Source organism: Punica granatum, chromosome 6 (genome assembly GCF_007655135.1).
Source record: "Punica granatum isolate Tunisia-2019 chromosome 6, ASM765513v2, whole genome shotgun sequence".
Lineage (NCBI taxonomy): Eukaryota > Viridiplantae > Streptophyta > Magnoliopsida > Myrtales > Lythraceae > Punica > Punica granatum.
Window position 1 is genome coordinate 1,233,825 of NC_045132.1, and position 72,089 is coordinate 1,305,913.

Genomic DNA, 72,089 nt, shown 5'->3' on the forward strand with positions numbered 1-72,089 from the left:
TCGGCTACACAACTTTCCACTATTCTTCAAAGGAAGGTCTCTCATGCCCAATGTCAGTCTCTGTCCTCCCCTATTACTGAAGAGGAGATCAAATTAGCCTTATTCTCGATAGGGAATGACAAGTCCCCTGGCCCAGATGGCTTCACGGTATATTTTTTCAAGCACGCTTGGAAATTTGTCCATAAAGACTTTCTCGCAGCTATACAGCACTACTTTTCCACGGGTGAACTGCGCAGGGAAGTAAACTCCACGATTATAGCCCTCGTCCCAAAGAAGGAAAATTATGATCGTATGAAAGACTTCCGGCCTATTTCATGCTGCAATGTGGTATATAAATGCATAACCAAAGTGCTTGCCAATAGATTGAAAGTGGTGCTCCCTGATGTTATTAGCTTGCACCAAACGGCATTTGTGCAGGGAAGGAAAATATCTGACAATGTCTTACTTGCTCATGAGCTCGTGAGGAACTACCATAGACAAGGAATAACACCTCGTTGCGCTATCAAAATCGATCTGATGAAAGCTTTTGACTCCTTAAATTGGGAGTTTGTTCTCAATAGCCTCGAGGCCATGGGATTTCCTCACACTTTCCTCAGGTGGATCAAAGGATGCATCACCTCTCCTTATTTCTCTGTGGCCATTAATGGGTCCTTAGCTGGCTACTTCGCAGGTCAAAGAGGACTGAGACAAGGAGACCCCCTATCTCCCTATTTGTTTGTCATTGCCATGGAAGTCTTCTCCAACCTTTTGAACACTGCTGCAGATGAAGGAAGAGTCAGTTTCCACCCAAGATGTAAGTCTATCAAGCTGACTCACCTTTGCTTTGCTGATGACCTGCTCTTATTCACGAATGGGTCAAAAGAGTCTCTTATCGCCATCTTGGATGTGATGAACACTTTCTATAATTGGTCTGGTTTAAAGTTGAATCCTGAAAAATCTGAAATTTTCACGGGAGGCATAGATGAGGAAGGTGTTTTTGAACTGGTCAATTGCTCTGGCTTTAACAGAGGTACTCTCCCAGTACGATATTTGGGGATTCCTCTTGTTTATGGAAAGCTCTCCTTGAAGAATTGTGAGGCTCTTACTGAAAGAATCGTAAAGCGGATCAGGAGCTGGTCTGTGAAACACCTGTCTTATGCAGGTAGAGTGCAGTTGATTAACTCTGTCCTCTTCAGCATGGCCAGCTACTGGTGTTCCCATTTCATCCTCCCCAAGAAAGTCATCAAAATGGTGCAGCAAAAGTGCAAATCTTTCCTTTGAAAGGCCTTGAGCAACATTCAGGTGGGGGCAAGGTTAGTTGGGAAACTGTGTGTCTCCCGAAGTCTGAGGGAGGACTCGGCATTAAGGATCTAACTTTGTGGAATAAGGTATGTGTGTTAAAAAACCTGTGGTCTCTCCTAGTGAGTTCGGGGTCCCTTTGGGTGGCTTGGGCTGCTAAATATTTAATCAAAGGTCGAAGTATTTGGGCTTTGAGACCGCCTGGAGATTGTTCCTGGAATTGGAGAAAACTCTTGCAACTTAGGACTTTGATGGCACCTTATATTCATTATAGAGTCGTCCCCGGCACGAGTGTATTTTTTTGGTATGACACTTGGTTACCGATTGGGCCATTGATCAACTACTGCACTAGAGGTTTGCACTGCTTCCCATCGCTTAAAGAACATGCGACCGTTAGTACGGTTCTAGTCGAAGGCTGTTGGCATTGGCCTAGAAGTTCGGATCCGCAAGCTGCTTCAATTTGTGACTTGGCAGCAACAATCCAAGCCTTCAGTCATGATAGAGTCTTATGGACACCTCACAAAACTGGGGAATTTTCTATTGCAAATGCCTGGAAGTGCTTTAGAAGTAGGGAACAGAAGATGGAATGGAGGAATGCAGTTTGGTTCGAGGGGCAGCTTCCTCGCTCTTCTTTTATTAGTTGGCTTAGTGTGCATAATAGATTGGATACAAAAGATCGGCTCCTTAAATGGGGAATCTCGCTTGTGGCAGCTGAATGTGAATTTTACAGCAGGGAATTGGAGACTCGTGATCACCTTTTCTTTAAATGTCAAGTTACTCAAGGGATATGGAGGAGTTTATTAGCTCGAGTTGGCCTAGATAGACCCAACGTCGACTGGAATACTGAACTTTGCTGGATCTCCTCTCTTCGTGGAAAGAAGCTTGACGTCATCTGTCTCAAGCTTCTATGGACTCACTATATTTACTGCATATGGAGGGAGAGGAACGCTAGGATTTATCAAAGGCAAATCTCGTCGCCAACGGTTATAACTCGGAGGATCCTTTTGGATGTGCAAGCGAAGCTGTCCGTTCTTCCCCATTTCTCATACAAAATTATTCATTCTGTCATAGTGAGGCATATGATACTGCCCATAGTTGATTTGGCTTAGTTTTTTGGGACTTCTAGATTTGATCGTTTTGAACAGGGGTAAATGGTGTTGGTCTCTAATGTAATTTCATTTTGTTATCAATGAAAGTTTCACCATTCATCCAAAAAAAAATACAAGAATTCGTGTGTATCATTTTCGAACATGGTTTATTTTGAACAAATAGAAATACGTCTCAATGTCATCTATATGGAATGCATACAGACAGATTTAACGACATCGAAGCGGATTTTTCCATCTATATAGAACCAACTTCGCAAGGAAAGCTAGGGAAAAAAAAACAACAACAACAACAACAACATCATAAAATCAAGGGGATGAAAGGAGATAACTTAATGAGGAAAATAACAAATCTATATATCTATATATATATATATATAAACAAAATCGTTGTGAGCCAAATTCTCAAGCCGCCACATCATAAAAAACACAAAACGCGGCTCAGAATCAAAATCTCACGTTGTTACATAATCAAAAACATAAAAGAAAAATTTTATCAAGTAATTATATAGTAAGTACGTAGATTTTATATAAGGCATAATGAAATATGTACAAGGGAATAAAATATCACATAAGGCACACTAGAATATATACAATGAAACAAAATATGCAATAGAATATATTGATTATATATCCATCGGCTAATATTTAGATTATATATAACAAAATATTGCTCAATAAAGGCATTACGATAATTCGCATTGCCATATATATAGCTCAATATCGCCCTGTGCATAATCACGATCAATTTTTGTGAATAAAATGAAAATTGATGTAATATTATATATGGTTCTTTTTGGCCATATAGTAATATATATAATAGAAAATCAAATTTTCACTTCTATAAGAAGCTTCCGTACCATATATAGATATTCTCATACATAGATAAATGAGATTTTTTATTGTTAAATTTTAATGACAGTATTAATAATAGAAAGAAAAAATTTTAGAAAGTCACTCAAGAATTGAATGTGCGGCAAAAAGGAAAAAAAAAACAGAATGAAGATAGAATCCATCCATATATATATATAAAAGTGAAATTGACTCCTATTGTAATAAATTATCCATCATCAATGTAACAAACTTATTAAAATAATTTTTTGAAATGATAAAACTATTAACCTCATTTCTATCATAAGATTAAAATCATTATAATATAAACTTATAATAAAATAAAAAATTATATTTGAAATATATATGTCATAAAATTTTATATTTAAAAAAATATGTAATCGAGTTTGTATATATATATATATATGATAAATTACAAAAAAAAACCCAAGTTTTGCAAAATGTCTCAATTTTGTCCTAAATTTTGTTTTGTAACAGAAAAAACCATAAGTTTTCTAAAATGTCTCAAAAATGACCTCCGTTATAACTTCCATCAATTTTTACCTACGTGTGACCTACGTGGACTGTTAAAGGGACCCACCATTAGCAACAAAAATTGACGGAAGTTATAACGGAGGTCATTTTTGAGACATTTTAGAAAACTTATGGTTTTTTTTGTTACAAAACAAAATTTAGGACAAAACTGAGACTTTTTACAAAATTTGAGTTTTTTTTGTAATTTGCCCATGATAAATCTGGCTACTATACAAACAATTAAATAAATGTAAATTGTATTATTCAAAATTAGTTTAAATCTATTAATTTATTATTGCATAAAATGTGAAATTAATTATTAAAATATTTTATTGTGTTAAGAAGGAATATATTTTCCAAAAATCAGAATAATTTTTATAAAAGTTGTTATATAAATGTGCTAAAACAAATATTTACAACGCAATATATATAAACACCACGAAAAATTCAATTGAACCTATATATAGAATTTTAAAAATAATAGTAGACATAAAAGAAAAAATTATAACATATCACTATGAACTTAATCTTATAAATAAAATAAAAATAAAAATAAAGATGACGAAATGCTATCATTGAAAGAGGGCAAAACAATTTCCTATTATAGTTACTAAACTTAATTAATGTAAGTGACAAATATATATTAACAATTAACTTAAATATCATATACAACTTATTTGATCATATTATTATAATCGACTTACTCCAACTTTTAACAAAAAAATATAATAATTCTATTTGAAAATTGCAATTATTAATAGAAAATATTTTTAATAAGAAAATTGGTTCTCAAAATATAATAATTATAATAAGAACATATATAGCTAAAAATAAAAGAGAACTCGTGCAATGGACGGGAAAAGAAGACTATTATATATATAAGATGTAGTTGCCATATTAATGGTTAGTATATATAGATTAATATATAATATGTATATATAGATTGAATATATTAAAGATACAGTTGCCATTTTCTGATAATTCAACATCTGTGTATATTTTAGCCTCCTACCTAGCCGAGTATCTTTTAAATGAGAACAATATATTCTATATATAATTTAAACATATTTTTTCCCTTCTTCCAGAAATTTTTCTTTTTCTTAGTTGAATTTTGATTTGTTGAATGAATCTTTTATTTACAAATTTGAAATTAATTGTTTTGATATTGATTGTTTTCGTAGGTCTCTATTCCGGTTCCATTACGAGTGTCGCTTCAAAAACTGTAAGAAAATTCTAATTTCTATGCCTTATATATTACTTTTTTATTCTAATTTCATAGTTTATTGAAAATCATTTCTCCATATACTTCGACTTTGATAGCTTTATTTGTTTGTTATTATTCTTTAGGTGAGTTTCGATTCGTAGAACGAATTTTTCAAAGCAAATTTCAAACTAATTACTTCGATATTGATTGTTTAAATAATATTGTCCAAATGTTTCTCCAAATTCGAAATTTATTGTTTCGACATTGATTGTCTTAACATGATCTCTATTCCAATTCCATTACAGATGTCGCTTCAGTAACTATAAGACTTTTCTAATTTATATACTTTGAATATTTCTTTTTTATTCTTATTTCATAATTTAATGAAAGTCTTTCCTTCATGAAAATTTGAGTTCAGTAGCTTTATTTATTTATTCTTATTCATTGGTTGAATTTTGATTTGTAGATAAAATTTTCAAACTAGTTGTTGAGTGTTGCTTAAGTAATTGAAAATCCACCAATATTTCTTTCTTATTATTATTTTATAATTCAATTGACCGCTTTCTTTCATCAACTTTGAATTCAATATTTTAATTAATTTATTTATTTTTATAAAGTTTGTTGTGAGTAGTCATAACTCATAACAATGATACTATACTTTTCTATAGTTTTAGATTCTTATTTTTCAATTCCTAATTTTAACATAAAACTCAATAATTTATATATATATATATATTGAATTTTATATTATTTAATAATACGAATAAGTTCTGATATTTTAAGATTTCTATCTTTTAATTTTTTAATAATCGTCATCTATGGAAAGCACGAGTCTTCGTCTAGTTTGACATAATATGTAGACAATTTTATAACTTCTCATGAGGCGGGCGCACCCTATTTTCCCTTAAATCCATCCCTGCTGACATGACTAACCGAAATCGTTTGAGAAGTTTCACATCAAATGATGAATTTTAGAAATTTCTTATATATTTCAAATTATAAAATCACATTCTTTTTTAACAAAATATATTTCATGCATGAGTATATGCTTTAAAATTAGGTCTCTATTTTCGACCGGCCATATTAATTTTCAGAAAACTGTTCTCCAAATTTTACTCGAACCTTTTCTTTTTCTTCCCTAATTAAATTCAATTTCTTTAGGAAAAGAAGAGACCTTGTTTACCGAATCCAAAGTAAGTATTTATAAGTGCGACCTGAAACTCAAAAAACCTGATTACCAAATGATGTTTTGCCATATGTTCTTTTATTTTTGTGATATATCTAAACTATTACTTGATGTAAACCAACCATCAAACGGTATTCTAAATTCGAAAATCCTAGAAATTCCATGTTTATCTAGTCAACTTATGGAGATGCTATAATCATCAAAACCACCACGAGCAATGATCAAATTCTATTGAGTTTGACTCATAGTGATCATTTATCAAAGAATGACTCTGGTTATCAAATGATTGAACAACCGGGAGCAATTTACTTACGATACTTAGTTGACATTCATAAAAAGTATCTAATGAATTATGGTCAATTGTGATGTTTGAGTGAAAGTCGAGGGGAATATTTGTTCGGCATAAAAGTTTTCGAAGAGGCATATTAATTATGTGAGGTCATCCGATTGCGATATAGCGAAGAATCTCCATGTAGCAGTGACTCCCTTAATTATTGAAATTGCTCCATCTTCGAGCAAGCCAAGTGACAAAAATCCCATTAATCGGAATATTCTTGTTCTGGCATCGGAGGATCAATCCGCTAGAGTCGATTGTAATGATCAATCAATTCCATTACACGACTCATATGTTGATGGGCCTGGCGTATCTCATGAAGAAGAGGAGGAAGTTGGTCTTGACAATGAAGAATTTGAAGTGGATGAAGACTTCTGTGATTTGAGCCTAATTTCAAGTCTTCATCCAAGAATGACTAATGTTTCTCTCTAACTATCAACTTTCTTACCCTCTTCGATGTCTTCGAGGAGAAAAATGTTAAAGCAGCTGTCTGAAAAAGGCTCCCTTTCGTCTTTAAGCTAAAAATAGTCACTTCACCCGTTACTTGAAATTATTATTTATTAATAACTCAGTATATTTTTATCATTTAACTCTGCCATAAAAACTATTAATTAGTTTATGATTATACAATAAACTTTGTAATGATCTTCAAATCGATTAAAAGCAGAAAATATTACCGTTATTCCATTGAGTTATCTCTAAATAAATACTTCATTTACAAAATAGGTAGTATATTTATATGCTTTGTAACATATTTATTAAATTTACTTAGTCTTTTTTTGGTTGATAATTTATTTAATCTCTTATCTTTTTTTTTTTGGTTTTGGTAGAAAAGAACTAAGATTGCTACTTAGTCTTTGAACTCGTACTTTGTGTGGTTTACATACATATATATTAATATATGTTCTTGTAAAACTTGTTTTAATTTTTATTTTTAATAAATTAATGTACACTATTTAAATGAGAAAAATTAATGATGTCTCGATTGAAATTTTTTATTTAGAGTTTTATATTTAGAATTTTTCATAAAGTGGAGTTTTTGTTCAATAAGAATGAACTTAATAAACTCGTAGGAGAGATGTGCGGCAGTATCTCTATTGCTGGAGCGCGTCTCTCATTTGAGAGACCAACGGGCGGTTGCTGCGTGGCAGCCTCTGGGCCTCACGCGGCAACTTTTGCTCTTTTTTTTTCTTTTTTTCAAATTAAATTATGAGCTCCATTTTAGAGACTCAAAAATATAAACTATGGTCGAAGTGGTAAGTCTTTCTTTTTGTTGAGTGAATCTCTAAATGATATGTCTATTATGTGGCAACGAGGGATGCACTTCAGAGACTCAATTCAGAGACTATGGCCAAAGATAGTCTTACCTTTTGATTTTAATCGACATTGGTTAATTAACTCTACAATGCGAAGTCAAGGTCTGATATATATCAATGCACATTACACAAGAGAGAAGAAAAGATAAGTACAAAATTATTTCAGTGGAAATGTAATTTTTCTTTTAATAATGAGTTTTTTAAGTTTTACATATATTTATTGTAAACATGGGAATCACAAAAGAAAAAGGTTAACTTTCTGAAAAACTCTATACATTTTGGAGAAAGTAAATACTTATTTTAATTTAATTAATTCTAATTTTTTATTTCACTCTAAGATAATAAGACAACATCCTATATTTTTATATCAAATTATATGTATATATAGGTAGAAAAATTAGAGTAAAGTAAATAAGTATAAAATTACTTTCAGTGTCATGATTTTTTTAAATAAAAAGGTTTTTTTAATTATAGGAGTAACAATATTATCTCGGCTTTTATAAAAGTTTTGAAAATCATATAAATCCTTTTACAATTTCAAAAAAGCGAATTTACCACTTGTGAAAAGAAAAATTCTATTGAATTAAAGAAAACACTATTAGTTAATAAAAGTCCATGGTTGATTAATATTAACTTCTCGTAAATGATAAGTCAAAGATCGCAGAATTATGAATTTGCTTTTTTTAATACGCGGCCAGCTTTGCTAAATGTTTTGATTCATATATATATTATAATACATATTCACTTAATTCATTCAAAAATTATTATAAAATTAAAATACTAATAAAATTTGATTCTTGGGGAGCAACCTCTTTGTTTTCTAATAAAAAATAAATAATCCGCATGCGCTTTGCGAAAAATTGCTATTTTTGATGGATTTTAGTATATTTTATCATTTAATTTGATTATAAGATTTTAAATTAGTTTATAATATATAGAATTTACTTCCTGATAACTTTCAAATCAGCATTGAACATAAAATGTTTATTAAATGCAGTGCATTGAACTTTAAAATACTTAAATAACTCAATTTATATATTTTCTAAATAAATTAATATAATTTAATTAAAAAGTTTATTTTAATTATATTTAAGGTAAAAAGTTAGACTTCTAGTTTCTAAAAACTTTTAAATATTTAACATCAAAATTATAAAAGTCAATTTGATTTCTAGGTTTCACCTCTTGTAAATAATAATAGATCAATCATATAATTTAAATTTTGTATCTCAAATAATATCAACTTACTTAGAATTTTAATCAAAATTATTTACTTTTATAATAGTGAGACTTTTTAATTTTTTGAGGTACTTAGTTGTTACATAAAAACTGAAAATGATATTAACTTTTCTAAAAATGTCGTTACATTTTCAAACAAATAATTAGTTGTGTAAATTTTATTTTGAGTTTTAATTTAAATATGTAAATTATTTCACTTTAATATACTAAGTTAAAATTTGATATAATTCACATAAATAAGATAGTAATGTATATAAATTTAAAATTCATGATTTTTTTAACAACGACGACAACTACAACAATATCAACAACAACAACAATAATAATAATCTTTTTGGTGGAAGTTCCAAATACATTTGGTATATGAAGAGTAAGTGAATAAGAAGTTTTCATTTAAAATTTTAGACAAATGGCATGCAGCGGTATCTCCCCACACTAGCAATTATATATTACCAGTATAGAAGCATGGGTGTTGCATGTGTAAGATGTCGAAAGAATTATTAAGTTAAAATGACATAGCATCACTAATAAAGTTTTAATTGAATAATATTTAATATCTCACTAAAATTTTTAGGTATCAAAAAAGGAAAAAATAATTATAATTCATCCACGTAGCAAAAGATACAACTCTAATTAGCAAAAGCTCTGAAATACTCTAAGATATAGAGAGAGATAAGGGGGCCTATTTTTGGGTAAAGAGAGATAAGGAGACATGCTACGTCATAATTTAAAATTTTTATTTTTGTGATCAATTCTAAATCGATATTATTAATTATAGTTAAATTGCTTAAATACTAGCTGAAAAAAAATTGACAATTTGCCTAGAAAACATTAATTATCACATATTACATGAGACTCAATGAAACCGGGTGAAAATATCCATTAATAAGAGATATCTCAGTCTCTAGTAATGGGAGGATAAAAAAGTGACAGAAAAGGTATTAACAGGATGTCACGCGCCTTGCGAAATAGTTATACGTAGTAATTGCGATATCCCAAACTCTTCACTTGGCCAAATTCAATAGGTTGCTTCTCTATGTACAAACCATTGAACATCGTTGTCTATGGAAACCTTACAAAACGAACTTTTGTTTCTAAAATTAACAGGATTTCACAAGGCAAAGGAATCAAATAAAAATGCATGTCAAAATTCGTTACCCACCATAACTGTTAAATTATTCAATAAAAATGAGTTCTGTACATACCTACGTCTTCCTTGTGATCATAGAGTCTAAACATAAACCAAACGCATGTAAATAAAAAAGGTCATTTCACGCATGGGGATCCCACCATATTTTTTTATTTTTTTATTTCATTTTTTAGGTATTATCTAATGTAAGTATACAACATCGAACAAATCCAATTAATATATGTTCGAGTGGGGTTAGTTCACTAAGTGATAAATCTTTCTCTCCAATCACAACATCAAATCACCTAAAATCAATGCATATAGGTCCAAATCTTATTTCAATGTATCACCAATTTAAGTAGTGTCTTTTTATTTGTGATTTAGAAATGTCATTTTGTCAATTAACACAAATTTAAGATAATCCGTTGACCGAGACTAATTCTCACGTGGTTGACTTAGCTGCAACGACGAGGTGTTTTTATTGAACATTGGACCCCTATTGCGGATAAGGTTTGTCCACTTAAAATTAGCAGGCTACTTAAAACTTATTATATTGTGGTTATGATTTTCTAATTAAATTTTTGAAAATTCAAATTAAAATTTGAAGAAAATTTTTTCGACATGAGGCATCAAGGTCCCTTATTGAATTGAATTGACTTTTGTTGAATTATTTTCTTAGCCTACGTATCAGTGCTTAGGAGGGTGTGCCACGGGGCGTATGGTCTCCGATCGAATTTAATCCAATAACATCTTGGGTTGAAGATTGGGAGTGAGAGCGCCTTAAAATCCAACAATCAAGACGATTGTAGGATCAGGAAACTCTTAAGGGCTCGAATGCCTTGTTACGAACAAAAGGACTTTCGCCAACTTAAACTTGGAACAACGAACTTTATTGATTGAAAGGGGAAGTGGGGTACGTTTCTGCGTGCCCACGCGCGTATGCGCATGCACTCACATCACACCAGACCCAGTACGTCCGAGTGCAGCCAAAAGAGCGCCTTGTGTTAGCCTCCCACTTCCCGAGCACAGAAGAGAAGCCCGGCTCGAGGTCAATTGTTGAGGGCGAGTGATTAAGAGCACATGATAACGTGTAGGCAAATGACCACACGTTGCACGTGAGAGCGGGTGTTGGGAAGTAAAATGAGATAAAAATCCCACATCGGAAAAGAAAAAAGAAAATCCATGGGTTAATATACGGCTTGAGTACCACTACTTATCAGCTTGAATTTTTAAGTAGAAACGGGTCCAAACCCGTATAAGTCCAATGTAAATTTAATAGATATTGACCACGCCGGCGATCAAATGTGAGCCGAATAATGGCTAGATTCGTGGGCCCTTAGAAACCCATTCCTTTAAAATAGGCCCAAAGGCATATAATCGATTGTTCGACAACGTCAACACCTTCTCGGGCCAAAACTCAAGTTTGGCCTAAAGCAGTATTTCTAAATTATACAAGTTGATTTCTCGAGCGTGTATAACTCTAGAATTTATGAAAATATGGTGTCAACAACTTTATCCTTCCTCTCTCTCTCTTTTTTTTTGGCCATTACTTTATCCTAATTAATGGAACAAGTGATTTTAGGATATTGCAATTACCTTGAATATCATGATATACAAGACATAGGAGATATATCATTTTAACTAAAGATTAGAAATATGGAAGAGAGCAAAAATAGTATACGCAAATTTCTTTAACTGAACCAAAAAATAGGAAAACATTCTCTCTTTCATTAGGTTTGTTGAATATGTGTTTTGAATCATTTTTATGTTATTTCAACGAATTAAGATGTGTCCAATTGTTAAAAGCAAATTAAAGCACAATACTGCCATATTGTTGAATGCGAAGAAGAATTATAATTAAACAGCCATGTATTTGTCAGTATAACATTTATATGCTTATATTAAGTATAATGTTTATATATATATATATATATGTCATTACTTCTTAAATTATAATGCAGTACATTAATGTTTTCGTTAAACACCTATATTGTCATAGAAAGTACCGAATGTAATCTATGAACAAAATTTAGTTTGGCACTATTAGTTAAAATATATATATGGATACATGAGTTTATAAATAGCTTTCCAGAAAAGAAATTAATTTATTTTATTATATCATATAAATCAATTTTCCAAAGATCATTAGTTGAGATCTTATAAATTTATTAGTTATGAGTTTTGACGTTTTATATATATATATATATAATGATTTAATAATAATAATTTTTTCATAAACAAAAAAGGAAAGATAGACGAAAGAATTGTGGGATCGGTTTGAAATAGTGACATCATAAATGGGAAATATTTGATCACTCTAATATCAGTCTAATCATCGTTATTTCTCCACATATTTATGGTGACAAAATCGTATGCAATAGCGTTTTTAAAAAGAAATGCATGTAAATTTTAAAACGATACTCTATTCCATTTTTGTAAGATGTGACATGTTTTAGTCAATTAATGTGAAGATAGTTAAAACGTGTTAGTGTTGAAATCCTTTTGCAGGATGTATGGAGAAATCAAAAGAAGGGATAAAAAAAAATGAAAATTTCTGGGTATAATTTAAAAAAGAAGAAAAGAGAAGGTTAAAAGGAAAAAGAAAGGACGCGTGTCCTAATCTTATGAAAAAGCAAAAAAAATGACAGTTTTTAGCCACATGTGCGTTTGTCTATGATACCGAGAACATTTCCGTGCACCTATATTATTATTGAATTTTCGTCCCCTGCGAAATGGTGTCCTAATCTTATGAAAAAGCAAAAAAAATGACAGTTTTTAGCCACATGTGCGTTTGTCTATGATACCGAGAACATTTCCGTGCACCTATATTATTATTGAATTTTCGTCCCCTGCGAAATGGTTGCTCAAAAAAAAAAAGTTATAAAGGAAAGGGAAGACGGATGTAACGATTCTGTGGAGTGAACATCCTCCGCAACACATAGTGCAAACCTCAATTAATGGATGGGTGGACGGGTGGCAGAACGGGTAATCTTTAGTCATCATAGAGTTCATCCTGACAGATTATAATACTTTCTGCTATGTGGCTTTCTAGGCATATTTTTCCTTTCTCCCCTTCCACACCAAGAAAGTTTACCATTTCCTTAAATCATTCTATCTTTCGTTCCGAAAGAATCATGCCTTTATTTCTGAAGACATCAATTGCTTGTTCTAAGTGATTCATGTGCCCTCATTCATTGTGATTGAAAACCAACACATTGTCTATATAGACCACGTAAAACTTCTTGAAATGCTTGAAGACACCATCCATCTTGCGTTGGAAAATACCCAATGCATTTTTCAATCTGAATGGCATAATCGTCCATTCGTACATTTCTTGCGATACGTTGAGCACCGTGAGTGGGATAGACTCCTCTTCCATCTTAACCTGCCAATATTCACTTTTCAAATCAAAATAAAAAAAAAAATTGAAAAGCTGTTGGAGGCTTATCCTATCAATAAGAACTCACGCAGTAGGAATCCTATAGCCATCGTTCTTGGTCGCTTTGTTAAGTTGACGGTAGTCTATAACCATCCGAACTTTTCTCTGACCTCAGTAAAGTTATCAGCCAACTTTACAAGAAGCTAGCCCCACTTCGTTCCTTGTAAATTGATACTCCATATGATATAAATTGGTTTTTCTATCACTTCTTTCATTATCTATTCTTCGTACCCTAAGGCATTATTTAGAGATATTTTAGCAAAGTTTACATCTCCAAATAACTGGTTTACCCATAGTTCACCAAGCTAGACTCGCACTCTGAAAGCACGTTCATGGGAAATCATCACAAAACCAAGAAACTTTTACGGAATAAAATCCAAATTTGAGTCTCAATCAGGGATTTTCTAGACACAATGCTACTACCCTCGTATATGCAATATGCCCATTATGCATGTAAGGAGAATCATCATAATTAAGTTGCATAATAAGGTCATTATCATCATATGCACAACAAATAATACCAAAATCCTTACAGATATAATCTAATGGATGATCTAACTGACAAAATGGAGGTACAAAAGGATTCATGGATTATTCACAAAAATTTCATAAAATCGTTTTCCTTTTGTTCTTCCCAAACCTTAAGTTATTCTTCGAAAATTGCGAGTAACGAAAGAGTATCCAATGTGATCCTTACTTTATATTGTAAAATTTCAATTGAGCCTCTAATTAAATAGTTGGATCATGTTCAGTCCAAAATTTCGATCTTAGAAGTAGGTGGTATAACTCAAGTCCAACCCACCCTCATTTGCTATATGTGATCTTTTCCAACTTGTTCTACATGCGTCAATTGTGGAAGACGCATATAATGATTCTGTGGAGTGAACATCCTCGGTAACACATAGGGCAAACCTCAATTAATGTATGGGTGGATGGTTGGCAAAATGGGTGATAAGTAATGAAGCAAATGTGTGGTTGTAATGGTATAGTCTTCTCTTGTATTCATGCGCCAAAACGTGATTAATGAATTAAGGGCATGAATTTCTCACTTTTCGCGTCCTGCTGGGGCTTTATTCGAGGATGTCGTGAGAGACTTCTGTTTTTGCTCCCAAGTAATTGCAAGCATGTAAGTAATGAATTTCTCACTTTTCGCTTCCTGCTGGGGCCTCATTCAAGGATGTCGTCAGAGACTTTTGTTTTTGTTTCCCAAGTAATCGCAAGCATATAAGTACATCGGATTGTGGGATGAATGTGACTAATGTACTATATGCATTGATTGATATATCATTTTCCCTTACCCTTTCTCGGCCAGCAAAGGTCGATAAATTTGATCCTCCCACAATTTTCTCATGTTTCAGCTGATATTGAAGCGGGCCAACACTTACAAAGGCTGTCAGAACATTCCTTAAACTTTTATAAAGTACTGTTAATTTTATGGAAAAAAAATAAAAACTCCAATTGTGATTTGAGCTTGAGACAAATTGAATTCTGTGATTTTTTTAAGAACAAATAACACCATGTTGTTCACTTCGTGAGACAGAATAGACCTCACTATTAATTTTTAAATCACTTTTAGTCCTCAAACTTTTCGTCTTTCATTATTATCCTCAAACTTTTAATTTGTTTTCAATTTGATCCTAAAATTCAAGAAAAAAAGAAGGGGGAAGGGGCTTGGGCTGCCGGTCAGCAACCCTGACTACACCACCGAGGTTGCCGCACTCATAGAGGACGCCGAACACCTCGAGGGTGAGATCAAGGTCTCCGATTGGTGGCCCTAGCCCTCAAATCGATCGAGATCTCGAGTTTGAGATCCCAGTCGATTTGGGGGTGGGGGCAGCCAATCTGATATACAAGACATATGAGATATATCATTTTAACAAATCGAATCAAGAAAAAAAGAAGGGGGAAGGGGCTTGGGCTGCCGGTCAGCAACCCTGACTACACCATCGAGGTTGCCGCACTCATAGAGGACGCCGAACACCTCGAGGGTAGGATCAAGGTCTCCGATCGGTGGCCCTAGCCCTCGAATCGATCGAGATCTCAAGTTTGAGATCCCAGTCGATTCGGGGGTGGGGGCAGCCAATCTGATATACAAGACATAGGAGATATATCATTTTAACAAATTGAATTATGTGATTTTTTTAAGAACAAATAACACCATGTTATTCACTTCGTGAGACAGAATAGACCTCATTATTCATTTTTAATCACTTTTGGTCCTCAAACTTTTCTTCTTTCATTATTATCCTCAAACTTTCAACTTTTTTTCAATTTGATCCTAAAATTCAAGAAAAAAAGAAGGGGGTGGGGTTGGGGGGAAGGGGCTTGGGCGGCCGGTCAGCAACCCCGACCACACCACCGAGGTTGCCGCACCCATAGAGGACGCCGAACACCTTGAGGGTGGGATCAAGGTCTTCGATTGGTGGCCCTAGCCCTCGAATCGATCGAGATCTCGAGTTTGAGATCCCAGTCGATTCGGGGGTGGGGGCAGCCAATTTGAGGCCTCGACCCCACCGCCATGGTCGGCGGCATCCTCTATGGATGCATACGACTTTGGTGGTGGGGTTGGGGTTGCCGACCGACAGTCCTGGCCCCTTCCCCCTTCTTTTTTTCGAATTTTAGGATTAAATGGAAAAAATGATGAAAATTTGAGGGTAATAATGGCAAAAAGAAAAGTTTGAGGACTAAAAGTGATGAAAAAATTAACAGTGAGGTCCATTATGTCACACGAAGTGAACCACATTGTGTTTTTTGTCCCTAAAAAAATCACATGGTGCAATTTGTCTCAACCTCAAATTAAAATTGAGTTTTTCAACTGTTTTTTTTAAGTAGTATCTTCGGCTAACAGAGAGATATGGATCATCTGCAAATTCACTCCATGAGTGGGCGAACTATTTTTTATTTTTATTTTTTTGGTTGATCGTGTGGGCGGACTTCACGTTTGGCTGAACTTCACTTGCAACATAAAATTTTGAAATTCACTAGAGGCATTTTGTTACTAAGACTTAGCCAATATCCGGGCAGGAATAAGTGCTGATGGATTAAGAACACGTCCTCATGCTCTCTCAAAAAGAAAGCGAAAAAAAAAAAAAACAAGATGCAGCTATCCATATTCCTTTGATTTTGAGAAAGTTATAAATTCCCTTTTTCTATTAAATAATCATTCGCACTCTTATATTTTAAAATTAGAATTTTCTTTCCATATTTCTAATGTGAGATCTTAACTTCTTAAGATCTTTCACAAATCTATTATTACATATATAAAAGTTTGGAACTCATTATTATATTTATCCACATTTCAAAATTCTCATATTATCATTCCATGTATATAAACAGTTTTCTTAATTCATATTTTATCGATTCAATGTACGTGGTCATCTTCGTAGACTCCATTCACTCATTCAATATATGAGAACACATTTTTTTTTTATTTAAAATACAACATGATCCTTAGTGCTAGTGTGTTGAAAGAAAAATAGTGCCTTATAGAAATTCAATAATATATACCTAACTTACTATAGTGTTTTCGCACTTATGACTACCAATTGTGCCTCATAAATCACAACTAAATCATGATGCCTTCCCAAAAAAAAAAAGATTGCGCTGCTTATTTTATATTAGATATAATTGAGTGATTTTTATTATTAAAAAATAGGGATAGAGAGGTGTGTATATATATATATATATATATATAATCACGCCATCAATAAGTGCCGGTGAATATAATATATTTAGATTCCTACTTCTACTCCTTTTACTAGGTGGTTCTTTTGGCCATTTGCTTAGTTACTCTCTACTCCACTTACACTTTCCAAAAAAGCTCTTAAAACTTTCAAACAGATGCATCTATATTCCTCCTTCTATTTCTCTATTGTATTCCTTTAAAATATAAACGCACGTACCTTTTCGCCAATATTAAGCTATTTACACCAATCGCCTCGGTCAAGATACATATTTTCATCAATAAATAATCTATTCAAGTATAATAATAAAATAAAAATTATAATAATTTATAACATTTATAAAAGTGTAAATTGAATAGTGTGTTTCTTGATTTTTCACTTTCTAAGAATACCATTTCAACTTTGAAAAGTACGTATCAATATCCCTCTATATGTCTATTCAATTATAATTTTCTAACATATAACCACATGTATTTTTTCATGTAAATAATATCACATACACTAATTATCACTTTCTATATGCATTTTTTCATTGATAATATATTCGTATATATATATATACCAATTATAACAGTGTGAAGTTCTTTTTTATTTCTCCACATTTATTATTTTTCATTTTACCCTCTTTTATTTGCTTTTTTCTACTTTTATAATTCCTAATCAAACCCTTATATCAAATAGATTGATATATTTTGAATTTCTTGATGAAGTGCTTCTCCGATATCTTTAGTCATGAGATTTATTTGTTTCTTTATTTTTTATGAATTTCAATGAGTTTTCTTGGGAAAAAATGCAAGTAGTTTAGTTTCCATCTTTGGAACATTTCCATTTATAACTTTTTTAACTTCAATTTTCTTTGTTTATTCATTACTTAGAAATGACCCGTTATATCTTATTGTTATTTGTTAGTTGGGTACTCTTTTATCAGTTGTAAAATTACACTTTAAAATCCAACGGGTGCTTACCCATCTTTGGCGGACAAGCTATTGCATTTTTTTCGTAGATTCAATCAATTATAATTAATCAACCGCATATTTTCATTTTTGAAAAGTTCATCGCGTGGATGGAAGGGCAAAATAATACGTTTCACTGGAGAAAGCTTTTTCTCTATTATTTTGATTTGCACCATTTGATATCCAGAAACTCAATGGGCTCCGACAAATCTATGTTCGAGCCTTAGTGATCTTCAAACACATTAGTGACAAGGATGTATATGCTTTCATTATATAAAACTTGTTATGGGTAATGAATGGACATTTCGTTGCAATAAGAATGATTTCAAAATTTACATTTTGCTATGGTCTAAATAGGTGGACATGCGTAAGTAAGGTATATCTCAAAATGATTATGATCAGTTGATACAGATGGGAGTTATTGTAAAGAAACTTTCAGCATTTTTGATGGATTGTTATAAATAGAAATTTCATCTAAAATGGGTTCGAGAGTTCTCTACAAAATATTCATAAGAATTTCATTTGATAATATGTCAAAATATTTTATAAATAAGATATTGTTCAAATAACTTTATAAATAAGAAATTGTTCAAACAACTTACTAATGAAAAGTTTATAAGAAATAGGTCGAAGTTTTCGCCAAAAATATTTTTTTAAATAAAAATATTTGTCAATGAAATTTATATGGGACATATTAAATAAAAATAGGGCTCATGGATTCGTATTTTTCTTGCAGAAAATGAATTTCTTGGAATAAGGTCACTAGCCATTAGGTTATTTGGTATAGGAACACCATATGGTCTGATTCATTTCTTTATAATTTTTTAAACTGTAATTTCCAACAAAATTCAAAATCTATTTGATCTTACAAAATATTCAAATTAATAAAACTAAATATTTTGCCAAAAAATAGATATTATTTTCTAAAAATTTTTATATTTGAAAAATAATTATCGTAAAGATTTTCAAGAGAAAAGAAGCGGGGACATTCAATGGAATATCCACGAAGAAGTGTACACTATATTGACTACTAGAACAAGGTCAAATATTTCCTTATGAATTTATATAATTTATTAATTACAATTATGCATAATAATAGAAGTAGGAATCTAAATATATTATATCGCCCTAATTCGACAGATCCCCTAGAGATCTTCGGGAGTTCTCTTGAATCGAGGGCGGGGGCGCCACAACCCGCACGATCCGACCCCAGACCGATGTCGTCAGCGGGCTCTTCGCCGCCAGTGACATCGACCGGGCTCTTGACATGCTTTTTTTTTAAAAAAATTATTTATTTTATTTCTGTTTATTTATTTTTATATTTAAAAAGTAAACTTTTTTATTTTAAAAATAGAGCCATGCTTGTTGCTTCTTCAAACGTCAGCAGCCATGTCAGCATTTGCTAACAATGTTAATCAGAAATTAAGAGAATGTGATTGCAACATTTTTGAAAACTTGTGTACTCGATTGTTACAACTTTTTCTTTTTGTACCAAAGTATTACATTTCTGAAACATTTTGTACCCCTAGCGTAATTAAACCCTAGAAATTCCAAATGTCTTAAGATCAAGATTAGGGTCAAAGTAATATCCTTGATAGTCTCCTGCAAGTTTGTCTCCTTCATGGCCTTGGCCATCAACCCCTTGGAGTTGTTCATGACTTTCGTCATCAAATCCCCATCTTGTAGGAACTATGGGTTTGTTCATGTATAAACTAGGAGGAGCTCAATATTTGACTCTATAGTCAAATTTCCCCGATGGCTCTCCCAACAAATCTTAATTGTCCTCAGTTTTAGGGATCATAGCTTAAGACATCAGCTCATCAAGGAGATTGAACTCCTTAGGAATTTCTTCCTCAATGTCCTCTTTTAAGGGATTATCCTGATGACTAGTGGTCTGGTCATCGTTGATCCTGACGATGCTGGCACAAGTCTCTGGTTCATGTCCATATTTATTAGGACACCAAGGATTTTGCTCTTTTGAAGGTTTAGGAATCGAAATTTCCTTGGCTATATTCTTCTTAGCCTTCTTGGCTTCCTTGTCTCAAATAGCCTCTCATTTTTACCTTCCAGGTTCTTCCTATTTGGGCAGTATGTTGCACGGGGTCCTAACTAGAAGCACTCCTAGCACATTACACCAAAGCGCCCCCTTTTGGGGACTAGGGTTCAAACAGCCCTCGATTTTTCGTTTCTTCTTAGGACATTCTCAATGGGAGTATTCCACCTTTTTGCTTCCTAGCATACCCATTTTCCTTTTCCAGCCAGGTTCTTTCTTGGCTCAACTGAGGCAGCGGACCCCCTCTGCACCACAACCGAGCCAGCAAGCTTTCCATCACGCCCCGAGGCATATGTATAACATTCTCTCGAATTATATGAGTTAGGACTTTTAGTTTCTAATTTTGTGGGGAGATAAAGCGATCCCCGACCAACTTAATGCATGCTTTTGCTTAGAAATGTCGTTAGCTTGCTTCCATGATCATGAAGTAATGTATTAAGTGTTAGCATGAAGGAAAAAAGTTGGAATCGAGGTTAGAAGGCCATCATGGCTCGAGAGGGCCATCATGGCTCGAGAGAGCCATCGGGCCTCTCAGCCACATCCTAAGGGAAGTGGCCAAGAGCTTCCTTGACTCTCAGGAGCCCATGACGGGATCCTCCTACTTGATTTTTATAGTTTCCCGTGTTTTTACGCTTCCTCATTTACCGTGCTAGTGCCATTTTATCGATTACTATCAATGTCGTGTTATTTATGTGTTAGCATGTCGGAAAAAGGTTGGAATCGAGGTTGACAAGACCATCATGGCTCGAGGGAGCCATATGGCCTCTAGGCAACACCCTAAGGGAAGTGGCCGAGAGCTTCCTTGACTCTCTTGAGCTCGTGATGGGTTCCTCCTCCTAGATTTTTATTGTTTCCCCTGTTTTTACGCTTTCTCGTTTCCCATGCCAGTATCGATTTATCCAATCCTGTCAATATTGTGTTATTTATGTGTTTATGTATATTTGGCATGCGAAGCGGGTCATAGAAACTACCTCAGACCCATGTTGGGTAGAGGGGTTCTCGGCCATCCTCTTGAAGGAGTGGCCGTGACCTCCCTTACCTGACCCAAGTCTGTGGCGCTATCCTCAATTCCGATTCAGTCGTGTATTTTGTGTTTTAGGCATTCATTGCTATCATGGCGGTATCAACCTCATGTATGTTTGTTATTATCGTGTTTGATGATTTGAGCATGCGAGAACGGTTAAAATCAGGGCAACGAGACCGCACGAGACTTGAGTCGGGTCAATGGTTCTCTTAGCCATTCCCTAAGGGAAGTGGCCGAGAACCCCTTGATCCATCTCAGGTCAACTAGTGGACTCTCTCTCCTTGATTTAACTTGTTTTCTGGTTTTTGTGAAATCTCATTTTCCATGTGGATACCCTTTTTACGATTAATCACACTTTTAACACGCTAGTAGGAAGCAACTTGCAGAGATTCGTGTATCCAAAACCGTCGCGAGCCCACAACGGTCCAAGAGAGTTTCGGCCATCATTGATGAGGCCCTCTTGGTCTTCTAGGACTCGTCCCAGTCCTCCTGTCACGAGTCACTTTCGATAATTAAAGCGATTGGGGATTAGGATCCCATTTGGGCAATCCACCCATAGTAGATTCGACGATCTGAAACCCACAAATTCAAAGTATTTAGCGAGTTCACTCCATTTAACCAACCACACACGTGTTGTAATTGGGACGATTCACTCAACTAATTAATTAACTCACTCGAGTTTTTAATAAAATTATATGAACCGACTAATAATCTGTAATCGTGTCGACATATCATGAACCGGTAGCCATGTCCTTTTCAATACTCACATTTTAATAAAATACTGAGATACGTAGTACGCAAAGCATGGATATCTAGACTCCTTCGGGGTTCCGGTGGAGCTGTCGACACAGACTACCGACCTCGACGGTCCATATCGCGCAATCTCAATTTACCTTCACGCAAAATGCATTTTTTTTAACTCAAGGGCATGACGATTGGTTCAAGATTTACCAACACCCTAGGGTTAGGGTGATTAAAAACTTCGAGCCATGGGTAAAGACGGGCAGCCCATGCAGACACTGGTCTTATCTGCATGGACCTCTTTACTTGACCGGAGTGTTTCTATTATCTTAGCATAGATTCTGGCGCTTTAGTAAATGGACAAGAGATGTGAGCGGGAACGGCCCACAAAAGGATGTCCAGCCCTTCATAGGGCACGAGTGAGACCTTGGCACCTCCGTGGTATTTCGCGTTCCTACTTTCCTAAGTTTGTGCTTACATTAGGTAAAAATAAAGATTAATTTTGAACTTGACATAACTAAACACTGGAAAATGGTCAGGGCAGAACCCTAGATTTTAGAATCTTGGCAAAACACACTTCATTAATAATATGTTAATCTCTCATTGTCAGAAAACAGACAAACTTAAAATAAACTCACATACTCAGGGCTTGACAACTCATGTATGTCAAATCCTTTCTTAAGCAAAGTCGAATGCTACATGGCCTTATAGGGAGATCCATGTCCAATTTTCATCGCGTATGTCATTTTCTGTTGTTGTTTACTTAGGATAGAAACATGTTTGCTAAGCGACCCCAGAAGATAATCTAATAATCACGTAAACATGACAATTAATTCATACATTGTCTATTTTATCTGCTTTTATCTATTTTTGTCTATTTTATTGCGGTTCGAGTCCGAACCCATAGGACACGCATAATGCAATATGGGATCTAGCCTCGAGTCACCGTTCCGACCCGAGTATCATCAAAGCGGAGGATGACTTTGTTCAAGATGCATGAAACGAGGTTATAAAATCACCCGAGAGCTCGAGCGATCCCACGAATATCTCAAGGACCATTTGGTCCTCCTGAGAACCGCTGGTTTGGTTAGACCTAACCTCCGGGTCTCATGAGCCAGCTTCGCTTTAATTTTTATTTTGGTCTTCCAGTCTCACGACGAGTGCGAGCGAAATATTGGCCAACCGCGAATCGACTGGGATCCATTTATTGTATCTATAATTATTATTGAGAATAAATTGCGAAGCATTTATTTGTACATTCATTCATGTAACGATCCCGGTCGACAAGTGCGAGGTCTGAGAGTCGAAACCAATCGAATCGGTTGTTTAGGTCCCTAAGACGAGCGGGACCACATGAGTCACTGGCCCGATTCACACGGTGAATGGTCTGGTTAGCCAAGACGCGAAGACGGTGGACCGATCCCCTGATATGAGGATCCGCTCCTCTTTCGGTCCCTTAGCCCGAATCAATCGTTTTTAAGAATTTACGGTGTCAAACCGAGTCAGATGAGCGAAACTTAACTTATTCGGTAAACAAACTAAAAATGGTAAACTTTAGACAAACTAGAGTACCGACAGGACATACAAGATATAGGCCTGTATGTAACAGAACCTCCGAACTTGGAACCCTCTGTTCCATAAACCATAAGCCTTGGCAAACTAAATATATTTCTTACCCCTAGACTTGGGCAACTTACCGGCCCTCGACCATTGGGTCGTAAACAAGTAGCGACGAATTTTTCTCACACTCGTCAATCAAACGTCCCCCGAGAAGGTGGATACTTCCGAGGTCTGCGATCATTGCGTAAACATGCGAGCCCCGACAAGACGAAATTCGGGTTTGTACAAAGTAAATCAGCATCTTTTATTCATTAGAATATATATATATATATATAACGAAATCTATAATTTATATATATTCATATTATATAGATTAGAATATTTTATAATAATCTATGTAGTCTACTGATTGTGCTAACTCAAAGATATACATTATAATGTATACATTAGAATAGAGGCAACTCGATTGTGGTTGGAGCTAATGTATATAAAGAATATAAAAAATATTTCTTAAATAACAACTAATGTATATAGTCTAATGCATATTTTGTTCTCTTGTTTATATTATATTGAGCTATATGCATATAATCTATATATTCTATTGCATAATTAGTGAAAAAAGAATATAAAAGATTTCATTAGTATATAAGTGATGACATGAAAAAACGAGAGAGCTCCGATTTTATTTTTGATGATGTGACGGTGTAATAATTATGTCCGGACATTTTTTTCTTATATATAGATATAAATATGAAAAAGTTTTAAAAAAATTTTAACTGAATTTTATAAGATTATACATGCATCCATGGCTAGAGTTATCATGCTAAAACCCACAATTAAAATAATTATATTATTTTCTACTCATTGAATAAAAAATAACAATATGAAATGTTACAATAAAATATTGCTTTTTTCATTTAAAAATAAAAGTGAAGAGAGTTATTTTTCAACAAAATTCCCACACGAGATTAGAATAACGAGAAATCGAAAAATAAATGACAACAAATATACGTGATAAAACCCGCAAGATAGGGGAAACATCCATAGATAAAGTAGGAGTATCCACTAGATCGAAAACAGAAGATTATAACATAGATCAAACTTGTGATTCCTAACCCCCATTACAAGGCCCAACCCGGGAACAGCCTCACAATCCTCTCAATTTTTACAACTCTCTTACTCTATGAACCGTAAAAACTCCAAGAGAATAATCCTAGAACTTCTCACGAGGATTACATGTGATTCTCACACAACATATCTTGATACAAGACTCCCTTATCGTATTTACAGATACAAGGATATACCCAAAACATTTTAGAATATCCCTAGAAATATCTCCTCTTGAGTTGCAACGGAAATCGCACCAAAAAGGAAACATAATCGCGAGAATATCTCGCACTCGACCATCTGTGGCTCAGCATGAAAATTTGGTGCCTCAGCATCAAAATTCTAGCATCTCAGTTAAAATGTGCCTAAGCAGACTCTGGTCTGTGCCTTGGCACACTTCACAGATTCCTTATCCTCAATCGATCTTTGTTCTCGTTTTTGAGTCTTCGGGTCATTCGGGTTTGATGCGAGACACCTCTAACAGTTATTTATCTTTCAAGTAGGAAGAAAACATTTAAAACTCATCAAATCGTTATTTTGTGTTCATGGCATCCCATAACTCCATGACCCTAATTTTCACACTCCACGTCTTTATCCAGTATTACCTCTCACAACAGATTATAAGACACAGTAAAACAAATAAAAAATGCAAATTAATTCATAAGTAGATCGATACGCTCATTGGGTTAATGAATCATATAAGAAAAATAAGAGGAACTTATTTATCAAAAAAGGATAAGAGGAACTTATTTTCGCATCTAACAATATTTTTTGAAATTAGATTGGTCACAATATGTAAGCGATAGTACCTCTTTATATCTAGCCGCAGGCCCGAGCATTGGGCAGGTTCCTGACAAAATTAACTAAATTTGATTTATTTGAAATTTATGAAGACACTTCATACATTATTGCGAGAATTTTATGTTTTTGCAGATCGGTTTTTTATATTTATTCATAGCTAGCAAGAGTTTTTACTCTTCAAGAAAACATGTAATACTTTTTCGAGAATGAAGAAGTTCTTTTCATCATTTTAGCATAATTATTAACAATATTATGTCACCTAAAAATTATCATAATTTTATTAATGATATTAAATTCTCAAAGCAGTTGAAAAGACAATCAACCATGACTTACGAACTGAAATTTTCAAAAAAAAAAAAAATTCATGGCGCTTCCTAACTTATATCCCTCCCTAGTTTTTACTCTTCAAGAAAACATGTACTACTTTTTCGAGAATGAAGAAGTTCTTTTCATCATTTTAGCATAATTATTAACAATATTATGTCACCTAAAAATTATCATAATTTTATTAATGATATTAAATTCTCAAAGCAGTTGAAAAGACAATCAACCATGACTTACGAACTAAATTTTCAAAAAAAAGTTATATTCATGGTGCTTCCTAACTTATATCCCTCCCCAATTTTTGTATATTATAATAATTGGTGATTTTATTAATGATACTAAATTCTCCTAATAGCTGAAAAACAATCAATCGTGAGTTAAGCTTTTCGAAAAAATACTGTCGCGGTACTTTTTCGTATTACTCTCTAACTTATATATATATATATATATATATTATAAATAGGAGAATAAAGGTCGGTGGGGACAACTTCCCTTCTCCCAAAATATCCTTAGAAAAATAATTGAATTAAATGAGGGCCACTATATCATCTGTAGTTAATGGGCGATTTCTCCCTCCTCTTCCTCTCTCTACACCGTCATATTTTTTTTTCTTTACTAATTATATAATTTTTCAGCTAAATAAATTTTATATATGTTCTTAATGTCTTTTTTTTTCCGATTATAAGGGAAGTCTATAATCTAATACAAGAATATCTTAAAATCTTATTTTTCATGGGTGAATTACAGGCCGAAGCTCCAGATGTTCTTAATGTCCTAGAAATCACACTACAAAAAAGTAATCTATTAGCAACTAAATGAACAATTTTAGTTGCTAAAAAGTAATATTTAACAACTAAAATATTTTTTAATTATACATATATTTAGTTGCTAAGTCTATTATCTACTGAACTGTAGCAACTGATATGCAAATAGTAAAATATAGTTACTAAAACCTACAATAACTAAAATAATTTGGTTGTGTATCAGTTGCCACAGTTAAATAGCTAAAGATTTGACAACTAAATATATGTACTGTCGAAAAAATATTATAGTTGTTAAAAATTATTTTTTAGCAATTGAAATTGATCATTTAGTTGCTAATAAACTATTTTATTGTAGTGTCAATAAATGTGCCACGTATCTTTCCATTACACAATATTTATATCACACCCATTTTCCACATGTGCATATTTAGAACTTAGAAGGGGTTTCCATATACATGGGTCGGGTTTGGTAGACAGCGCTTTGGATTGGGAAAAGAATTTGAAAGTTTTATCTCTATTCTATGGTCGCCAAATATGTGGGAAAAATTAATTAATGTGAATTGATTCAAGTGGTTTGACATTTATTACTCTTAAGTAAGGTTTCGGGTTCAAGTTTTATAAATGAAAAAAATTCATGCTGAGAAAGTTTTACCGCTTAATTAGCCGATCCGATTCGACTATATTAGTCGAAACTTATTGGGCATCCCGACAAAAAAAACAGCCTATACTTCCTAGATATGTTCTTAAAATCCATTTATTTCGTATGATATGTTCTTAAAAAAATATTTTACAGAAAATTGTTTATTTTTTAGTATTTATTATCTCAATTGACCATCTTTCTTCTACCAACCTAAATCAATAAGGGTCACCTTTTAGTATATCCAAAGGCTCTTCGGCCAACTTCAATGACGACATAGGGTTACTGGAGACCTCGAGGATGCTTAAGGCTGCGTTTGATTTGTTAATGTGATTTTAAAATCAAGATTTTAATTTTGATTTTGATTTTGATTTTGATTGTGGAAAAAGACAAATGAGATGGTATTATAAATTTGATTTGGGAAACGTGTATTTTTGTTGTGTAGTGTGTTGAGTTAAAATCAAAATCATGATTCTAAAATTAGTCTAACTTTTCAAACGCAGCAAGTTATGGATCTAGAAACCAAGCTCAAGTTACATTCCAATTCATTTTTACTGGACTGTGGAAAACACTTTTCAAGGGAAAACGGTTTCCACAAAATGAAGCGCTTTTCCGTTATTGCAAAGAAACGAAAGCATCATTCTTCTTTTTCCGTCCGGAAGGGGGTCTCCGACAGACGTCAGACATTCTCAAGTCCGTCTGTGTGTGTCTGTCTCTGTCTCTTTCTCATCCTCTTCAGCGCTTCCACTTCCGGTGGCTAGGAGCAGATCACTCCTATAGTGGCCTCTGTTCTCTCACTCTCTCCTCCACAAAAAATTAATCACACAAAAAAAGCAAGAGATAAAGTCGGGCTTGTTTGATTTCGAAGTGTGATCTTAAAATCATACTTTAACTTAATTCTACCCACAATAAAACAAAATAACTCATATAAAGTCAAATGGTGGACCCCATTTATATTACTTTTTTTTCCACAACAAAACAAAATAATTCATACAAAGTCAAATGGTGGCCCCATACATAACCATTTATACCACTATTTTTCAAAATCTGATTTTAAAATCTTACTTTGAAATCAAAAGCAGCAAAAAATTTTGCTGTGCGTTTGGTTTCGGAGTTAAAGTAACTTTGATTTTGATTGTGGAAAATGACAAATGAAATGAGATTATAAATGAGATCATACTTTAACTTAATTCTACCCATAATAAAACAAAATAACTCATATAAAGTCAAATGGTGGACCCCATTTATATTACTTTTTTTTCCACAACAAAACAAAATAATTCATACAAAGTCAAATGGTGGCCCCATACATAACCATTTATACCACTATTTTTCAAAATCTGATTTTAAAATCTTACTTTGAAATCAAAAGCAGCAAAAAATTTTGCTGTGCGTTTGGTTTCGGAGTTAAAGTAACTTTGATTTTGATTGTGGAAAATGACAAATGAAATGAGATTATAAATTTGACTTGGGAAACGTGTGTTTTTGTTGTGTAATGTATTGAGTTAAAGTTAAAGTTAAAATTTTTGACTTGGGAAATGTGTATTTTTGTTGTGTAGTGTGTTGAGTTAAAATTAAAGTTAAAATTTTTATGATTTTAATTCTGAAATCAAACAGAGTGTTGAAATCCTTTTTTTTTTGGTAATAACATTATGAAATCCTTATCCCATTCCAAATTCGGTCTACCAAACACAGCCTATATGGCAATCTTCTATTTTTTCTTTTTTCTTTTTTTTTTTGGGTGAATATATGGTAACCCCCTTCTAACTCTCACATATGTCCAAACCCTTCTTCTATAAAAGCAGGCCTCCCTCTGTCATATTAGCAAAACATTCCTCCACTAAATTTAACCAACAATGGCTTTCCTCGTCCTCCTTTTAGCGTTTCTTCTCTTTTACATAGCAAAACTCATGTACCAAAGTATTACTGACCAACGTTCAACAAAATCCAGGGGGTCCCAGCTGCCACCGGGGCCAGTACCTTGGCCAGTTGTCGGATGCATGCCAGAGATGCTCAGTAGGAGACCGGCATTCAGGTGGATCCTTGGCTGGATGAAGGAGATGGACACCGACATTGCATGCTTCCGCCTTGGGAACGTGCACGTGATCCCAGTGACCTGCCCCAAGATCGCCCAAGAATTCCTCAAGAAGCAAGACGCGATCTTCACTTCGAGGCCATTATCTATGGCTTCTCGCATCCTGAGTAGCGGATACATAACAGCAGTTATGTCGCCATATGGAGAGAGCTGGAAGAAAATGAGGAAGGTGTTGATATCAGAGGTTATTTCTCCCGCGAGACACCGGTGGCTCCATGATAAAAGAGCCAAGGAAGCAGATAACCTAGTCAGGTGTATATATTGATATACATATTAATGTAGTATATATCAATGGCAATTTTCACAGTTTCCGCAATGCATTACATATGTTTTTCCATTATATTTTTCATGAGGACCACTGCATCGATCTCCCCTTTCTTCACATCCTCTCGGTCGCTTACTAAGTTGCATTTTCTAATATAGGTACATTTACTATCGGAGCAAAAACTCTGGGAGAGTGAACATAAGAACTGCATGCCAGCACTATTCAGCAAACGTGGTCCGGAGATTGATGTTTGATCGGAGATATTTCGTAGATAAGATCATAGATGATGGAGCTCCAACTTTCAGGGAAGAAGAGCATGTGGATGCACTCTTCACAACACTAAAGTACCTTTACGCATTCTGTGTATCGGACTACTTTCCTTACTTGGAAGGGCTTGATTTAGATGGACATGAAAAGATAATTAAGGATGCTGTTGAGACTATTTGCAAGTACCATGATCCTATTGTTAAAGAGAGGATCTTAAAATGGAGGGAAAATGATGGTCGTGTATTTCGAGATGAAAATGAGTTCAAAATGATGGAACCTCAGGATTTGCTCGATGTTTTGATTACACTTATGGATGCAAATGGGAAGCCGTTGCTTACACCAGAAGAGATCGCCGCAGAGACCAGGGTAAGATTACACTAAAATGGTTAATTTCATTACCCTGCAATGGTTGCTACTGCAACTATACCGAACAAGTATATGTCGAGTCCAGCCAGGAAAACACCATTCCATGTAAGTTAAATAGTGCAATAAAGTTGTTATACATATATTTGTTTTATTATTTTGACGCAGGAGATCATGATGGCGGCAGTGGACAATCCATCAAACGCGGTGGAGTGGGTCATGGCAGAGATGATTAATAATCCTGAGATCCTTAACAAAGCCGTGGAAGAACTGGACAGGGTCGTGGGGAAAGAGAGACTTGTCAAAGAAGAAGACATCCCTAATCTTAACTACATCAAGGCATGCGCTAGGGAAGCCTTTAGGCTCCACCCGTTCGCTCCCTTCAATGTCCCACATGTGGCCCTGTACGATACGGTTGTCGCTGGCTACCGTATTCCCAAAGGAAGCCACATACTCCTGAGCCGGAGGGGACTAGGCAGAAACCCTAAGGTCTGGGACAGACCCCTGGAGTTCAGACCAGAGCGGCACCTGCCGAACGGCAATGCTGGAAACAGGCAAGAGTGCTCCTCCAATGAGGTCGTGCTGACGGAGCCTGACCTGCGGTTCATAACCTTCAGCACGGGGCGGCGAGGCTGTGTCGCCATGGCTCTCGGGACTACTATGACCATCATGCTACTAGCTAGGATGGTCCAAGGTTTTTCCTGGGAGAAGCCACCGGAGATATCGGAGATCAACCTAGAGGAATCAAAACATGAACTATGTCTGGCCGATCCATTGGTTGCATGTGCCGAACCTCGCCTGCCTCTACATCTATACCAATATAGCGAGAAAGAGCATATACATCATGGAACGAATAAAAGTTAAACATTAGAATGAGAGCATGCATAACATCAAATATTAAGAGAATATATTTCCTTGGGTGATACATGCTTTTTTATTGGGTTATTAAGAACAAGAGAATAAAGAAAGAAGTTGTAGTGTAGTGACATACACTTTTCTTTAGGAAACGAGAGATCTATATTTTATTTTGTCAATGATATTACATGTGCTCTTTTATATAGTATTTTTTTTTGATAAATTTATATAGCATTTCATTTTTATAAATGGAATCTCATTTGTAACAAAAAAATAAAAAAGAAAATAAATGTTCTTTTATAAGCCTAGCTTGCTTTATGCGGTTAATTTCGATAACAAAGATTTGTGAGGTTCTTTTCCTAGTGTCTACCTCAGTATTTAAAAACTCAATAAGCCCCGACTAATCCAGTTCGAGTCGGGTCAGTCTACTAAAGAGTAAAACTCTTTTAGCATGGATTAACCGACTCAATATTGTTCAATGATGTAGAGTTAAACGACAATCATGCCTACAATACCCTTGGGCTTCAATTACATTTTTGTTTCGGGTGGAAAAATGGCTTGATTCACACACTTCGGTTGAATTAATTGTTTCTTCTTTCCGATCTTAAATATACTCTCCGGATCGTTTTATTACCATGTTGTAAGTTCAAATAAACATTATTATAGGTTCCAAAAAAAAAAATAAAACTATCCATTTTGTAGGGCTCATGTAGGGTGTGCTTGCCATAATTGAAGGTTGAGAATATTATTATGGTAAAGAAGTGGGTGGGCTAGACGCAATAGAAAATATATGTACAGATTTTGCAGATCAAAGGCCCAGGATAGCAGTTATTGGGCTTTTATATGTTTGTCAGTGGCCTTGGCAGAAAAAAAAGAATTGTTATGGCCGATCTGACTCGAACTTGAATTAATCAGAATTTATTGAATTCTTGGAGGTGGTGGTATACACTGTTATAAGAAAACAAATATTAGTAGTGTGCTGCAAGAAGTTCTTTAAATGGCAAAGCCGAATATTGTCTATTTGCCTCACTTTTCCTTTAATTTTTTTTTTGGGGATGAGGAATTGGAGAGTTTTTCTTCTCTACCGAAAGTTGCAATCTGTTGGGAAGGGTGTGCTCAACTAAATAACAACGCAGCGATTAATCTTCCTCTCTTACTAGTGTAATCGAGATAGGAACCAATCAAATCAAACAACAAAGCAGTAAACAAAAGAATACCAATAATTTTACGTGGAAAATCCCGATGTGGGGAAAAACCACGGGACCAATTCCGAATCAACGATCCACTATCAATGAAGGTTACGCAATGTTTTTCATCAAAGGTAAACCCCTGGATCACCAAACTCAAGAGACATACTCTCTTGGATTATCCAAACACCAAATTCGTTACCCACACTGTGTGGTTTATAAAGTCAGCTGAAACAGCACCTACAGAGCTCAAATAGGAATTATGACTGTTCAAAACTTAGCCCCACGTGTTGTGAAGCTGCTACCAAAATTTTGTCTCAATCGGAGTTCGTTTGACGTCCCGATCGAGGTTTGATCTCCAGCTGCGCGCTGGAAAAACAGCTCTGCTGCTCTCTGTATTTTGCTGCTCTGTACTGCTGATCTAATCTCAATTCTGCCACCTCTGCTGAAAAATAAACCCTAATAAAAGTGAGTTCTTGGACCTATTAAAGCTCAATAAAAGCCCAACAAGATTAGAGCCCAACTTCTTCCAAATTGGAAGGATAGCCAACACAATGTTTGGTCTTGGGTTTTATTTGTTCTATGAGATTTAGTTAGCTGACAAAATTTCGATCTGTAATCTTGAACTTGTGGTTCTCCCTGCACATATGTTGGAAGTCTAAAAAACATCATCACTTATTCCAAAAGTAGAAAATAGAACAGAAAGTTCCTCCCGTGATCGTTAAATTGATCAAAAGCTCATAAGGGATAGAATTTATTTGTAGTACAGATATTCGAAATTCAGTGAAAATACTTTGTCATTAGGACCTAAGTCGATGCTCCCAATGAGATTAATTGCCGTCAATGAGCTTATAGTACACATAAGATCTCATCAAAAAAATTGATTGAGCGTCACTAATACCCGAAGTCAACCACCTCTTTGATTTTTTGCAATTTTTTAATTTTTTGAAATGTTTTTTAAATTCTGTGATTAACAGATTACTAACCATAGTTTAAATGGAGATGATTTAGAGAGGAAAAGCGAGAAAATAATTGTTAATAAAGAATTGTCATCTCTCCGAGCACTCCCATTCAAATCGAGACTTTTTCTTGTCTCAGCATAAAATTATAAGACTGGTTCCTTTAATTTCAGGTAACATATTCTCAGTACCAGAAAAATTATTTGAATGAATAGTTCTCTATTTCAGAATTATTTTCTCCATTTTCCTCCGGATCAGCTCCATTCGGACAAATCATAAAGTCGTCGGTCAATTCAGATTATTCAATACTCTTCGTCTAAAGTAGCATGCATCTCGAAATCGAGTCTTATGAATAAATAAAATTCATTTTTATAAAGAGCTTCACTTATCAGTGGATCAATTTAACCCGACTTAAATTAGTCAGAATTCATTGGGTTTCTGAATACCAAATGGTGCAGACCTAAAAGATTAATCATAAAGTCCATATAAAGTCTAGGATCTTTCTAGCATGACTCGAAGTCATGACAACACGTATTAGTACTTTCAATTTAAATGTTTAGTACTTCAGTTCAAGTGTCTAATACTTTTAGTACTCGTAATTAGTATAAGTGTTTATTATTTATAATTTCAATTCAAATGTTCAGTATTTTAGTTCAAGTGTTTAGTATTTAATATAATTCATTATAAATAGTAAAAATACTAAATACTTAAACTAAATACTAAAGAGTTGAACTAATGTACCAAATGTATCATTATGATTCAAAGTCATGCCGTTAGAATTTGCCGTTTGGTAATTAGGCCCATGCCGAAGGCCTGATCAACCCAATTAATCTCCATCATCGAAAGTTTAGAGATCGGGAGCATTTACCGTTAGAACTTGGGGCGGCAAATTGCATTTCACTTTTTCTTTTTTTCTTTTGGTTACGGATTCCTCTCAATTTTGTTAAAGGCCGTTTGGATTCAGAGGTAAAGTTACTTTGATTTTGATTTTGATTTTGATTGTGGAAAAGGACAAATGAGATGTGATTATAAATTTGACTTGGGAAACGTGTGTTTTTGTTGTGTGGTGTGTTGAGTTAAAGTTAAAGTTAAAATTTTTGAATTGAGAAATATATATTTTTGTTGTGTAGTGTGTTGAGTTAAAGTTAAAGTTAAAGTTAAAATCAGTTAACTGTCAATCCAAACGGGGCCTATTATAAGCCAAGCCAATTGAAGTTAATTATTAGCAGAATATTAATATAGTTGGAGCATAAGCCAATTGACCAAGACAGAAAAGTACTACTATAAAGTTAAGGTTAAAACTAAGACAAATCATCTATCAAGAAAAAAAAATCAATCTGAATCTTGTGAAGAAAGAAAATTTACTATAGACAAAGTTTTACCCTTAATCAGGCAAACGAGACTTCCGATATCGATAGGAGATAATGAATTTCTAAATATCAGACAGTCTAGACTTAAAAAGAAAAATGAAAAATGAATAGCCAAGATAGGTTTAGCGTGATCAAGATTAAATAATCTTGTTTCTTTATTGGCTTGTCTAAATGGAGATGATTTAGAGAGGAAAAGGGAGAAAAATGATTATTAATGATTATTAATAACGGTGTGTCACCTCTCTATAAGACTAAGTCTAGTGGGGGGTCTCTCTCCGGGAGAAAGACGCCACGTGGTGTCTCCCTTTAACCCACCCTCCACTAGAGTGTCTCTCGGATGAGAGACGTGTGAGGACCATGCAGTAGCGGGCCTCACGCGACAGCTTTTTTGCCTTTTTTTATTTTTTATTTTTATTTTTATAAAATATGACTGTTGGGTTCAACAACTAGTTTTTTGGCCCTCGAACCCCAATAACCAGATTTAAGGCCGTTGGACGTTCAATGACCTTAATTTTTTTTTAATGTAAATTTATATTTAAAAAAAACTTATATAAATACATAATTTTCCACTTCAATTTCACATCCAATTTTTCACTGCTACTTCAATTTCACACTCAATTACCAACTCCTACTCCAATTTCACCATCAATTTCTTACTCTCTCCTTCGACAAAAAAAAATGGCCAATCCAAACCAAGTTAATCGTTTTGGATACTATATGCCGTATCTAAACTTCCCCCAAAATCTAAATTCCCAATCTTCTGATTACTCTAACTCCCAAAACTGTAATGATTAGTTTTCCAATCAGTCACATTATTTACACCCTATGATCCCCAACCGTATCCCTTCCCCTTAAACCCAAATGTTAGATTTGCAGGTTCACTCTCCTAACTTAATGGGTGGAATGAGTTTGGGATCTAGAAGCGCCAATGTAGAGTCCAGTCAATCTCCACAGACGAATTCTCCTTCGCCGTTCACTCTAATTCCTAGCGGTGGCCTCGATGGCATCGACCCGGACGCTGAAGAAGTTACACCTTAAAATAAAAGTAGCCACACCTGGCAAAGATGGAAATGGGAAAACAACGAGTCGTTAATCAGTGCGTGGCTAAATGTTGGGCAAGATCCCGTGGTCAGGGATGATCAACCCGACGCTACATTCTAGGAGAGGATCTACTAGGATTGCCTAGAGGTCAACCGTAGGCGCTTTTCCATGAAGAAGTCTAACTCATTGAAGCAACAGTTCCATAAGATTCGCACAACCATAGCGTCCTTTTGTGGATTCTACGTGCAAGCTGATCGTCATAGAGTAAGCGAAGCAAACGACGATATTGTGATGGAGATGGCTCATAATTTATACTACCAGCCGTCTGGCGTAAAATTCAGCATGGTGTTGCATTGGAATATTCTCCACCATGAACCAAAATATTTAGCCCTTATCGATTTTCTGGTGAAGGTTCGAAGCGGATGAAGACAAATGCTTCTGGTGAATACACAACCTCATCCACTGGCAATGCGGATATTGACTCTCAAGTGCATCCAAAAGGTAGAGATGCGGCTAAGAGAAAAATTGCTAAAGGAAAATCATCTAAAGGGAAGAAAGAAGTTTCTACCGATATCAGCGAGGCAACAGACATTGTGAAGTCTCTGGCTATTAGTATAGAGAGTCAATATGGTGAATTGAAAGAATGAAGGAAAAGAGTTCGAGATCATGCACGAAAAAGTTAAGGCAAAGCATATAGAATCTGCCTCAAGACTCATGGCAACTGACACGAGCAATTATTCTCTATAAATGATTGCCATTCATAAGTGGTTGTTAGAGGAATCTCTTTCGAAGATTTTCAATTAATAATTATGCTTGTAGTGTTTCATTTGTCAGGGTTCAGAGTCATCATTTATGTTTGTAATATTTACCCATCTAATGAAATTTAAATTTCACTATGTTATGTGTTTTTGCAAATTGTTAACACTCTGTTTGGTTTTGTAATCGAATTTTAAAATTTTAACTTTAACTTTAACTCTACTCACTACACAATAAAAATCAATTCTTCAAAGTAAAAAAGGTGGGCCCTATACATAAATCCACATAGAACTCTATTATACTCAATTCAATTTTTAATACTAAATTCTCTTAACTATTCATTACTTTTTCACACTTTTTATCATAATTCAACAACACAATCATTATAATCCAATTAAAATCAAAACTCAACTCTACTCAACTCTAAAACCAAACATACTATAAATAATTTACTTATGAAAAAGTAGCCATTGGAAATTAGTTGTTGGAAAGTAGCAATTGGAAATTAGTCATTGAAAGAAGCCGTTGAAATCCTCTCTATAAAATGATTTCACTTTTATATGCACCGATCCACATCCTCTCGTCTCCTATTCATATCCCCTTATCTCTGACTTATATCCTTCGAAACATGTCTGAAAACCCTAATGATCCCAACAATAAGTCCGTGGATCCATAGGGCTGGATAGAAGATCTGTTGAAATATGCTACAGATGAGCGCTACATTGACCTCCTTCAAAAGATGCAACAGGCCGTCTCTAGTGAAAGCTTTTCCTCCAAACTGAAAAGGAAGACAATAGATAGGGATCGCGAATCACGTCATCAGCACCTTATGCAGGACTACTTCGTTGACGAGTTGATGCATTCTGTTGAGACATTCCGACGATGGTTTAGAATGAGGAAGCACCTGTTCCTTCGAAATGTGGACGGCCTCTCAAGTGATGATCCATATTTCCAACAGAGAAGATATGTCGTAGGCAGAGCAAGCTTATCCCCTCTAAAAAATGCACTGGGGCCATGCGTATGTTGGCTTACGGAGTAGGTTCTGACGCCGTTGACAAATATCTAAGGCTAACAGACGTCAATGCGAACAAATGCCTCTACAAGTTTTGTGAACGAGTCATCTCGGTTTTCGTCCCTCGGTACTTGCGCCAGCCTAATGCAAAAGATGTCCAATGCCTACTACGGATTGAAGCGTCAAGCGATTTCTTGAGCATGATGGGCAGCATCGACTACATGCATTGGGAGTAAAAAATTGCCCGAAGGCATGGCACGAAATGTATAGGGGTTACCATGGAGTTTCAACTTTAATACTTGAAGCAATAGCGGGACCTGAACTTTGGATATGGCATTCATTTTTTGGCGTTGGCAGATCCGACAATGACATCAAAGTTTTAGACCGATCACCGGTTCTTAATGATGTGTTAGAAGGCCGTGCTCTCGAGGTAAATTATGCTATCAATGGCATCAACTATACCTCGGGATATTACTTGACAGATGGTATGCATCCTAAATGGTCAATGTTCGTGAATTCAATCCCTCAACCTCAAGGAAAGAAGAGATGGTTTCTTGCCAGATATCAAGAAAGGGTACGAAAAGATGTAAAGCGTGCTTTCGGGGCTTTGCAGGCTCGATTTGCTATTATTTGTGGGCCCGCTCAATCATGGTTCGTGAAGAAATTTGGAATGATCATGAGAGCTTGCATTGTATTGAATAACATGATTGTTGAGGTTGAGAGGGACACCTATAATGTCATCTTTGATCAGCGCTCGGAGAACGATGATCCATGCTCGAAGAATGATAATCCCCCCATTGGCGGCTTACCACAAATTCAACGACAACAACAAAGATATGCTCCATATGAGGAATATATTCGGATTTAGGATAAACAACACCATCGACAACTACAGGCAGACTTGGTGAAACATATTTAGCAATTTGAACATGCCGGCAATGTCAACTAAATTTATTTTTCCGTTGCTCTTGTATTTTTTTCGTTGATCATGTAATTATCTTTTCGTTGCTCGTGTATTTTTTTCCGTAATGTAATATTCAAATTATTTTATGAATTTTATTAAGCATTCGTAATTAATTATTATTGATTAATACAGATTAATGAATTATTTCATTATTAATTTTAGTAATTAATTCTTGATAAAATTAGTATCAATAAAATTATTATCAATAAAAATAATTAGTAATTAATTTTTTTGTTATATTCATTATATATATATATATATATAAGTGTGTAGAGCCTGTTAAGAGATTTAAAATCAGAGATTGTGACTGGAGTAGTGAGTCGATCTCTATCCGACGTGGCGTTTATCTGACAATGATAGGGCCCAATTTAGAGACTCAAAGAGAGACTAGCATTGGATATAGTTTAAGATCATAAGATTCGTTCCATAATTTCAGGTAACATATTCTCGGTACCAATAAAATGACTTGAATGGAATAGCTCTCTATTTCGTAATCATTATCTCCAATTTTCCCTCGATCCCCTCCATTCAGATAAATTATTAAGTTTACTACATACATAATATGAATTGGTTCAAATGATTTGATATCCTTTCCCTAAAGTAATATTTTGGATCCGAATCTTGTGAATTGAAATCTGCATTATAAAGAGTTTTATCTATTAGTGCGCCAAACTGAGTGAATTAGTCGGGACTCATTGGAATTTCGAATATCAGGTGGCGTAGACCTAAATATTAAAACATAAAGTCCATTTATAAGTTCTTAGTAAGCTCCTACCAAAACCTTCCCAAGAATGGCTTATTGGGCTCTTTCCAGATTTTTTCTCCTCTTTCACATTTCTCGCCCATTTTCTCACCCACCGAATGGCAACTGCCTGGAGACCCGTCGATCCCACCAGAGGGTTCAAGTTGCTTCCGCTGAATCGATCAAATCTTGTGATTCAGAGACCGTACGACCTGCCTGAAGATCATAGGTGCAGCTTCTGTGATGGAGTTCACAGGCTCTGGGTTCTTTACACGGATAAGCCTCATACTCCCACCAGTCGAACCAGCCCTCGGACTGAAATCCGCATCCAAGTAAACTTACCATTAGTTCCTCATTTATTCAACCACTTTTTATTTCGTGTCAGCGCTAGTGGGTGATACTGTTTGGAACCAAGATAGAATTACATGTACTTTTGTCTCCACCTTGGTTGAAATTTTGCAGGGATACGACTACTCCTCGGGGGTGTGGCAGCTCGAGGGTCATGCATACGTGCCATGCGGCACATCTGGGGTCTGCATCATGCAGGTGTTCGGGACGAGCCCCCACGCTACAGACCTGATGCTCAGGGTTTACAATGGATCACTATATTACTACAGGGAAACCCTCTGGGTCCAGAATATCTACAACAGGTGGTTCAAACTAAACGTGATCCACGATGTGGACGCCTCCAAAGTGAAGGTCTACATTGATGGTAAGCTCAAGCTCGAGGCTGCGGGTCGATTTGGCACATCCCATTACTTCAAATGCGGGGTGTACGCACAGGACAATGATTCTTACTACATGGAGTCCCGTTGGAAGGGGATTAAGGTCCTAACGAAGTGCGATTGGGATGATATAATCAAGTTATGTTTTGTTTGGTCTGTGTCGAGTGTGATGTAACTTAATGTTTCGAAAGTGATTTGCAACAGAATAAATTAACTTGTAGCCAGCCGGTCCGGCATGCTTCTAAATTTCACATTTTGCAACAATGTCCAAGAAACAAATACAGGCTTGATTGGGTTGCAATGGTACGTCACACCTCATTTTGAGATACCAACATTCAAGTAATTCAAAAACTAAATAGTTATCGACAGATAAAGGGGATATAGTGCAACAACGCGCATCCTGGAATTTGCCCATTAGTAGATGCATTTTCTTTATAGTATGGTCAGATAACATAGAGATTACATGTTCCATTATCATGAGTGGACCTATATTAACTGATCTCAAATAAATAGAATAAATTAAGAAATTATGCATAAATGGATGCCCTTGAAGGTTGAGATCATCAATCAATGACAATCGCCTAACCAATATCTCATGTTCGAGTCTTATAAATGGAGAAATCCTGAATTGAGAGAGTTTGACCCCTTAGTGGCCGCCATGCTTGAACTAGATAAGTTAGGGCTCATTGAGCTTCTAGACATCAGGTTACATACCAAATAAGAAAAAATAATGACAATCGAAAAAATATGGACCTCCATGACTATTAGGCAAAAAAGACCATGTGAGAGCATTTGGTAAGTATTAGCTTATAGGACAAACAAAGATTGGTTCAAATGGTTCAACGTTTATTCCCCTTAAGAAAAATCTCGAAGTCGATTCTTGTGAATGGCAAAAATTCTTGATTGGGAGAGATTTATACCTCAATGGGTTGATCCAGATCAAACTAGATAGTCAAAACCTGTTAGACTTTTGAATACTATGTATACATAAAAAAAAGGATTCATTTATGAGAACTAGATGAGAACCTGCATGTTGCGCGGGAATGATTAATATTTTTTTTTGTAGAAAGTAATATTTAAAATAAGAATTTTTTAAAAAAATTACTGATTTAGAAATTTTTTTCACTTGAAAATTACATGAGATTATTTGAGTATCACTGATCTTTAAATAAAATTAAAATTCTAATGCAAAATTGAAAAATAACGATAAAGAGAAGATAGAGAATATACTTATAGTTATAGACGATTGAGTGGAAAAATAGCACCTCAAAATTTAATATAGATAGACTCAAATTTTATTTGAGAAAGAAAATTAGGAATTTGTTAAGTGAGGGAAAGTGCAATTTCCTTTACATAACTATTTGCCCCATATATTATATTCATAAAAATCATAAGAAAATATTTTAGTATCTATAAAAAATACTTTCTTCCTACTGAAAAAGAACGATGATTTTCCTAATATTTATAATATATATATATATATATATATATATCTGAAGTTTGTTTATACAAAGATAAAATCTTTCAACTACATATTATTTTTAGCGCTTTTGATTGTAAAGAGAAATCTTGAAATAACGAAGTGGTACATAAATAGTTTATGGAGATTTATATAAGTTGAAAAATCAGAAAAAAGAATTTAAAACTTAAAAACTAATTCCTTATTATTCCTTTCAATTTAAATTCGTATCATAATAATCTGAAAGTTTCATGAAAAGTCAACCTGATATTTAAATATATATATATATATATATATGATTATTCAGTTTAATTATTATATATATAATATATAGATATATACAGAACTTGAGATACAAGTATATTTCCAAAATACTCATTGACATATGTATATAAAATATTTAAGTCATATATACATGAATATTAAGAAAATTATGTTAGGAGAGAAAAATGATTAGAGCCCGCGGAGTCTCCAGTGTTGTCTTCCTGTCGGTGGTTCCGTCTCTGCTTTAGTCTGGTCGTTCTCTTTCCAGTGTTCGGGAGCTCGATTTTGCTGCTTCTGCGTGCAAGTAAGGTGTTCGATGATATGCTCATGAGAAGTGTGCACTTGTGGAATAGTCGTCCCCTGATTCCTGCTTGCTTGCTTCCTGCCTGCCTGATTCCTGGTTCCGCCGCTGAGAGGCCTGTGGGAGGCCAAATCTTCACCAGCAATGGCGGAATCGGCTCCTCAATCAGTAACAAATGGTGTCCAGAGTCTTCCGCAACCCATCTCCGGTGAGAAATTGGCACCGAAAGGGCCATTAAACTGGAGAAAAGTTTTTCCAAAGGTAAACCAAAATCTTGAGTACTTTGAAGGAGTCGACCACTGTAATGTAAAACCTCCATCGGAGATCCTGCAGATGGGACTCGACCAATGGTGCTACACTCTTGTTGGTCGATTCTTGGGCAAGACTCCCGAATTTGGAAAGATTGCTGCTGTTGTAAACGGTTTATGGGGTAAACAAGGGAAGGTTACGGTTAGCACCATGGGCTCCCTATTTATTTTCCAGTTTCCTAATGAGGATGTCATGACATGGGTTCTAGAAACAGGACCGTGGCATGTAGAGCGCAATTTTCTGATCTTGCAAAAATGGAGTCCGACTTTCACTGAAGAGGAACTGAGTTTGAAGAAGATGCCGATGTGGGCCCAATTGCGGAGAATTCCCCTTCAGTACTTCCATCCTAAAGGCATCAGCTTTTTAGCAAGTGCGATTGGTAAACCACTCTACATGGATAGAGCTACTGCCCTACGCTCGAGACTGGATTATGCTAAAGTATGTATAGAAATTGACTTTGGGAAGAAAATTCCAAGTGTTTTGAATGTTGATTTGGGAAATGAACACACAGTAGAGGTTCTTGTGGACACCCCATGGCTGCCTGAGAAGTGTGACAAATGCAAAGTTTTCGGTCACAGTTGCAGCAACCCATCTGCAGCCACTCCAGCAATACTGACACCAACCCCTGTGGAAGGGAGTTCTCCTCGGGCTGGTGAAAAAGCTGATGCTGAACGTGCTGAACTGTCCCCTCCTGATGCTGGAATGCTCGCTGGACAGGGAGTTTGCGAGTTGGAGGTCCCCAACTCTATTACTCCCACTCCCCCCCTTGCATCAGAGCAAGGAAAAGTGGCTGAATGGAGTGACTTGCACGGGGACAATATCGAAGTCCCTTCCAAAGGAGAGTCCTCACAGGTGAATAGCAAGCAAGTTCTCTTAGAAGATGTGAAGTCTCGTTCTGATGCGATCAGCTTAGATGATGAGCTGGAGGTATCCTCGCGTCGGGGAGTTACAACACAGAATCAGAGCATTACAGTGGAGGAGGTGAAATCAACCCAGAAAGTTCAAGGCAAAAGGAAACCTAGAACGGGCAAGGGAGGTAAACCTCCTAAATTACTATCATGATAATTACCTCTTGGAATGTTAGAGGGATAAATGACCCTCTGAAACAGAAAATGGTCTTTAAGTTTGCGAAGGAACACGATATAGGGATTTTTGCTCTCATTGAGACACGGGTAAAGGAAAACAATTGTCTAAAGATAGTGAATAAATGGAAGGGCTGGTTGTTGATGGAAAATTATCAGCATGCCCATAATGGCAGATTGTGGATTCTGATACGAGAGGACTTGCAGGTGCAATTCCTTAGCAAAACTAGTCAATATATCCATTTATTGGTAAATGTTCCCAAAGGAGTTGGTTGGGTTGCTTTGACTTTTGTTTATGCTTCAAATGACTTGTCGGAAAGAAGGGTGTTATGGCATGATCTGCAGACTTTAACAGTGGGTATGAGGTATAGTTGGATGTTGATGGGTGATTTCAATGCAATTAAAGAATTAGAAGAGGCCAAAGTAGTTGGGAGGGAAATTGTTGTTGATCAAAGTATAAGAGAATTTGCAGACTTCATTAGCACATCGGAGCTTAAGGATCACCCCTATACCGGCTGTTTTTTCACATGGAGCAACAAAAGACAGGAGGGGTTTCAAGCTAGGAAGATTGACAGAGCGTTGGTTAATGACTTATGGTTTCAACGGGATATTGCCTCAACAGTGGAATTTCTTTCTCCCGGAATTTCTGATCATAGTCCTATCATGTTGAGATTTGGTGCCAAAGAGAATGCGGGCCCAAAGCCTTTTAAGTTTTTCCATTTCTGGACTGAGCATCCAGAGTACTTGAAACTTGTGGAACGTGTGTGGATGGAGGTCCAGGAAGGTAATCCTATGGCAGTGCTTTACAAGAAATTGAGGAATCTAAAGAGACATCTGAAAGATTTCAATAGATCTTACTTTGGGGATGTGCATGCTAAAGTTGACGCCTTGCAAACTCAACTCGCTCAGATCCAAACTGAAATTCTTGAAAGTAATTGCATGTCTTCTGAAATTATGGAAAAGGAAATCGCTATAAGGGTTGAGCTATTAGAAGCCATGGATAAAGAGGAGAAGCTACTGAGACAAAAGTCAAGGGTGGCATGGTTAAAAGCGGGGGATCAGAACACTTCTTTCTTTCATAAGGCAGTGAAGATAAGAAATGCAAGAACCTCCATTCGAGTACTCTACACTAACTCAGGTTCCAAGCTGGAAGATATACATCAAATAAAAGCGGAAGCAGTCAACTTTTACCAAAGCCTTCTAGGAGAAAAGGATGCAAGCGTAGCGGGCACCTCTGCGACGCAACTTTCTTCTATTCTCAAAAAGAAGATCTCTCAGGCTCAACAACAACTGCTTGTGTCTCCTATCACAGAAGAGGAAATCAAATCAGCTCTGTTCTCAATGGGAAATGATAAATCACCTGGCCCAGACGGCTTCACGGTGTATTTTTATAAGCATGCTTGGAGAATTGTTCATAAAGACTTCTTTGCTGCTGTACAACATTACTTTTCGACAGGCGAGCTGCGCAGAGAGGTGAATTCTACAATATTAGCACTTGTCCCTAAGAAGGAGAAAGCTGATCGCATGAAGGACTTCCGCCCTATCTCATGCTGCAATGTGGTGTATAAATGCATTACAAGGTGATCACCAACAGAATGAAAGGGGTCCTTCCTGATGTTATAAGCCTAAACCAGACAGCTTTTGTGCAGGGCAGGAGAATATCTGACAATGTCTTGCTTGCTCATGAGCTTGTAAGAAACTACCATAGACAAGGAATAACCCCCCGTTGTGCTATCAAAATTGACCTAATGAAAGCCTTTGACTCCTTGAACTGGGATTTTATTCTTAACTGTTTGAAGGTCATGGGATTTCCCCTATCATTTCTCAGATGGATCAAGGGATGTATTACCTCTCCTTACTTTTCAGTGGCTGTCAATGGCTCCTTATGTGGTTACTTTGCCGGCCAAAGGGGATTGCGACAAGGTGACCCCCTATCACCCTATTTGTTTGTTATTGCCATGGAGGTCTTCTCAAAGCTTTTGGACACTGCTGCAGACGAAGGCAGAATCGGCTTCCATCCTAGATGTAAGTCTATCAAGCTCACCCATCTCTGCTTTGCTGATGATCTATTCTTGTTCACAAACGGGTCCAAAGAGTCTCTTGTTGCCATTCTGGAAGTGTTGAACACCTTTTACAACTGGTCTGGGCTCAAGCTGAACCCTGAGAAATCTGAAATCTTCACGGGAGGCATCACTGAGGAAGGCATCTCTATATTGGTGAATAGCTCGGGTTTTAAGAAAGGTACTCTTCCTGTGAGATACTTGGGGCTCCCTCTTGTCTCGGGCAAGCTTTCCACGAAGAACTGCGAGGCTCTTACTGAGAGAATCCTAAAGCGTATAAGGAGTTGGTCTGTGAAACACTTGTCTTACGCGGGACGAGTACAGTTGATCAATTCAGTACTTTTCAGCATGGCCAGCTACTGGTGTATCCACTTCATTCTTCCCAAGAAAGTCATAAAGTTGGTGCAGCAGAAGTGCAGATCCTTCCTCTGGAAAGGCCTTGAGCAGCATATAGGAGGAGGAAAGCTCGGCTGGGAAACTCTATGTCTTCCAAAGTCTGATGGAGGACTCGGTATCAAGGACCTAACCCTGTGGAATAAGGTATGCGTACTCAAAAACCTTTGGTCTCTCCTCGTGCGTTCAGGGTCTCTTTGGGTGGCCTGGGTTGCTAAATATTTAATCAAAGACCGAAGTATTTGGTCTTTAAGGATACCTGGTGATTGTTCTTGGAACTGGAGAAAACTTTTGCAGCTGAGGACTTTGATGTCTCCCTATATCCGCTATTGTGTTGGCCCTGGTACGAATGTATCTTTCTGGTATGACAAGTGGTTACCGTCGGTTCTTTAATAAACTATTGCACCAGGGGGCTCCAGTGCTTTCCGTCGATTAGGGAGCACGCAACAGTTAGTTCGATTCTGGTTGATGGATGCTGGCATTGGCCTAGAAGCTCGGATCTGCAAGCTGGCCTGCTCCGTGATCTCGCTAATGCAATTCAACTCTCTGATCGTGATAGGGTCACATGGACGGCTCACAAATCCGAGACATTTTCTGTTGCTAGTGCGTGGAAATGCTTTAGTCCCAGAAGCCAGAAGATGGAATGGAGGAACGCAATCTGGTTTGAGGGGCAGTTTCCTCGATCCTCTTTCATTAGCTGGCTTTGTATTCATAATAGATTGAGTACAAAAGATAGGCTTATGAGTTGGAGAATCTCGATTACTGCACCCGAATGCGAATTCTGTAGTTTGGAATTGGAGACCCGAAATCACCTCTTTTTTGAATGCCCTATCACCCAAGGGATTTGGAGAAGTTTATTAGACCGTGTTGGAATGAACAAACACAATGTCGACTGGAATACGGAACTTTGCTGGGTCTCCTCTCTCCGTGGAAAGAAGCTGGATATTATTTGTCTTAAACTTCTCTGGACTCACTACATTTACTGCATCTGGAGGGAGAGGAACGCCAGGCTCTACCGGAATCAAGTCTCGCCTCCAACAATTATAATACGAAGGATCTTCTCGGATGTGAAAGCAAAGTTGTCTGTTCTCCCTCGTTTCTCATGCAAAATTGCACACTCTATCATTGCGAGGCATATGTTTCACCATTTTGATACTGCAACTAGTTGACTTGGGAGTAGCTCTTGGGTATTTTTTATTTTACTCCGTATAGAGGAAAATGGTATTGGTTTCTGATGTAAATTCATCTGTTATCAATGAAGTTTCATCATTTATCCAAAAAAGAAAAATGATTAGAAAGTATATTTTCCTCATAGATGAATTATCATATAATTTTCATGTATAACTAACCAATGGTGAAAACAAAAAATATATCTGGCAATATAATAATTCGAAGATCTATCTAATAAATAGTACCTAGAATAAGATAAAAAGAGAAAATATATAGTAAATACTAAAAATAATTTAAAAATTATTCATGTAAGATTAGATTAACAAAAAGTTCATATTATACATCATTTTTTAATTGAAACTTTAAAGGAAAAGAATTATTGACAATTAATGGTTCAAAAACACAAAATTTACAATGGAGAGTGATGGAAAAGGCTTAAGTTGTATTATAAATTTCTTTGTTCCAATAATTTTCTAGAGAAATCATTATATTTAAATCTAAATCTTACAATTACAATAAAATGAAATCATAAAAATGTATAAACTGGCCAAAAAATAGTTAACATTGAGAAAACTATTCTTAAAAATAAAATAAAATAAGTTAAAATGATAAAAATTGATGTATATCGTGATGGACATGGCCTCCTTTTATGAATAGCTAATGCTAACTTCCATCAATCTTCACTAATTAGTTCATCAAACAGTTAAAGCTATCTATACAAATTTTCAATCGAACAACATGCATTATCTATAAAAAATTTAAACCTGCTTAACTACTCTTTAATGTAAATATGCTAATACTCATCAAAATAAAATTAATAAGATTATGTATAATAAATAATCAATAAAACTTGGAAGGCAGAGTGAACCTTTGAATAGAGCTTGGAGGAGAGGCAAGAATATTTGCATGGAGTCGGGATTTTTTCCAATGAATTTGGTGCCGCATAGAGTAGGGATTTTATAGTTGAATATACGTATAATTCCCAATTATTATAGTTTTATACCTTATCATATAATTCTAGAAATACATCTAGGCTTACTGACTAATATAGCATTGCATATATTTCTTATGTAGAATATGCGATCAATATAATATATAGCATTATGTTGGCTAATATATTGCCACTTTTTGTTGAGTTTGTGCAATGTATATACATAAATTGCTACGCTATAAAAGATTTCTTGAATTAACAATTAATGTATGCAGTCTATTGCATATTTTGCTCTCTTGTATATATTTTGTTGGGCAATATGCAAATAATATATATTTTACTGTATAATTAATGAGAAAAGATTTCCTTAATACATAATGTTGATGTGGCAAAGCGAGAGACCTCAATTTCTTATTTTTGATGATGTTGTTAATATATATATATATATATAGACATATAGACTAGAAGATTTTAATTTCAGATCGAGAACGAAAGTCGTTATATTAAATTACTGATCTTTTCTTTTTTCCCTTAATATCTATCTAATTATGCCATTGTTGAAAGACCGCCTCGCACCCATGATACTTTTGTCCTATTTAGATTTTGGGTATATATTCTAATATTCAGAAGTTAAATCGGTTCCGATTAATCCAGTTCGAGCCGAGTCAATTCATTAAGGAGTAAAGATCTCCCAAACTCAAAATATAATATTTTCCGAATAAATTTCGGAAATAAATGACAAATTTAAACGACCATTAAGTAACAAAAGGGAATTTTGTACTCTGAAGAAAACGTTTTACTTTTGAAACTCAACCAAAAACATGCCAACAAATAACAATAGTCCGACAAAAGGGGTCGTTAATTAGGACAATTGAACGGCGACAAATACTGCAGGCCTGTTCTTTGGGAAAATTTAAAATATCTTCACAGTTTCTTGTGAATTTTTTTCTTTGAAATGTTAAGTAGATTCATTAAAAAATAAAAGTGGATATAGAGAAAAATACCCAATCGGATATTATAAGAGTGAAACAAAACGGTTTATCCGTCTAGTAAACGATAAAGGAAAATAAGTGAAAAGATCACATTAGAGAAGGACAGATACAATTGTCATATGTCATCTTAAAAACGTAAAGTCCGATCACGAACTACTAACTACATTTTATCATGGACTCGAGTCGATATTGGGAGGGAGAAATGATGGTGCTCATTGTCCTAAATCCACGATGAAATTCCACTCTATTGTAAAATAAAGTAGTGTAAAAATACATTTTATAATTCATAATCTTTGTCCCAGTCCAATCCCTTTATATATATATATATATATATATATATAAAGACCCATAGATAGCGTTAATAAATGAAAAGGAAAGTAAGGACTACAAGATACGGAAAGTCCTAGACAAGACTCAAATATGAGATCTCTTAGTTTACATATAAGAGTATATGCCACTACGGCTTGGTTTTAGGAATTTTGTTACTGAAATATAAGTGTTGAAGTATATTTGTTGAAAAATAAGTGCTGATTTTAGAATAAGCAAAAGCGTTTGAGAGGTAACAATTGAAAGCTACTGAAAGTAAAAAAGGTAATTATTAATACTTGAAACAAAATAAGTAGAAGTAGATTTTATAAGCACTTATTAACCTGTTTGAGAAAATCACGTTTGTAACCGCAATTTCGACCCACACTATGGTTTTAAAAACTCTCACCGAGCGCTAAATCTGCTTAAGATTATAAGAAAAAGTGATTATGGAACCTTCTACTACACTCCTAAACGAATTATACTGCATTACACTAACTTTCTCTTCTGTATTTCATATTTGATTACTAGAAATTAATAATAGATAACTCATCAAACGAGCAACCTAATTATACCTCTCCAAAAATTTACAGAGATCCAGCTCTGTCCGTTTTTTCGATTATGAGGGAGGCCCGTAGGTTTAATACAATGAAATAGAAATCTTAATAGTTAATATAAGGGCATGGGTAATTTAACAAAGTATCGAACGTAAAATCTCTTGATTATCCGGCCAAGACTTGTGCACCATCTTTACTGCACCAAATTTTGGCCATGGTGAGGATGAGAGTAGTATACGTTTCCTAGTCTAGAAGCAAAGCTAAAGTTTTCTTTTCTTACACATGCTTTTGACCTCTCTGATAACTTTTTTAGCTCCGATGTATAGCGTTATTAATGGTTCTTCTTGGATAAGTGTACATATACATTCGTCTTCTTTTGATCAATGAGAAAGTCCCATCACTTATTAAAAAAAAAAATAGAGAGAGATTCCATTACATTTTAATTATCGAGAGTAAAATTATAATTTGTTGTATCTCTTTATTTCTCTTCTGTTATTTATTTGTTAGGCAGAGCCTCCCACTGAAACCAGTACGGTGCTTAAAAGCCCCTCGAAGCATCGTCTATAGAGTTATATCACTACAACTTGTAGTATAAGGAGAGAAAAATCAATTAATGAGAGCTCAGTCCTATATCTCCACTCTGGCTTCTCTACTTCTTCCTCGTCTTTTCTTTTTACCAATACTGCAAATCGCGATTGGGTGGCCAGTGGACCTGACCCGAGGGTTCACAAACCTCCCACTGGTGAACTTGACTGATTATCACATTCAGAAGCCCTATGACTTGCCCGTTGGCGACCGATACAGCTTCAAGAATGGAGTCCACAAGCTGTGGGTCTACCCCACTGACAACCCTCTGTCCAAAGGGAGCCCAACTAAACCTCGAAGTGAGATCATCATAAATGTACATAACATCCTTAATTTACAGAGTAGAATATGAACACTAGATGTTACCAAATCATAACGAATGATCAATTCGTTCTCTGTTTAATTATAATTTATGTTTATTAATATCTGTTGGTGTTGTGCTCGATCGAGATTATGCAGGGTTACAACTACTCATCAGGGGTGTGGCAGTTTGAGGGGCACGGGTACGTCCCATGCGGCATGTCTGGGGTCTGCATCATGCAGGTGTTTGGTGCAAGCCCCCACAACACGACCCTCATGCTCAGGGTCTCCAACGGCTCTCTATATTACTACAACAAGAGTCTCCTGGTCCCGAATATCTATGACAGGTGGTTCAAGTTGAACGTGATCCATGACGTTAATGCATCCCGACTGAATGTCTATGTTGACGGGGATCTAAAGCTCGAGGCTCCAGGTCGTGGAGGCACAATCCACTACTTTAAGTGCGGGGTGTATGTGCAGGACAATGAATCATATTACAGGGAGTCCCGTTGGAAGGGGATTAAGGTCCTCAAGAAATGTGACATTTGAGAAGATTGCCGCCTAGCTGGGTTAACTTTTATGTACCATTTGCCCTTAAATTTGTGAAAGCGATCATTGTCTTCGTGACACAAATAAAAACTCACCTTTTGGCAAGGTTGATATATTCAGTCTAAGTTTGATATTATAAGCTCCACACTCATATTAACAATTGATCAGGTGCTCCAAAAGACTTGAATTTATTCATCATTAACATTAGAAGTTAAAATTTTCCCACTAAATTAAAGGGAAGAAAAGGCATGAAAGACATTAACTAAATTAATTCAGGTCCAATTTCACCCAAAAGAATATAATCGAGATCTAAAGATACCCAACCATCAGTAACAATAAGATTGTTTTAATCAGTCCAATAATATTGGTGCAATCGATATAATGTCCGGTTGATAATTTCTGCCAGAAATTCATGATTTTATGCAAAAAAAAAGAGAAAGAAAGAGAAAAGATTGGAAGAGTGAGTTATATGAACTAATACGTCACATAGCAAACCTATCAAAAAAAAAACAAAGAAAGAAAAGCTAATATATAGCAAGTCGTTCCGTTGCCCGCACGTCTCATGAGCAGTCACATAAATGTCCTTTGAGTACGTACATTTAATTATTTACAACTTCAATAATTCTTCTTGAAAAATATTATATGATTTTGGAGCCGTAACTTGTGTCTAATAGTATGAACAATCGAAGAGGAAATAGAGATGCAAATATCGAGGTAAATTCCGTCCTATATTTAGGTACTAACCTAGAATCATGGAACTATATGAAGTGTCAAATTTGAAGCATCGTCTCGCTTGGAATCAACAAGTGGGACTTATGTAGGAGAAATTCGTTATATAGAATAACATTAGAATTCATAGAATATGTGCTGAGCATTTAGAAAATTGAAGTGACTCGGCCCACTAAAGGGTAAAACTCTTTTGACGTAAATTTTTTGCATTCACAAAACTCGACCTTGTTTAAGTATAACAAACGTCGAGACCTTGTTTAGGCGGAATAAGCGCCGAATCGCTTGAACCAAACTACGTTAGTGTAATTTTAGTATTTTATCTCCATACTTTAACTATTTCCCAGCCAACCCTAACATATTTGTCGTTCCCCTCTTTCCGCTTTTTGGCACCTTCCTCTTTCCATGGCTGCCTCTGGCTCTGCCTCCTGTGTCTGCTCCCGCTAGCCCTTGTCTAGTGGCCTCCTGCTCGTGCTCAACAACTCAATCACGCTCGCCCTCTCTCTTTTCCTCCATTCCGCCCTCATCCATTTCGAGCCCGAGTTATCGCAGCTCCCGACGAGCTTGAGCTGCTGATGCTCTTTGCCCTTCATAAAAAAGATAATATACTTGATGGTCCATAAGCCGAACTCATAGGCATAAAAGATAGTAAACAATTAAAACTGGTCCGTGGGAATGATAGGGAGAGTAGGGTTGTTTTTGTATTCGATGATTAATGTACTAGAAAGACCAACTTAGCCATATTGTTCAGTGGTGATCAGAGAAGATTGGGGGAAAAAAACGATAGATATACCTAGTTGAACCAAACATATAGTAATAAATCTGAATCACTACATTTATTTTTTATTCAATATGCTATTTCTCAAGAAAAAGAAAATTATTTTCTGATTACAACAGAATAAAACCTCCCACAATAATTAATCAACATCAAAACTCCGGCTTCCTCATTTTTCCTGTATGTGGCATCGCCCTATAATTAGTTCAGCTTTTACTTATGTATATATATAGATGTAACTAAGCTAGGTAGTGGTAGTGGTGGTGGTTGTGAAATTTATACTTTGTTTACGAGCACTCAGGCCGGCAATTCTGACATGCAGGCGATTAAATTTAAAGTAGACCCACAATTGAAGTTTAGGCCACGTAATTAAGTTATAAATGAAGTACGATTAACTGAAATTTAGTAATTAAGTCATTAATAAAATCCAAGCTCAGTTTCTATTTTATGTTGGCATGAGATCCATTTGATCTTTTTCATCTTAAGATCACATATGCTTTCAACCTATTAACTAAGACTGGTTTAGTTTATGCCTATATAATTAATTTATTTCCTATAGATTCCACATCCACATGTTACAGATAGAGTACACTTCGATCGATTAATGTGACGCCATTGTTGAAAGCTCCTCCTGCCCTCACGGGGCGCCTTGCCGAGAAGAATTTCCACAATAGAATTTCCATATTCAGCCAAATGGCAAATACATGAGGACAAATAAATTTTATAATGACGAAAAAGAGTCGTTAGACTTTGATGGCGATATGGCCTTTTCTTTAAAAAAGCGTGAATATTTCCAACTTTTCTTGGAGAATTATTTTTATCAATCGTTACCCTACTACTAGAGTTTTAATTTTAACCCGATACTTCCACCGGAAAATTTTAATCCGATACTTGTTTTACAAAAAAATTAGATGAGGCAATTTTAGTCAGAGTAGTCGTGGCTCCCATTTTCGATCTGAAACAACCAAGATGTTTCGCGGTTAGATTCCATTTTGCTTATGGGATTTCATGTGCCCTTCTATCGCCCCTTATATACCCGACTAGCTAGGAGCCGAAAATTCGACGGAGTATGGTCGAGAACTGGATAATATTGTGGTTATTGTAAAATAATATACACTATTTAAAAAGATTGAGAGGCAGGCACTTGAATTAGTTTATATGTAGATAAGAGATGTAATGTAGTTGACAAACTGCAATTGATGTATGTAGGTAGACTTACTTATAGTTAGGGAGATTTGAAATCCAACTATAAGTATCTCGCAGTTAATACCAAATCGATCTCTATAGGGAATCAATTTCAATTGATTGGCTGAAGATGTCCTGTAATTTTATTGAGCTGTAAAAGCAAATTACTTTTTTTCTTTTCAGTGACAATTTTCAGGGAGGCACACATGTATAAATTGGGTCCCCCACCCAGAAGAGTCCATCGATAAAGTTTATTGATGAGAAACATGAGAACGGCTTCTAAATTAGCTTTATCTTACGTTATAAGCTTCTTAATTGGGCTTACCATACTCTGTGGTAACTATAATAAGGCCAATGCGTGGGGGCCAATTGATCCCACGGAGGGTTTCATCTCCCTGCCCTTCAACCAGTCATTCTACCACATTCAGAAGCCGTATGATGTCCAAGAAGATGAACGTTACAGCTTCTGCGATGGAGTCCACCGATGCTGGGTGTACTCGGCCGACAAGCCTCACACAACGACCAGCCTAACAAAGCCCCGAACCGAGATTGCGATTCATGTAATTGTTTGACCATCACCGTAAAACCAAAAATGACTTCTTAATTAGACGTCCTTAATTATCCGTGTATATATATAATTTAATGTGGTATTGATTGATTGATATAGGGTTATAACTACTCGTCCGGAGTTTGGCAGTTTGAGGGGTACGGCTTCGTCCCCCGTGGGACGACCAATGTGTGCATCATGCAGGTTTTTGGGGCGAGCCCTCCTCACGCCACGACCCTGATGGTGAGAGTCTACAACGAATCCCTTATGTACTACAGGGGACCCGTCCTCCTTCGCGGTGCATTTGACCGATGGTTCAGGCTTAACGTGATCCACGACGTGGACAATTCAAAGGTGAAGGTGTACATTGACGGATACTTGAGATTGGAGGCACAAGGCAGAGGTGGAACATCCCACGCCTTTAAATGCGGGGTCTATGCCCAGGATGGTGACTCCTATTACATGGAATCTCGCTGGAAGGACATCAAAATCTTAAGAAAATGCGATTGACGTATTGACCGGCCTTCGCTATGATAACTTAGCGGCCCGCCTCTATCTCCGATATGTGCCCACGTCTTCTCGAGAAATCGAGGTTGCTCTTCTTCATCTCTTAAATGCAAAATTCCATGATTCCTGAATGATTTCGAAAATCGAATGTGTGGTACAATTTGCAGTTTCGAATTGGTTTCTTTTTTGTCGTATAAGTCTGTTCAAGCATAAGAAAATTTTCGTATGATGGCACACATACAAGCTCTATACACATGAATCCAAGCAGGCCGATACTCTTTCAGGCAATAGCGTTTAGTGAGCCCACTCATTAAAGATATTAGTGAGCCCATAATTGTCAAGATAAATCGTATGTAGGCCCAATAGTCAATCCAGGCCCAGCACTCAGCCCAAATTCTTATTCTATTACATATATAAAAGTTTATAACTCATTATTGTGTTTTTTCACATTTTAAAATTTCCCTTCCATGTACGTAGACAGTTTTCTTAATTCATATTTTATCAATTCAATGTACATGGATATCTTCCTAGACTCCGTTCACTCATTCAATGTATGAAGACGCATTTTTTTTCTATTTAAAATACAACATAACCCTTCGAATTAGTGTCTGTTGAAAAAAAAATAGTGCCTCACGACCTTTAAGATCCATCTATATCGCTCCTTCCATTTCTCTATTGTATTCCTCTAAAATACAGTCGCACGTACCTTTTCGCCAATATTAAGCCATTTACACCAATCGCCTCATTCCAAATACATATTTCCATCAATAAATCATATATTCAAGTATAATAATAAAATAAAAATTGTAATAATTTATAACATCTATAAAAGTATAAATATTTTAAAGTGTTTCTTGATTTTTACTTTCTAAAAATACTCTTTCAACTTTGAAAAGTATGCATTTATATCCCTCTATATGTATATTTAATTATAATTTTCTAACATATAACTGCATGTACTTTTTCATATAGATTACGATACCTCGATATAAATATCTCGGGATTTCTATAAATACCCATTCATGTACTCCTAAACCCTAAGTTCTATTTTTTACTCTTCTCGTACACACTCTCATTTAAGCATCGGAGAGGGAAACCGAGATTCTCTCCCGTTCTTTCCCTTTTTTACAAGACACTCTAGGTTCATGGCCTGCACATGATCAAGACCAAATTTTTTCGAATCCTAACATTGGTGCCCTCTATGGAAAACAGCACAAAAACTCATCACATCGACTGTTTTCCACCACTGAGAGTGCGACCACCTTTCAAGTAGGGAGCGACAGGTCTCGGGGGGGCTCCAAACCCTCCACGGCAAGCTGCATCCAACAATCCGGCACAGTCGGCTCGTCAAGATCAGCCACTGCCACAGCACGATCCGAACGTGGTTCGACTGGATCAACTAACCCTTGATGTTCGAGTAGCAGTGGAGGCAATCATCATAACCTCTAAGGAGCCTCAGGCTAACCTGGACGATCATGCGGCGACTAACCAAAGGCTAAACCAAGCAGAAGATGATGTTGCCTCCTCCAAGCATCGGCCAAAATCTCGCCATGAAGGGAACTCTGCAAAGCTACCCAGTAACATGCCCTCGCTGATTACACCCCTTCCTAGGCCAATTGTAGCCCTCTCTCTTGAAGAAGTCCAACGCCTCATCGAGGAGAAGGTTGCAAAAGCTATTCAAGCTATTGAGCGAAAGCAGCTGAGCCTTCCATCTCCTAGCATGAACCTTCAATCCCCTCTATCACAGGATATCCTCAACACTAAGTTATCTCGTAAATTTAATTTTCCTCAAATAACCCCTTGATGGAAAAAACGATCCAGTCAACCATGTGCATCGCCACATCACATCGCTTCTCGGAAGAGGTACTTCCGAGAACCTCCAATGTTTAGTATTTCCTGAAACTCTCACCAGGATTGTTTCCGACTGGTTTCACTCACTGGATCCTAACTCTATTACCAGCTTCAAGCAACTGCAAGAGTTGTTTATCCAAAGGTTTGTGGCGACCTGGCGAGTGAAACGCGACCTCAATGAGCTTTTCACCATGGAGCAAAAAGAGAGAGAGATGCTTTCAACCATGGTACGAGTGCTTCTACAAGGTCACCGTCGAGATAGAGAGCTTGACCCCTCGCAAAGCAATGTCTGCCTTCCAAAGAGGCCTGAGGAAAAGGGGCTCAAGAAGAGTCTTATCATTACACCTTCATAAGCCTTTGTTGACATTGCAACTCGTGCCTAGAAATTCAAAATATTAGAAGAGTCTCTCTCAAGCCAAACTGAGCGTGTGAGGGAGAAGCGAAAGGACCACCCTGGAAGTAACAGAAATATGGAGCGATGTCGGCCTCCACATTTTGAAAGATTCACTCCCCTTACCGTGTCGAGATCTACTATCCTCGATGAAATCGAGAGGCTCTGCCTCGCAAAACCTCCACAGGTGAATGAATTAGGGGAAGTAGGGAAATACTTTGATCAGTATTGCAGGTACCATAAAGCATGGGGACACGACACCGAGCACTACTTAGTTTTGAAAAAGGATATAGAGAGGTTGATTCAACATGGCCACCTCAAATCATTTGTCTAGCAGAACAACCAAGAAAGAAGTGTCACGCCTCACCAAAGCAATGCTATAGGCGACGACCGCGAGGATGCCTCGCAAGGAATAATTCATTAACGCGATACACTAAGAATGTGTGTTTATTTCTATCTCTTTGTAGTATGTTTACTTTTCCTTGGGGTTCCAGATTATGAATAATGAACTCTGTGATTATCATGAATTACTTTTGAACTTGTCATTTACCGATCGTCCCTTATAACATTAGTTCTCCAAGACTCCTTATTTAACAGGAGCACCCTTCGCTTATTTAACAGCGGAGGTCAATCTTTTAAGCATCCTTGCCTCTAGGAGGACCCTCCGCTTATCTAATAGCGGAGGTTTATCTTTTTAAGCCTCCTTACTTATAGGAGCACCCTCCGCTTACTTAGCGGAGGTCAATCTTTCGAGCCTCCTTATTTAACAGGAGCACCCTTCGCTTAATTAACAGCGAATGTCCATTCTTCAAGCATCCTTATTTAACAGGAGCACCCTCCCCTTATTTAACAGCGGAAGTTAATCTTTTAAGCCTCTTGCCTATAGGAGCACCCTCCGCTTATCTAACAGCGGAGGTTTGTCTTTCAAGCCTCCTTGCTTATAGGAGCACATTTCGCTTACTTAACAGCGGAGGTTAATCTTTCGATTCTCTTTATTTAATAGGAGCACCATTCGCTTAATTAATAGCGAATGTCCATTCTTCAAGCCTCCTTATTTAACAGGAGCACCCTCCGCTTATTTAACAGTGGAGGTCTATTGAGCCTCATCACTTATAGGAGCACCCTTCGTTTTATCTAACGGTGAAGGTTTAGTCTTTTTGCAGGTTTCATGATTACATGTCTTAGGACCATTTATCATGATGGCAATCGTGCTACGCTAATCTACTCCTGCGACTTCTCGAAGCTCGAGCTCATGGGAGTGGGGAACTTATGTTAGGGACAAGAAAATTAGTCTGACTCGTTAGGCCTGACTTACTATCCTTGGGCCACATTAATACTCTAAATGATCCCTCATTGTTCTTATCCCCAATGTAGAGCATCCGGAGTCTTTACATAATTTTTGCCCCATCAGCCTATGCAATGTGCCTTACAAGTTTGTCACCAAGAGTTGGTTTCCCCGACTTAGGTCAGTTTTGTACCCATTAGACATATCCAAGATAATATTGTTATTGTACAAGAACTCATTCACACTTTTGCATAATTTTCGCCCCATTAGCCTATGCAATGTGCCTTACAAGCTTGTCACCAAGAGTTGGTTTCCTCGACTCAGGTCAGTTTTGTACCAAGCAAAAAATCTCAAATATCCTTGATCATGAGACATATAATTATCACTATAAAAAAGAACCAAAATTCCAACGGTAGTAATTAATATTAACATAATAGAAGTAAGTGGATCGATTAAGTAACCGAATTCTAAAGAAAAATCATTATTAATGGTCCAAGACCATACATATTGATAGAGAGAACTTCTATTTATTTGCTGAATAGATAGATAGACTGAAAGAATCATAACTATACTTAACAATAAAATACTAGGAAAAGCCCACACACGACGAAGATTTTTTGTTGCCGTTGGAAAAAGTAGAAGTCCCAAATCAAATGCAATTGATTCAAGAACAGCAAGAACAGCTGCTCACTCGGTCGTAGGGAAAAGAGTAAGTGATAGTCATCCATCGCCTTGAGCGGAGCCTGGTCTGGGATCGATCCCTTTTCTTTTAGCCAAGTCAAGTAGTCCAATACCATTAGACATATCCAAGATAATATTGTCATTGAACAAGAGCTCATTCACACTATGAGCTGACTCAGAGATGATAAGCGCTTTATGTCAACCAAGATTGATTTGGAGAAAGCATATGATCGGCTAAGCTGGTCCTTTATTAAGGATACTTTGGTGGTAGCGGGTTCCCTCCTAATCTACGACCTGTTATAATGGATTGTATCACAACGGCCTCTATGAAGGTCTTATGGAATGTAAAATTCCCAATTGGGCCTACATGGACTTGAGCCCATCTACAACTCAAAAACTTAAACTGATAGGTTGCTGGACCCAAGCCTCATATAAGCTTGTGGTTTCTTTCTCAACTTTTCCATGTGGGATGACGTATCTCAACATTCGCCCTCACATGGCAACGTGTGGTCCAACATGTGCCACGTGCCCTTAAACACCCGCCTTTAACAACTGATCACGAGCCAGGCATCCTCTTCCGTGCTTGTGGAAGGGGGGACAAATATCAAACTAGCCTCGAGCTCCACACTCGGGCCTAACTAGAGGTGCACTTTTAGCTACCTCGAAACTGGACCAGGCCACTCTTGGCCCCAATTAACATGAGGCGCATTCTTAGCTGCCTCGAAACTGAATATGCGTTGTGTGAGCCCACACGAGCGCGCGGAAGTATAACCCGCTCTGATACTATGTAAAATTCTCAGTTGGGCCTACATAGACTTGAGCCCATCTGCAACGCAAGAGCTTAAGCTGATAGGTTGCTGGACCCAAGCCTCATATAAGCTTGTGGTTTCTTTCTCAATTTTTCCATGTGGGATAACGTATCTCAACATGGAATGGAGAGGAAAGTGAGGTTTCCAATATGGGTCGTGGGATCTGACAACTTTGCCCCCTTTCTTCGGGGTAATCCCGATGTTGCTGGGGCGGGAAGGCTGATCCAAGATGATAATGGGCAATGGATTCTTGGTTTTTACTAATAACAGGGGCTATGCAATAGCGGCAGTGGCTGAGTTGTGGGGTGTCCTGACAGGTTTGGAACAGGCTTGGCACCTCGGGTACCGCCGTGTCGACCTTGAAATGGATTCAAAAGTGGTCCGTGATATCATTGTCAGTGCTGATCCTGTGGCACCGCACCTGGCAATGTTGATCGACCCCATTCGTGATCTTTTGATTCGAGATTGGAATGTCCAGGTGCATCATATTTATCGTGAAGGGAATGGTCGTGCAGATTGGATGGAGAGGGCAGCTCTTACTTTGTTGGTTGGTCTCCATGTGTTTCATAATCCTCCGACCTTCCTAGGATCGCTTCTTTTTGGTGATGTTGTTGGGGCTTTTATACCTTGTCTTGTTACCTATTAGTTTAGTTACTTTTTGCTTTCGTTTGGACAGATTCTTCGGCCCCCTTAACCCACCGAAAATAGCAAAAATGTACCAAAGTTCCAATATGGGCTTACACACCGCCATCCACTACACGGGGCAGGGCACTGGAAAAGGGGCCCAAAATTTTTTTGTGTTCTCGTCTCAAACAAGCTAATGAAGCGGCGGCAGCGGCGGCAGCAGAACAATAGAAGATGGGTAGAACAGACACATGCACACGCTCACACTTCTCGGAAGTTTTGTTGTCCATTTTCTCCATTCATTTCTTCATGGTCTCTCGATCTGTTAAAGTGGTTCGAATTTGTATAGTAGGTAATTGTTGATGAAATCATAGACTGGTCCTGTTTAGGGAAACTCGAAGATCAGATTTTCGCTTCTCTTTATCTCTATGGTGATGGTAAATCTTATTTAATATCTGGATAATCAATTCTCGGATTCTGATGAATCATTGAACCAGTTCTTGTTGTAGCGATATGTCGGAATGAGTATGCCTTTTCCTACATGCATGTGCGCACCCGAATTTCGTCTCGTCGGGGCACGCAATGCGCGAAGCCTAAATGCAACGCGGCTTGGGAGTGTCCACCTTCCCGGGGACGCGCGACGGACGCACGTGAGAAGGAGTCGCCGCTTACCATTTTACGACCCGAAGGTCGAGGGCCGGCAAGTTACCCGGGTCTAGGGGTACGGGGTACACCTAAGATGCTAAGGCAATAGTCTGTACGGAACCGAAAATTCCGAATTCGGGGGTTCTATTACGTGTGGGCCTACATTCCACGCGCCCTTTCGGTACTCTAGCTTGTCTAGGCTTGCCATTTTAATTTAATTACCGCTTAATTAAGTTCCGCTCATCTTACGCGTTTTGACACCGTAAATTCGAAGAAAACTCTCCGATCATCCGCTATCCGATCGGGATTCTTACAAGAATAAATGTACAACATAAGACCCTCACATTGTTCTCTCAAATAAAAATACATATTACAACGACTGAATCCCAATCGGTTCGCGTTCGGTCGTTATTCCACTCGTACTCACCGTGTGATTTGGAAAAAGACTGAAAATTAAATTAAGATGCGCACTCGGTGTATGGGGATTAAACCCCGTGATCGACGGTTAGGGGCGTTGGACCCATGTAAATCGTATCCTAAGGATCGGGCTCGATCCGCATAACAAACAAGTGCGAGAATGTAACAAGTAAGCACAAATAAACAAACAATGGGGCACATACATTGTCGGTGGGTGATCCAAGTATGAAAGGGTCGGATATTTTTAGAAAATGTCCAGGGACTGAATTGGACGATTTTGAAAGAGCAAGGACTGATTTGAAAATTCGGATGAAGTTCCGGGGACTGATTTGAAAATTCTGAAAAAATTGGAGACCATGTAGAATTACTGAAAATATCCCAGGACTTGTTTGAAACGAATTTGAAAATCTGGACTGATCTGGAAATGAAAAAATGGCCACAGGACTAAACTGAAACAACTTGGAAAGTTCCTGGGGATGCTTGAAAAATTCTGAAAATTCCAGGACTGATTGGAAAATAGTAAAATGACTGGGAGTTGATTGAAAATAACTTTTAGAGTTCGGGGCAGATCTGAAAAAAATAAAATGCGTCCTCTGGAATGAAATGTGACAAAAAAGAAAGTTCGTAAAATCGAGTTCGGGACAAATCGATCATCCACGCAATCCAATAACGCTCATTTCACATCATATCCATCCAAGCAAACATTAATATTCAGAAATGGAGTCCTAAACATGCCCCTAAGTCGAGAATTTACCTTGTTTGAAAAGAACGAGGGCAGTTCTGTAAATAGAGGAGATTTTGGACGAATTGGGCTGCTGAGGGATTGGGCCGAATCGGGCCGAGCTGGGCTAGACTGGGCCGAACTGGTCTGTTGGACCGGACTGGGCTGAGATTCGGGCTGGATTGGGCCGAATTGGACTGGAATCTGAACTGGGCCGAACGGGCTGAGATTCGGGCTGGATTGGCGTTGAATTGGACTGGGCCAAATCAGACTGATGGACTGGACCGCTGGACGTGGGCCGAATTGCTGGACTGCTGGCTTTCCCTAGCCCCGGGATGCGGGAAAGAGTCGGAGAAGTGGCAAAGGGAGTCGGGAAACTCGGATGGAACGGACAGACCCGAATCAGTGAAGTCGGGTCGGCGGCAGACCCGACTGGCAGTCCGGCTTGTCAGGGCTGTATCGGTTGATCGGGATGGAATTTTCGTGCGAGGCCAGTTGCATTGGATTCCCAAGAGACCAAGGATCGCGTCTGCGGTGGTTTCGGGAGGAGAGCATGCGTAGGTTTTCTGGAAATCGAAAACAAAGTCGGGTTGGCTAGCAGAAAACAGAACCGGCTGGGCGGAACTGACCCGACTGGGCAGTTCAGAAAGAAATGGCTGTCCCGGAGGCTCCCGGTGGTATTTTGCTGCAAGGTCGGCGGCATTGGACTCCTAACTCACTGAGGATCATGCCTGCGGTGGTTTCGGAAGGAGAGCATGCGTAGATTTCCGGAAATCAAAAAACAAAGTCGGGTTAGAAAAAAAAAAGACAGATCCAGTCGGGACAAACAGACCCGACTGGCACCCGGCAAAGAAAAGGCTCTACAGGAGGCTCCCGGTGGTCTTTTGATGCAAGGTCGGTGGCATTGGACTCCTAACTGAGTGAGGAACACGGTGATAGGTGGCTCGTAGTGAGATTTAACCCGAGCTGACCTGTGCATTTCTGCAAAGTTCGGGTTAGGAAAGACGACCAGAGGAACAAACCCGACTGGCACCCGATGGAGAAACGACTCTACGGGAGGCTCCCGGTGGTCTTTTGGTGCAAGATCGGTGGCATTGGACTCCTAACTGACTGAGAATCATGCCTGCAGTGGTTTCGTGGAGATTAGACATGTCGATTTTCCTGAGAGATGCAAAGAAAACCGGTAAAAACTGGAAAAAATCTGTGAAGGGAGAAAAGAGAGAAATGGCGGTGGTGCGCGGTTGAGCGGCTCTCGGCACGTGACCACCTCGTCACGGGGGGAGAGTGAGGGTCATGAGGAACCCTTAGGAAATGATGGCACGACTCGCCATAGTCGTGGGGTGGTGGAAATGTCGAGGAAGCCCGGGAAACCGTGAAGATGCCTATGGAACTCGGTTCTGGACGGGGCTGGTTTGGCAAGCTGGAAGCTTCAAATCGCAAAACTAACACCGGAAATGGACTCGGGAGGTCGAATACATGTGGGATATGAAGTTTGGTTGAAGTTGGCTAAGGTTGGGTGGCGGTCGCCGGAAAACGGGATTGGTTTGGCCTTGTTTTGCCCGGTTTCTGGGCTGAGGAGGGGCTGTACGAATTCTGGAATTTGCTGAACTTTGAGAGGGCTTGGAGAGGGTTTTTTTCTAGAGTGAGAAGGCTAGAGAAATCGTGGGAGTTGAGTTCTCCCCGGAATTACGGGTTCGGCCCCCCGGGAGTCAATTGCAAGCTGGAGGAGAAAAAGAAGAAGAGGAAAGCTGAAAGGAAAAGCAGAAGGTGAAAGGAAAAAGAAGAACAGGGTAAAAGGAAAAAGAAGAAGCAACGCTTCTGACCGTCTCCTTTTTTTTTTTTTTTCGAATTCGACGCGCGTACAAATTGAAAATTTTGTCTTCTTGATCGGACGTTATAAAAATAATTCGAGACTGCCATCGTGCTTTGAAAAATTCATTGATCGATATTATGCAATAAAATTATTTTCAAACTCGAATTTTGTCCTGGATTTTGAAAATTGACGTCGATGTACGCGAAATTCGAAAACGTTTCGAATAGTATTATTTTTGAAAAAAAAATCATAAAATTGGTGTTAAATTAGGTAAATTTGCTATTTCCGAAAAGTAGTGAATACTCGAGTAATTAATCGGAAATACTTCCTTCACAGGCGGCAAAATGACGAATTTGCCCCTCTGGAGCAGGTGGGCCAAAATTGGATGCTGACAATGCATATTTGCCAAACTCCATTATATTCCAGTAGATGCGTAGAGAAACCCGATAATATTATACGAGGACCAACCGAAAGGTTCTAACCATGTTTGAGACGTGCAAATATTTAAGCAGAGGTCCTATCCCGCGGTACATTAAACACACCAGAAGTTCAAAGACACAGGGGAACTGATGAGATCAAAACCATAGTACTGATAAGTGATAAGCACGGAGGAATCTCTCATTTGGTGAAGAGATTCAGCCCTACTTCAATTCTCGTCCCTGGCATCTCCAAGGTTGCTGATGTTATTACTGGTAATTCTTGGGAGCGGAGATGCACAAGGCTTATTGGAATGCCCACAAATTGCCAAGCTGCTGAAAGAATTATCCCTGATAATGCTGCTGCAGACCAAGTTCGATGGTTTCCTGATAAACAAGGGGAGTTCTCTGTTTCTGATACCTGGAATCACCTGCGAGTGAAAGCAGAAAAAGGTTGATTGGTGTGGTGCTATCTGGTTTAATGCATGTATCAGAAATATAGCTTCATATTGTGACTCGCCATTCTGAACAAACTAGCAACTGGAGACCAAATTGTTGGTTAGGGAACTGGCTCTGGAGAAGTTTCGTGTCTTTTCGTAATAACTCAGAAGAATCTAGGAATCGTCGCTTCTTCCAATGCCCTTTTGCTCTGATGATTTATAAACAGGCTCTTATTCTTCTTGGAATTGACAAAGCGGTTGTTGAGTGGCATGCTGAGTTGCAGTAGATCATCGCCTCTTAGAAGGGTAAAGCTCTAGATAAGGTAGTTGCCAAACTTGCTTTCTAGATTTATAGACTTGTAGATCACATGATAGGTTCAGACTAAGGCAGTACCAGCAGAAGAGACGGTGCTTAGACAATTCTCAGTTCTTATTACTAATGGATGTCCACCATTATAGAAATTATTTTGTATGGTATAAGGATGACACTGTGTTGCATGTCGCGCCTTTAATTGCTTATGAATGCTCTGTCTTTTATGAATGCTCTGTCTTTATAATTGGAGATCTGGTGTATAAGCTATGGTATGGGGATGGGGAATTACTGATTGTTTTGCGAACTTCATTCATCTAGAGTTTATCATTTTGACCTTGGTCGCATCAACATATGACATTCGAATAATTATTAAGAGTGGGGGCCATAGGCTTTGACATGGCAATTTTGGTTGATAACACTTGGAAGTGCAAACATAAAATGTCTATATAGCTCCACCTTACTACTTTCTGGTGTCTGCTAGTTTAGCTAGTTTCAAATTACTGCGTGGCTGGCCTGGTTACACATTGATAAAGCACCTCAACAAGCTTCATTGTGTTGTCGCCACTCATTTGTTTCTATGTAATGTGTTTGATGGGATTGCTTGTTTTCAAGACTTGGATTGTGAATTGGCTAGGTTGCATGGATTTGGATTACGGTTATGAATCTTGTTTTGGCACCAGTATGATGTCATGTGATGTGTTAAGGAGGCATGACTTCTTCTGTGTTTCACTAGAGGAATATACAGTTGGGAATCTGGAATCTCGATCCTTATTTAGATCCCTCCTATACTGAGCAGCTATGGTCAGTTGTTTCAATCCCAGATCTTATTCTGGGATTTTCAAACCAGCGTTGCTTGTCTATATTTTTGTTCTGCTGGTCATGGAGCTTCTATTTCTGCTACCCGTTAGCAGTTCTACAAGAGTATAAGAATCTCTCGAAGGTGTGCATACAGGTGTATGTTTGATCCTTATTCCCATTTGCGTATCTGGCCTCTGACCATCTTATGAACTAGTCTTTATGCCTGCACATTTTGCATGTGCTAATTGAAAAATGTAGTTTGATTGAACTGTCTGTTTACCTTTTGTTTCCTTACTGGAGTTAATAATCTCTTTTACTTTTTGTGGTTTTTATAGCATTCTATATCAATCACTTCTTCATTTTGTTCCCATACTTTTTCTTTTATACATCAAATTCGTTTTACTTAATACGGTCCTTGGAATTCTTTTTCTATCAACCCCAATCGAACCTGTTTTCTTTAGATATGGTCTCTCTCAATTTCTTTTATTTTTATCATTGTCCATTTTCTTTATTGCGTTTTCAAAGTCTTGATTACATCCTGGGAGGAGTGGTCCTTACTCCCTAGTTATGGGATTAATTGGATGGCTCTTTAAGTGAATTGAATAGGCCGCTTCTGAGTGAAAGTGAACTACCGTTCTTCTTCTTAACGTATAAGCTATGACAACCTCTCTTGCAATTACAGGCCAAAGGTAAAGCAGCTCAGATAGGCTTTGAAAGGCAGAGTATTGATAATAGTCACTGGGATTGAATAAAATTGGGGAGTGCAAGGCACTGCATGGGAGGGAAGGTGAGGAGAGGATTAAGCAGGTATTGACTCCACATATGCGAGCTTTGTTGTCTTTGTAGGAGCTGTGGAACAGCAGCGCATTATTGTTTCCTGACTCCTGTTTACTGGACTTCTTTGGCAGGTATTCTCTTCTTAAGCTTCTGCCATGGGTACTTCATGTCTCATTTCAATGATTGTTATCTCTATCAGGAGTTCTTCATTATTTTTATCATTGTCCTTCTTCAGTGTACTTTGAATTGTTGATGGATTAGTTTCAGTTCATCTACAGTGCATAGTTCATTGAGCATTCGAAGTTTCCTTTGTTCATGGAGTGAAGTCTGCAGAGAACCAATGTGGCATTAGACATAGCGAGCATAGTCCGTTTTTATGGTAAGGAAACCTAGGGACGGTCAAAATATTCAGATGGAAAGTGTAATTTTTCAGTAAAATACAGTTCAGTTGTCAAAAGAAACCATCTGAGCTGAGACATTTAATTGATGATGGTATTGGGGTTATTACCGGGGGTTGCAGGGGTGCAGCATGAAGAGTTTTCTGAAGCACATGAATTACATTATATATATATATATGCATGTATGCATATTGCAATGTGCATTTTGTAATGATATAGCTAAATTATTGTCATTGTTAGTGTTAGTGAAGGCTTAAGCAAAAGCCAAAAAGCAAAAATTGGTATTGGAAAACTTCAAGGTCAAGCATGCAAAGATGCAGTTTGTATGCTTCATTCTTTTCACCTACCATCTGTGCCATATTGATATCCAAATCTCATTCTTTGTCGGTCAGTTATTATCGTGTCTTTAGATATCCAAAGTTTTCAGTGTGACCTAGGGTAAGAGAGTTCTTGGATATATGAGAATCAGGGCATTGCTCTGTAAAAGCATTCTTATTCTGGTTTTTTGCAAGAATTATTTCATTTTTTTTAATACTTTTATGCCCCGATATTGTTCAAAATTGTTAGTGAATCATAAAAGTGTCTATATTGGATGGCTAAATTCGATCTTTCTAGTGTCAATCCTCAATATGCTTGTAATTGTGATCAGTAACACAATAAAATCAAGGGGATGCTGATAATTTTGAAATGGTGTAAAAGCGTCCCATTTGTCTATCTGTACGTGGGGAATTTCTCAGACATGCTCTTATCAACGTATGATGCTGATCACCGTTGATTCTCAGATTAGTCTCATTCATGAGCTCTTATAACTCAAGAAATCGCTCACTATGGAGCTAGAGCAACTCGGCTTAGTGAGTATTCTTAACTCATGAAAAGACCAGTCTTTATACACACACACACACACACACACATACATATAGATGTACTTTTATGTAAATAGATATGGACACTAGTATATACGAACGTCCAGCTATACTCAGTCTTTAGCCATCTGTAAGATATTTCGGGCCGACCAAATCGGATCCACCTTGTGGAACCAGACACAACCCGACTTGAGTAAACCGACAAGATTTTAGTATCTTTCAGTTGTAACATGCTATTTCTCATGGTGGGTGGTTATTGCAGATATTTGTGGGGCCCATTAATCGGGTAATATATGCAGTAACCACACAAAATATAAGCAGTGACCACCAGACACACGAACAAAAAACGATCAATGAGTGAATTTGCTCCCGAATAATGAGGATGCATAAGGATTTTTGTGTTGTGAAGAGTGCAGTCCTTGCTCATCTTGTAGCAAAGGCCCCATTGCCAGGATTACTTGTTTGCTATTGTTGTAGCTTGTAGGGACTGCCAGGGCGACGTTCTTGTCACCTAGTGGAATCCCACTTGTGTCCCTTCGCGGAGACATTCATAAGCTGGGTTCATGATCATTCTTCCTGATCTTGGAGGCGCTAATCGGAAGCTTCATTCAGGTAAACCCAAAATCTTTATCAGGTTACTTGCACGCTTTGCTATGTATAGAAACCAAAATCTTATAAAGTTCCGCTGAGCTTCGCAGCGAAGAATTGGCTTCTGTCTAGTTTAATAACAAAAAAGTAAAAAGTCCAACACTGTATGACCCTCATTGCTTGATTGATCTGTCCCAATTGTTCGAAGGATGGATGAGGCCCGTCCAAGATCACAGCCTTCTGCTGGGCTGAAGACCAACTTTCATTGAACTGATTCAGCCTACGAAAACCATTAGGAAATGCTCTCCTTTTGCTCCTTCCCCCAACTCTGTTTTATCAAATGCTGGTTGTTAGATTTGATTTGGTCAACTCAGGGTTTATATATTGCAGCTAACTGGGTTATTCTCTATCTCGGATTTCTCGGTGACATTAACCAAGGAGTACAATCTGGATTTTTGTTCCAGAAGTTGAGGTAACGTCCTCCCATTTCCTTTCTCCTCTGATGCAATATTATCTACTTCGATTATGGTTGGCTTCGTCTCATGCACTATAGTGTCTAGTTCAAACATTGAACTTAAATTATAGGTGATGTGAGTGCTCAGAATAAGCTTATTCTTAGGAGTTTCGTGTGAACGGAAAACATAGTTGGTGTTAGGGCGATCTCTTGTGAACTTCTTGGAGAGTTTATTCTTTGCACGAGTTTCATAGTTGTCGTTGAGCAGCAGGAGAAATTCCCCCCATACAGATAGACAAATGGGACAGTTTTACACCATTTCAAAATTATCAGCATCCCCTTGAATTTACAAGCATATTGAGGATTGACACTAGAAAGACCGAATTTAGCCATCCAATATAGACCCTTTCGTGATTCACTAACAATTTTGAACAATATCGGGGCATAAAAAGTATAGGATTCCTTATAAACGTGTTTTGTTGGAATGACTGGATTACGATCTATCCTGATGAAAGAACATCCTTGCTTAATATATAATGCAATGACATCGTATCTGAAAATGGTCGTTCAACCACCAATATGAACGCGATTTTGGATTAGAAAAGGTGAAAATAAAGACAATCTGTACAATCTCTATAGTGATACTCATTACCCGTCAATAATACCTACCTAAATGAATAATAAAAAAGAAAGAGGGACTTTCATCGAATTAGTTGGGAATATATTCTATGTTAAGTTGGAAAGTGTTTTACATTTAAAAATGAGGACAACTTGGTATATAGTTACACAACTAACGCTTCAATTAGATAAAGCAATGAATCAATTGATTGAAAGTACGTATAAACAAACTTCCAAAGATTAGCTCGGAGGTGGCTGAGTGCATCTTGCCCTCAATTGCATAGGAGAAGAGGTTCCAAGGATCGATTCCACTTGTTTCAAAAATCTTTTGGAAGCCACTCCTTGCATGCACTATCATGCACGGTACGTATCTGGTCCCATGATGGGTCCTGAGATTAAGCATGCTGTGTCATTATAAAAATAAGAGTTAAATGCACTTTGCTTCCCGACTTATGAGGTAAAATTATGTTTGCCTCTCAACCTATGAAATTTGGCAGAGTGCCCCCCACCTAATCTGAAAATAAGCAATGTTACTCTCGGACCAAATTCCGGTTAGAATTCAGGCCAAAAGAAGTCACATATTGATCACATGTCAATTTGAAGAGGGCAAAATTGCCACAGGGAATAATTAATCAAAAATTGGATTTTTGCAAAATTGGGACTTGGGGGTTCGAGTGGTTATGTTGCATTATTTGTCCGCTTTCTTGTGCTTGAAGAGTTTCGTCTTTGTTCTATTGCTGAGGGAATTGGATTTTTGCAAAATTAGGCACCTCTGATCGTTCGTCATCCCCGACTCTCTACATCTCTTCCCCCACCACCAGTGCCACTGTGAAGACTCCGTGATTGCCCGGTGACCGTCCGTTCAAGTGAATTCGACGACCGTCCGCCTTCTCTGCTCGTCTGTTGTAGTCCCTTCTCTACCCGTTCGTCATCTAGCCTTCTTCATCTGATGATTTTCCAATTCCTAACTATTGAGTGCCATTGATTTTCCATTGTTACATCGATGGTCCAATAGGTTCAATTTAGTGTGTGGGCGTTATTGGCAACTTGAAGTAATCATCATCCTCGTCGTCTCTGTGCAATTTGCTGGTTTTCTTGAATTCCCATATGCCTATTGTCCCTGCAGACATATGCTAGTCATCTCGAACGAACCCAGTAACACCCACACTCCCGACAACTTCCTGCAAGCCACACGCCAAGGGACTCCTTACAGCTACACGACCGACAATTGTCCTCGACAAAGGTGAGTGAATTTCGTCTTTCAATAAATGAATTTGAGGCACATTAATTGGATGAAAATTTTCAATGAGTGTTGTTAGAAATTTTGTGATTGCAATACATTGAATAAGATCTAATCCTGATAGTAAAATGATGTGAAAGTTTACTCCTCATATTTTGACTTTCGATACTTTCGACTCTGCATGCTCTCAATTACGCTCGCTCGCACCCGTGAATGAGTCGAATCCAATTCGATATTAAACCTAACGAAATTACCGGCTCAATCAAATATCGAAAGTCAAAATATGAGTAAATTTTCAGGTAAAAAAATTTTGGACACATGTATGACAGGATCTTTGGCGCAAATAGTTTCACCACAATCTAACAAGAATTTCTAGATTATCAGAGAGCCCCTTTTTATGTACATATTTGATTTTGCAATTAAAGAACCGCTCTTGTCCAACAATATATATATATATATATATGTTTACAGTCAATTTCTGCTATTGCTCGGCAAGAGAAGTTCTCCTGACATGATAAGAGGATCCATTTCACCACAAAAAACGAGTACGAGATGGAAAATGCTCCAAAGATTGTTATAATAGTAGGAAGATCAGTAAATTCACCCGCACTACTGCAAAGGGAGATGGAAATTTGATAAACACATCAAGTAAAAACAAAACACAATTGCAGGCAGTAACAGAGCCAGAATTAGCTATTAGGAGGGGCAAATAAGAAAAATTTATCATGTATGTACACCAAGAGGGGCAATTCTTAATAGTTATGGAAAGTTTAGTGACTATATTTTTAAATTCTTAATAAATTTTGGGGGAGCCTTGAAAATCTTAGATGGGGCAACTGCAGTCCCCTACAATGTTTCTAATATCGAAATTCTAGTCTCGACCTCCTACAATGTTTCTGCATGGACTCTAGTAATAATTGGAAAGGAAAATACTTAGTGCAGTCCATAAGTCCTTGTAGAAAGCTACTTCTTTACGGAGGAAGTCCATATAGGAGTAGTGTAGTGAATATTTATAAATTATGAATATTTATATTTATATAAATAAAAATTAAATAATAACATATATTACTGTAATTAATAATAGCATATTTGAAAATAAAAAAAATAC

The 72,089-nt window shown here is 37.0% G+C and overlaps 5 protein-coding genes and 1 long non-coding RNA gene across 8 annotated transcripts in view; all 6 read left to right on the plus strand.

Annotated features, from left to right (window-relative positions):
• The first annotated feature begins 29,086 nt into the window (after positions 1-29,086).
• On the plus strand, positions 29,087-31,275 carry LOC116211783 (tyrosine N-monooxygenase-like). The gene is made up of 3 exons (XM_031546296.1): positions 29,087-29,587; positions 29,759-30,233; positions 30,399-31,275. The coding sequence occupies exons 1-3, from the start codon at positions 29,097-29,099 to the stop codon at positions 31,092-31,094; spliced, it is 1,662 nt and encodes a 553-aa protein (XP_031402156.1). The 5' UTR covers positions 29,087-29,096; the 3' UTR covers positions 31,095-31,275.
• A 6,137-nt stretch (positions 31,276-37,412) lies between these two features.
• On the plus strand, positions 37,413-38,278 carry LOC116210986. The gene is made up of 2 exons (XM_031545163.1): positions 37,413-37,642; positions 37,768-38,278. The coding sequence occupies exons 1-2, from the start codon at positions 37,413-37,415 to the stop codon at positions 38,276-38,278; spliced, it is 741 nt and encodes a 246-aa protein (XP_031401023.1).
• A 786-nt stretch (positions 38,279-39,064) lies between these two features.
• LOC116212553 (citrate-binding protein-like) lies at positions 39,065-40,271 on the plus strand. The gene is made up of 2 exons (XM_031547222.1): positions 39,065-39,448; positions 39,579-40,271. The coding sequence occupies exons 1-2, from the start codon at positions 39,236-39,238 to the stop codon at positions 40,014-40,016; spliced, it is 651 nt and encodes a 216-aa protein (XP_031403082.1). The 5' UTR covers positions 39,065-39,235; the 3' UTR covers positions 40,017-40,271.
• A 9,919-nt stretch (positions 40,272-50,190) lies between these two features.
• On the plus strand, positions 50,191-51,212 carry LOC116211717 (citrate-binding protein-like). 2 transcript variants are annotated; one of them, XM_031546212.1, is made up of 2 exons: positions 50,191-50,566; positions 50,710-51,212. In XM_031546212.1, the coding sequence occupies exons 1-2, from the start codon at positions 50,279-50,281 to the stop codon at positions 51,097-51,099; spliced, it is 678 nt and encodes a 225-aa protein (XP_031402072.1). In that variant the 5' UTR covers positions 50,191-50,278; the 3' UTR covers positions 51,100-51,212. The 2 variants fall into 2 exon arrangements, with proteins under 2 accessions (XP_031402072.1, XP_031402073.1); XM_031546213.1 differs by having other exon boundaries at positions 50,408-50,549.
• A 2,839-nt stretch (positions 51,213-54,051) lies between these two features.
• On the plus strand, positions 54,052-55,049 carry LOC116211979 (citrate-binding protein-like). Its single transcript, XM_031546537.1, has 2 exons — positions 54,052-54,345; positions 54,453-55,049. Exons 1-2 carry the CDS (start codon positions 54,052-54,054, stop codon positions 54,840-54,842), a joined length of 684 nt encoding a protein of 227 aa, XP_031402397.1. The 3' UTR covers positions 54,843-55,049.
• Positions 55,050-67,727: 12,678 nt separating this feature from the next.
• Positions 67,728-72,089, plus strand: part of LOC116210258 — an 11,151-nt gene continuing 6,789 nt past the window's right edge. The window contains exons 1-4 of one of the 2 annotated variants that reach the window (XR_004157452.1): positions 67,761-68,693; positions 69,060-69,141; positions 70,508-70,664; positions 70,868-70,984. This is a non-coding gene — a long non-coding RNA (uncharacterized LOC116210258). Of the gene's footprint in view, positions 68,694-69,059; positions 69,142-70,507; positions 70,985-72,089 lie in introns of both variants that reach the window. The other variant, XR_004157451.1, reaches the window with a different exon arrangement.

Coding starts and splice junctions, on each gene's coding strand:
- LOC116211783 (XM_031546296.1), top strand. CDS start 29,097: ATGGCTTTCCTCGTCCTCCTTTTAGCGTTTCTTCTCTTTTACATAGCA. Junction 29,588..29,758: donor GAAGCAGATAACCTAGTCAG/GTGTATATATTG, acceptor TTTCTAATATAG/GTACATTTACTATCGGAGCA. Junction 30,234..30,398: donor AGATCGCCGCAGAGACCAGG/GTAAGATTACAC, acceptor ATTTTGACGCAG/GAGATCATGATGGCGGCAGT.
- LOC116211979 (XM_031546537.1), top strand. CDS start 54,052: ATGAGAACGGCTTCTAAATTAGCTTTATCTTACGTTATAAGCTTCTTA. Junction 54,346..54,452: donor GAACCGAGATTGCGATTCAT/GTAATTGTTTGA, acceptor TGATTGATATAG/GGTTATAACTACTCGTCCGG.
- LOC116211717 (XM_031546212.1), top strand. CDS start 50,279: ATGAGAGCTCAGTCCTATATCTCCACTCTGGCTTCTCTACTTCTTCCT. Junction 50,567..50,709: donor GAAGTGAGATCATCATAAAT/GTACATAACATC, acceptor GAGATTATGCAG/GGTTACAACTACTCATCAGG.
- LOC116210986 (XM_031545163.1), top strand. CDS start 37,413: ATGCGTATGTTGGCTTACGGAGTAGGTTCTGACGCCGTTGACAAATAT. Junction 37,643..37,767: donor ATCGACTACATGCATTGGGA/GTAAAAAATTGC, acceptor TGGCGTTGGCAG/ATCCGACAATGACATCAAAG.
- LOC116212553 (XM_031547222.1), top strand. CDS start 39,236: ATGGCAACTGCCTGGAGACCCGTCGATCCCACCAGAGGGTTCAAGTTG. Junction 39,449..39,578: donor GGACTGAAATCCGCATCCAA/GTAAACTTACCA, acceptor GAAATTTTGCAG/GGATACGACTACTCCTCGGG.